This window comes from Cricetulus griseus, chromosome 2, assembly GCF_003668045.3.
Source record: "Cricetulus griseus strain 17A/GY chromosome 2, alternate assembly CriGri-PICRH-1.0, whole genome shotgun sequence".
In the NCBI taxonomy this organism is placed as follows: Eukaryota; Metazoa; Chordata; class Mammalia; order Rodentia; family Cricetidae; genus Cricetulus; species Cricetulus griseus.
The window spans coordinates 420,723,267-420,784,214 of NC_048595.1; the positions used below are offsets into that span (position 1 = coordinate 420,723,267).

Sequence of the window (60,948 nt, forward strand, 5' to 3'; positions counted from 1 at the left end):
ATGGTCTAGTGGCAGAAAACATTTGAATTTGGGTTCTAATATTTAGCAGTTGTGTTATGTTTAGGCATAAGTCTTGACAGCTGGGTCCCCAGTTTCTTAGATGTCATGGATACAGTATTTCTGCTTTCGACTTCATAGGGGGGTTGGGAGTGCTTGATGGGCCACAAGAACTATTGAGTACAATGGTTGGCTCCCTGGCTCCTATTGCACAGCCCATCAGTTATACTTTTTACTGACAATGATTTTGAGAGTAGGATGTATGAAGGGGAGAAAGAGAAGAGGGAAAAAACCTGGCTGCTGCTGCTGCTTCCTTTTCCTCTTCCTCTTTTCTCCTCTCCCTCTTCCTCCTTTCACTTTATCCCCACCCACCAACCCCCACCCCCTCACCACTACCTCCTACCCCCATCTTTAAAATTTGCTTTTCCCATCCCACTTCTTTCCGTACTTTCTTTGGTGTCATGGTAAAGAATTAGCAATTCATGCTGCTTTAGCATTTGTCTTTGGATTCAAACTATTTGAGTCCAACTACCAAACAACAGCACAATGAAAATGTTACTGGGAATTCTTGGAAATGGCTTTCTGAAGAAGAGCAAGGTCCCTTTATGGAGAGAGCTAGTTGCTGCGGTGTAGGGTGACACTGTGATTCCAGAGCAACACTGTGATGTAGGGTGACACTGTGATGTAGGGTGACACTGTGATTCCAGAGCAACACTGTGATGTAGGGGTGATACTGTGGTGTAGGGGTGATACTGTGGTGTAGGGTGACACTGTGATATAGGGTGACACCGTGGTGTAGGGTGACACCGTGATGTAGGGTGACACTGTGATGTAGGGTGACACTGTGATGTAGGGGTGACACTGTGGTGTAGGGTGACACTGTGATGTAGGGGTGATACTGTGGTATAGGGGTGATACTGTGGTGTAGGGTGACACTGTGATGTAGGGTGACACTGTGGTGTTGGGGTGACACTGTGGTGTAGGGTGACACTGTGGTGTAGGGGTGACACTGTGATGTAGGGTGACACTGTGGTGTAGGGGTGACACCATGGTGTAGGGTGACACCGTGGTGTAGGGTGACACTGTGGTGTAGGGTGACACCGTGGTGTAGGGTGACAGGTGACACTGTGGTGTAGGGTGACACCATGGTGTAGGGTGACACTGTGATGTAGGGTGACACAGTGATGTAGGGTGACACTGTGGTGTAGGGGTGACACTGTGATGTAGGGTGACACTGTGATGTAGGGTGACACTGTGGTGTAGGGTGACACTGTGGTGTTGGGGTGACACTGTGGTGTAGGGTGACACTGTGATGTAGGGTGACACTGTGGTGTAGGGGTGACACTGTGGTGTTGGGGTGACACTGTGATCTAAGGTGACACCGTGGTGTAGGGTGACACTGTGGTGTAGGGTGACACTGTGGTGTAGGGGTGACACTGTGATGTAGGGTGACACTGTGATGTAGGGTGACACTGTGGTGTAGGGTGACACTGTGGTGTTGGGGTGACACTGTGGTGTTGGGGTGACACTGTGATGTAGGGTGACACTGTGGTGTAGGGGTGACACTGTGGTGTTGGGGTGACACTGTGGTGTTGAGGTGACACTGTGATCTAAGGTGACACCGTGGTGTAGGGTGACACCGTGGTGTAGGGTGACACTGTGGTGTAGGGGTGACACTGTGGTGTAGGGTGACACTGTGGTGTAGGTGACACTGTGGTGTTGGGGTGACACTGTGGTGTAGGGGTGACACTGTGGTGTAGGGGTGACACTGTGGTGTAGGGTGACACTGTGATGTAGGGTGACACTGTGGTGTTGGGGTGACACTGTGGTGTTGGGGTGACACTGTGGTGTAGGGGTGACACTGTGGTGTAGGGTGACACTGTGATGTAGGGTGACACTGTGGTGTAGGGGGTGACACTGTGGTGTAGGGGTGACACTGTGGTGTTGGGGTGACACTGTGGTGTAGGGTGACACTGTGATGTAGGGTGACACTGTGGTGTAGGTGACACTGTGGTGTTGGGGTGACACTGTGGTATAGGGGTGACACTGTGGTGTAGGGTGACACTGTGATGTAGGTTGACACTGTGGTGTAGGGGGTGACACTGTGGTGTTGGGGTGACACTGTGGTGTTGGGGTGACACTGTGATCTAAGGTGACACCGTGGTGTAGGGTGACACCATGGTGTAGGGTGACACTGTGGTGTTGGGGTGACACTGTGGTGTAGGGGTGACACTGTGGTGTAGGGGTGACACCGTGGTGTAGGGGTGACACCGTGGTGTAGGGTGACACCGTGGTGTAGGGTGACACTGTGATGTAGGGTGATGCTGTGATGTAGGGTGACGCTGTGGTGTAGGGGTGACACTGTGGTGTTGGGGTGACACTATGGTGTTGGGGTGACACTGTGATCTAAGGTGACACTGTGGTGTAGGGTGACACTGTGATGTAGGGTGACACTGTGATGTAGGGTGACACTGTGGTGTAGGGTGACACCGTGGTGTTGGGGTGACACTATGGTGTTGGGGTGACACTGTGATCTAAGGTGACACTGTGGTGTAGGGTGACACTGTGATGTAGGGTGACACTGTGATGTAGGGTGACACTGTGGTGTAGGGTGACACCGTGGTGTAGGGTGGTGACACTGTGGTGTTGGGGTGACACTGTGGTGTTGGGGTGACACTGTGGTGTAGGGGTGACACTGTGGTGTAGGGTGACACTGTGGTGTTGGGGTGACACTGTGGTAGGGGCAGAAGACTCCCATCTCAGTAAACAACTAAATTAGAAAAACAGCTTTTTTCTTCTTTTTTTTGTGTTAATAATTTGTCCACTCCCCCCTTGGCACTTTAAATTCCTGAGTGCATGGGTTTGTTAAAGAAACTCTAAGAAGTTTTCGTTCTTGTTGCTAATTATGGGCAGATAATGTCTAGTTCAGCATGGTGGCTCACTTCTGTAATCCTGACACTTGAAAGGCTGAGAGGCAGGAGGAAGGCTGTGGGGGTCAGGCCATGGAGGGTTCACAATGGTTTCAGGCAAAGAGTGAAATTCTGTTTCAAGAAAGAGCTACACAGGAACTGGGACAAAAATATCAGAATGTATCAAAAGTAAGGGGGCCAGGAGACAGCTCAGTTGGTAAAGGACTTGCTGGGCACGCTTGAATTTGAGAAACTGTTGTAATTTTTAAAAAGCTGTATGCTAAAGAAAGATGCCATTCCACAGAGCTTGAGTGGAGGGTTTTTTTTTTTTTTTTTTAAATTGGGGAAAGGGGGAGGGGAGAGGGAGACCAGCCTCTGGGGACAGGAGTGGAAGAAGAGAGGGGCAGAGGGAGGGAGGCAGAGACAGAGGGAGAGGAGAGGGAGAAGGGAAGGGAGAGAGAGGAGAGGGAGATGGAGAGGGAGAGAGAGGAAGGAGGGAGGAGAGGAAGAGAGGAGGAGAGAGAGAGAGAAGAGAGAGAGAGAGAGAGAGAGAGAGAGAGAGAGAGAGAGATCAAAGATTAATAAGGACTTGGTTAATGTTGTGAGAATGAAACAGGGTCACTTGCTTCTCAACCTCATATCTAGAGTAGAACCGTGTAGAAGAAATGAGACTCCTGGAAGTGATGAGAGTAAGAATCGGAAGTGAGCTGTGTGACCCATTTCCCAAGTCTCTCACCATCCTGTGTCAACTATAGAGGCAAACACATGCATTAGCTTTCTTCTCAAGATTTAATACAGTGACAGACATGTTGGAGAGCATCAAGAAGTTAGATGGCTACATGTCCTGGATGTTCTACTAAAACGGATGCATTGTCTCTGTCCAAGTGTCCAGTGTGGGAGGCAGGTTACATAGCTATCTTATCAAGGTGTCAGTGTGGGTAGAAGGCAGGCAGGGTCCTGAGTATGAATAAGGATAACAGTTCAATGCTTTCTCAGCCCTAGGAACCTTGTATATCCTTAGAAAAACATCAATTGCTCAGGCAAATACTTCTTTTCCTCAGGTATAAACTCTCTCAAATGATGAAAATTCTCACGTCATGCTGTACTGGATGAGTGTAGAGGTTAATACATAAAAATAAGTCACTCAAATGCTTCATAGGTCTTTTCTGCATGAATTCAATGAATAGTTACTTATCTCCTACTGTGCCCAACGCAGAACATATGATGCAGAACTCATTAGGCAAAGTCAGCTTCTCTGGAAAGAACACGAACACAGGATTGTTTTCCAATTGCATGCCTTAAGGGGTGGCTAATCACATGTGCAGTTACATTAAATGAGGAAGAAAGAGACTACTTAGATGAAAAGTAGAGAGTAGGTGGAAGTATTTCCATAGTCACAGTCCATGAGTTTGATGGAATGGACAGAAGTGCTGCTCATTAACTCTGCATCATAAGTAATACCGAGCTTTTCAATAATCCTACTGTGCTTGCATTGATCCTTACCCTTGCAGATTATCTCTAGCCCCAGGTATAAAGGGCCTTGGATGGAGGGATCATTGGTAGAATCACTGGGTTAGAACGGCTTTTTTCTACTTGTTAGTTGGTTGGTACTTTACAAGTAGTTCAGTAGATAAGAAAGAGATCAGCAAAGCTGAGAGTAAACAACACTACTGTGCTTTCCCTTTTCTCCATATCTACTTGTTTTTACATTTCTTGCTTTTTTTTAGGAGAAAGTTATTAACATGCACAGAGGTGTCTTCTCTTGGCTCTGGTTCAGCTACGGGATTCCTAATAGGGTTCCTAATAAGCTCAGAACAATGTCTTTGGCAGCTACTGTGGTTATGGGATGTCTTCTGGCAGTAGGAGGGTATCTACAGGGAAGTAAAGAAGAGAGAGCTGGACCAGTTATCTGGAGATAATAAATACCTGTTTCAGTCATGCAAAATTGCAGCATTTGTGGGTCAAAGTCAGTTTACAGTCAGAAAAATAGTAAGATGGAGAGAGGAAGTTCTGCTTTGGAAGAAAATGTGATTTGTGTAGTTCTTATCTTCAGAATTGAAATTATATATTATTCTTTAACTCTAAACCTTATGCTGTTTCTATAAACAAAGATTTTTATTTACATGAATTTTATATTCCTGTTTTATAAATGACCTTTTGTATTACTAAAGCTCACTTATCTGGGAGAGTTTCTTTCTTTCTTTCTTTCTTTCTTTCTTTCTTTCTTTCTTTCTTTCTCTCTCTCTCCCTTCCTTCCTTCCTTCCTTCCTTCCTTCCTTCCTTCCTTTCTCTCTTTCTTTTTTGAGACACAGTCTTAATGTGTGCCTTGGCTTGTTGGTTGGCCTTGAACTTGGTATTTAGATAAGACTGGACTCCAGTTCAGAGAGATCCTCCAACATCTGTCTCACGAATGCTGGGATTAAAAACCTAGTGAGAATCCTTATCTTTTGAAGGAGGGTGATTTCAGCATGTCCATTGAGACAGAGGTGGTCTTTGAGATAGCAAAGTGCAACTGTGCAAGGGGTCTGCTGGAAATGGTGCAGTTCAGGATGGCTAAGACACGTGATGTTTCTACTCGCAGAAGCTTGTTCAGTGATAAGGCAGTATGGCCTCCACAGTGAGAAAATACCAGCCTTGAAATGGGAGCGAAGGGACTTGGGGACTAAAATAAAGCTAAACCAAATGGTGGAAACATGCTCAACTCCTTAATTCATCTGATTAGAGCCAACAGGCGCCACTGTGTAGAACATTTGCTCCTGTCCCGGATGCCATTAAGGCAGCAGCAGAGCTATTTGTAGGCTTGGCTCCAGATTGATGGTGGATGAACTCACAGTGGATTCAGTTTCAGCCTGGAGCCACCGTGAAATGGTGCAGACTGCAGTCACTGCAAAGTCTTTAGGCATCAAGTGTTCCCGGGAGCACATGCCTGCCTCGAAGAGCTGTCCTAACCCTGAGGGAACATGACTGCAACTCTAATTCCAACTCAGCCTTAGTTCCTACCCATATCTCTTTGCCTTACTCTGCAATACAGAAGGATGCTTGATTAGATTTAAAGGCTCTTAGAAACTGCTTATATATAAGAAGCTGGTATAGTGTGTAATCATCACCCTTTTAAAAATTACACACATTACTATACTGGGTACAAAGAAACGCAAAGTTTTTCTGTTGCTATTTTGGGCTCTGAAACAGCAGTTGTCAATAAGAGAAAAAAGATTAAAAAAAAAAGTTTTATTCTAGGTCAGTGTATGGAACACCCGATAACCCTCCTCTGATCTATTCCAAATCTACACTCTGCCCGAGTCCCAGTCCTTAACTGTTCCGCCTCCTAGAGATGAGTTCATGAATTTTAGATGTTCCTTACCTCATAAGGGGTAATAAACACAGCCTAATAAACACAGTGTAGGTTGAAAATATTCTAAATAAACAATGATTCACTACCTCTGACAGAGCTAAGTCATTATTTGACAACATGGAATACTATAGAATATGGGTTGTGTGCTCTCCTGACTCAGCAGCTGGCTGCCCCTCACAGCATTTCCCCAGTATAATGAGAAAGTTCAGTGAATGGATCACTAGCTCAAGGAAAGATCCAGAATCAACATAAAACCTGGTTTCTACTGAATGGGTGTCATTTGGACAACATGGTGAAGCCCAAAAATCCAAAGTAAAGACGTCAGAATTCAAGGGTCATTGACTGTTTGATAAAAGGGAGCTTGTGGAAAGTCTCCAAAAATCCTGAGTGCTAACCAACATCCTTTCTTTACAGATGGAGAGAACACTTCACTATTAAAGGTGCCACAGAGAGAACTGTTACTCTAGAAAAGCCTTCCCAAAATTAGCATGGTCAAACTCTGTTGTTTGTGACTGATGAATACTGACTCTGTTTTAGGGTCTGGAATGATTTTGGTAGTAACTTCACTGGAACTCTTGTTGAACATTGTACTCAGTACTGAAAGTTATGCAGCTTAGATGGACATGAATCCATAGGACTCTGGGGGCCCGTGATACAATAAATGCAAATGTAAAACCAGAGACAAAGAGAACAATCAGTAGCAAATATATCTTGAACAAAAAAAAGGAAAACAAGTGACTGGAGGTCCAGAAATGTAAATCCTTTTTTGAGACAGTGTATCAGAATAATGGACAAAAACACATTTCCCTTCATAACCTGGCTTCTTCTCATGTAGGAAGAACATTCTAGAGTTTCCAGCAACTTTCACCTTTTAATGGGGACCATAAAAGGGGACAACTCTAAATGCCATGCTTCATAAATCTTTAATATAAATGTCTCTCTTCTAATTCTTTAGAGAATTAAGATGCATACAGAACAATTCCAAGACCCAAGTAGATTAAAATAAAGATGGCCACTAGATCACGCATTAGAAGAAGTTGCATGGAAGAGGGTTTCCTAGGATGACAATTATTTCTTTGAAAATTTTCTTCTGAAATAGAAGACTTGCAAAAATATTTATTTGAAGTGTCTATACTTCACCGGGCTTGCCGTGTCAACCCCTGACAATGTATGTCCTTGAAGCTTACAGATGAGCTCTCTTACAACGCTATCAATTATATTTCAGTCTTTATTTCAAATTTACCTGGTTTGGAGGACATTTTCATCTCTAGTCTTCTTTGCATTTTAGGATCTGACTCAGTATGGCAATTGTATTTTGTCATGATGCCTTTTAGTATCTTGCTGCTCCTGGCAATCTCTGCATCTGCCTTTAACTGTGATGAGCTGGACATCTTAAGGGAGCACACAGTGCTCTTTTGTAGAGTGAAGTCACATGGTTATGAGAGGTGTCCCTCTAAAGTGCTGTTTTGCTCCTGGGTCATAGTCCCACATGGTTATCCATTTCTGTTGAAGCTGTTCCCAGCTGTCTCCTGGGTCCCTGGAATGTGGTTTCACCAGCTTTTTCCCTTCTGAGTGTTTCATTTTGTAAATTTTATAGCAACACAGGATGCTCCATGCTTATATATTTCCTGTCTGGCTCTAATATCACATCCCCAAGAAGCCTGATAGCAGATCTTCCTGATTAGTATGTTTTCTTTGTTCTAAAAATCTTGGGTCTTGGATGGGTCATTTGCAGGAAGAGCTCACATCCATTATCTGTGCATTATTGGTCACCAGCGGGTCTTTGTGCTCCTTTTCTAAACTACAGCTGTGCAAACACTCCAAAGGGGAGGTGTGCGCACAGCCTCAAAGGCTAGGTTTGCCAGAAGCAGCCCATCCGAGCAATACTTACAAGGCGACTTCGGTGTAACAGGTGACCCTGGACGCTATCCTTCCTTCACCTCCCCCACACAGCTGCTGCATCTGTCAGCGTTGTCTCACAGCCTGCCCTTCCTGCTCATCTTGACTGCCATTTTATTTGTCTTTATTTTCCCCAGGGCTTCCCTGGCACAGGGCACAGCCTCCTAACAGTCTTTCCATGCTCATCTCTCCATTCTCTGCCCCATCTTTCACACAGATGCAAACGCGATCCTTTCATTTGAAAATACAACTTCATTGCTTGCTCTTCTGAAGCTTGGAGAGAATGGCTTCTGTGCATTTGGTCAGTTTTTTTCTACTAAACCATCGCAGGTGATTGGTTCCTGCCCCTTAGTGTCCATGAACATTAGCTAGAGGATGTGCTAGAGTGCTTGTCTATGTTCCACCCTGTGTTTCAGAGACAGTTGGTCTGGAGTGGGAGTCTGACAAAGAGCACCCCTCCCCAGAAAGCCCCAAGGAATGCTGAGGTTAGGGACGAACAAGACAGTACACACACGATTTAAGAAGAAAAATAACCGTTCGCATTTGGGTCCTGGCACCTCTGGTATAGCTCTGTCCTTTTGTCAAACATGCTCTAACCTGTTCATATCTTTGCACATCTTCTGAAAATACAAGCCCTCAATCCTATTGGTCTCCCACTTTTTAACAATAAAACTTTATAGATCACTTCCTGGCCCCCTTTGCCAGACTCTTCCTTCTTCTTCCAGCCTCAGGAGGGAAGTCTGGATTCCAGCAGTATCTGGTCTATACTGAAAATTACTACTTGGTGCAGGGTGGAGTGATTCAATTCTCTTAGTAGCTCAAGAATTCCATGGTTTTCGTCAGCTTTGGTCTTCAGCACCTACTCCTCCTGACACTCTGCACAGAATAGCACTTAATATAATGATACTGAAAGAAGCAACCTCCCCCAAGAGAAATATCAGCTCTTTACACTGAAGAAAGTATCAGGGGTTTCCAATAATGTGTCAAGATTTGTTACTATTACATTGCAGATGGAAAAAATGATATTTTAAAGAAGAGAGTGGCCTAAGAGATGTAATGAGCCCAATGACGTATAGACTCTTCACTAATTTAAACCAAGCTATTCAAACCAGCGTCCTCCACGAATCCAGAATGAGCTTTCACCCTCTAGCAGCATGACAACAAGCAATGCAGAAATCTGGCAGTTCTCTTGGGTTGCTAACTGGTACCTCAGCCCTCTTATCTGTGTGGCTGTTAACTGACCAACTAAAGGACAAATGGTTCAGCCAATTTTGTTGTCAACAGCTACAGTATCCACTCCCTTCACTGTCTGTCTTCTTAGATATGCCATTACCAGTAGGAACAGCATACTAAATCAACCACTGGTGGTGGCTATCAAATAGAAATGCTAGTCTATGAATGTGTACATGGAAAATAATCACACATCGATTTTCACATTCATGACTAAAGTGAAACATTTCCTTCAGTTACTATAGGTAATGAATTGAGTTGTATTTTTAGTACCCAAGACTTCATCGCTGATAGAAAACATCTGTACGTGTATATCACACCTCGGTGATAATTCAAATTTATTTCAAGGGGCTAGAGAGATGGCTCAGAAGTTAGAGCACTTGCTGCTCTTGCTGAGGACCCGGGTTTGGTTCCCAGCACTCACGTGGCAGCTCACAACCATCTTTTACTCCAGTTCCAGGGCTTCTAACGCCCTTTTCTGGCCTTGGTGGGCACTGTACACACATGGTGCACATACATTTATCTTTCCCACGTGCATACACATAAAATAGGAATAAATCTTTAAAGCATTATTCCAAAATGACAATAGTTATCAAGCACATTACATTTTATATCTACACAAATATTTATATATACAAATAAGAAGTGCATATATTTATCACATTTGTCTGAAATTTCAACAAAGATGCTTGATGTTTATCTAAAACAAAAGTCATGTGCATTTTCTTTTACATGTTTAAAATATTGTTCTGCAAAGGGCCCATAAAGTTCAGTGGGATCCTACAGGGCTCCGACACTAGGGGGTTAAGGCTGTCCACTTAGAATACAAAGCTAGGGCAGAATTTGCTCTGTGATATGAGTTTGGGAGGAGAATTTCTCAGAAGTAGAAAGAACATCCAAGCTGTATACTATTTCAAGAGCTCATGAAACAACAAGCTGCTTAATGGACTGTGTCAGAACATTTGCTTCTCTCATTGTGTACAAACTGCAAATGAAACGTCCTTTTGTTCTATGGTCTACAGGCTCTCAGCGCTGTAATAGTTAAATTAATTTCTAATATGTCTCATCTCATTATAGATCTGTGCAACAGTCTCTTTCAATTTTAAATTGAGCTTCAGGGAAGATTAAATACTTAGGTATCTCGGTTTGTATAAAATTTCTAGATCCATACAAATTAAACTTCCCTGTCTAAATGACCCTAATCATTCTAATTTAACTAGATGGAGCTTATTTCCTTTTGACAGCGCTTGTCATGTCAAGTCTTAGCCGTGGAGACGAATGGCATGCCAATTGGGTAATCAGTATTCCAGATGTTGCCTTTGCTGCTTTCCAGCAGTGTTATTAATAAAAGTCAGTTGCTTCTTGTCTTCTTTTAAAACCCTCTAATATGACTGAGGGTATAAACTTCCTTTCTCTCCATTATGATACGGTAATGGTAATTTAAAGGGACAGCAAATGGGCTGCTCCAGAGGAAGATGATCTTTGGGAAAGTTATCTGTCCACTGTGAATGGTCCACCAGGGCTCCTGAGTGATCTGTGGAACTTGCAGCCAGGCGAGACTGTGGCTATGGAGACATTAATAGGGCATGGAAGATCGTGTGTGTGTGTGTGTGTGTGTGTGTGTGTGTGTGTGTGTGTGTGTGTGTGTGTGCATGCACGCTCGTGAGTTGGGGAGGTCTGAGTGGCAGAAGGGCCTTTTCTGCCTGATAATAAAAATCAGTATTGGAAGATCTACTGTAAGTCACTCAGTTAAAGGACCTGCCTTCTTGTTGCCTGGCAGGCCTCCACTGTTCATCAGACCTGTTTCCTCCTGATCCTGTTCCGTCCTGATCAATTCCAAACTGTGCTGGAATTCTCAGAGAACTCTACATATACAAAATCCACAAGAATCATGGTGAGTTAGGTCTCCATCCTCCAGGAACTAACTGAAAGGAAGCTGTGCCGGGAGCTAAGAGACTACTTGGGCCAAATGGGGCTAGCATCTGAAGATAGAATCACAGATCAATAATGGAAGGCCTGACTCCATGACATCTAACAGATACAGGCAGATTCTTTTAAGTCTTTCTGGAAATAAGTTTATATATATACAATTAAGAAGATTAGATATTCAAAGCTAGGAAAAAATCTTTCACTACTATTACCATTATTATTATTATTTATTATTAGGTGTGGTGATTTCATGAGTGTTGATTGAAAAGACTTGGTGTATTATTCTATCTCGTGTATGTGTGTAAATCTTTCCTCAAATGAAAAAACTAGGCTTCCCTTTTACTCTGCACCCTCTTCCTTTTTAATTTAAGATTATGGGAAGGCTTTTGAACCTCTAAACATCAATGATGGTTTAATATCACTCTAGACCAGTGGTTCTCAACCCTCCTATTGCTGCGACCTTTAGTACTTGTGGCAACCCCAACATAAATTAGTTTCACTGCTACTTTACAACTGTAGTTCTACTACTGTTCTGAATCTTAATTTACATATCTTGTTTTCTGATGGCCTTAGGTGACCCCTGTGAATGGGTCAATTGCGCCCCAAAGGGGTCATGACCCACAGGTTGAAAACCACCACTCTAGAGAAAGAAGAAATGTAAATAATTGGTGAAGTGGCATTGTGGCTGCCAGAAAACTGTCTGAGGGACTTTCTGCCTCCATGTGGGCAGAAAGTGTTTGCTGTGTAAGCATGACAAGCCCAGTTCAGATTCCCAAAACTCACATAAAAATCCGGGTGTGATGGCACACTACTGTAATCCCAGTTCCCAGGGCATGGAGGCTGAAGGATCATCCTCAATTTAGCTAAAAGGTGAGTGCCAGGTTCAGTGAGAGAGTCTGTCTCAAAGGATAATAAGGTTGCCGGTAGTAGAGGAAGACTCTGACATCAACCTCTGTGATAGAGGAAGACTCCGACATCAACCTCTGGCCTCCACTGGTGCATGTGATGACGTGCACACCTACTCTGTGTCTCTGTTTCCATCTCTCTGTCTCTCTCTGTCTCTGTCTCTGTCTCTGTCTCTGTCTCTGTCTCTCTCTCTCTCTCACACACACACACACACACTAATAGCCTTCCCCCCACCCCACGTCCTGGCATCATAACTCACACCTGAGCCCACATCCTTAGACTTTCACTTCCCGAATCAGTCATGACTTGGATTCTGACTACCAACTTGACATCAAGGTAAAACCACTTCGAACTTTGAAATGGAAGACATTAGCACCAAAACCATGTTTGTTATAGTCAATCTTACAGTGTTCCCAACATACCTAATTATGTGGATTTTTATGCCATGTTACTTCCTCAAATGCAAAAAAAAAAAAAAATGCTATTCTTGGTACAAGTAATTTCCCTCCCATTATCTCCCTTGGTTTTTCAAGATCATTAACAAAAGAAATTATTGAACTGAGTTCTACTGACATCTGGTGGACAAAACCTGTGTGACTTGAATATTAGCTCAGGGACAAAGCTCCATCAAGCAAAATAAAAAATAGAGACAAGGCAAGCCTGCGACTCTGACTTAGAACATAATAAGTACCAGAGCACTTTCCAAGCCCATTTTTCTAGCTGGCCAAGCTGCACTTGTGCTAGGTGCTTTAAGCCATGTTTTCTGTGTCTCCCTGAGCCTTAGTGACTGTGCAAACAGACCTGCTCCAGTCACAGCAGGGTCCCATCTACAAGGGGGATGGCTTAGCTGGTGAGGGACATTCATACACATAGGTCTTTCTGGAAGTGTTCTGTCCACCCTGGTCTCCCGGCAGCACAACATAGTGTTGTCCGAATTAGGACATCTTTGTGAAGGAAATTGCAAAGATGCAGTGTCTTGCACTGCGTTTTTTTTTTTTTTTTTTTTTTTTTTTTTTTTTTCAGGGTTTCTCTGTCCTGGAACTCACTCAGTAGACCAGACTGGCTTCGAACTCACAAAGATCTCCTAAGTGCTGGGATTAAAGGTGTCTGCCACTGCAGCCAGGCACACACATGGTATACAGGTATACATGGGGGTTCTAAAACACAATAATAGCAGATACAACATCAGTAGGGGTTTTTTGTTTTAAATTAGAAACAATCTTATTTTATATATCTCTCCCAGTTCCCTCTCCCTCCCATCTTCCCATGCCCGCCACCGACACCCATCCCATCCCTCTTCTGCTCCATAGAAAGGATGAAGTCTTCCATGGGGGATCATCAAAGCCTGTGACATCATTTGGGGCAGGGTCTAGGCCCTCCCCCGTGTGTCTAGACTGAGAGAGTATCCCTCTATAGGGAATGGGCTCCCAATGTCCATTTGCACACTAGAGATAAATACTGCTCCACTACCAGAGGCCCCATAGACTGCCCAGATCTCCTGGCTGACACCCACATTCAGGGGGTCTGGTTCTGTCCTATGCTACACACTCATGTGTACCCCTGCGACAACAGACCCCACCAAATGCATTTTAGGTAAGATCCCTCTACTTATTGGAAATACTTGGATAATGATGAGCTCTTAAAAAAAAAAAAAAAGCGAATCACGAGCAATTTGCTAAATGCATTAAATTTTTTGCAGATAAACTGACAGATACAAAATATTTTTAGATTATAAAATTAAAGTGAACTCTGCACAAGTTGGCTATATTTGAGACCATGTGATAGAGTTTATGATTGCTTAACAGTCCTACAACAGAACTAACACAGAACCAAGCCAAGAGTCGGGTGTACATGCAATCAAGGGAAGCCTGATTTGGTGGTGAGGAAGAGAAGTTCTTTTCCTTTTTATTTCTTCTCTGACTTACAAATCAAAAGTGTGTTAATTTCTATGTATTTTGAACTTTCCAGCTTCCCTCCTAGCATTCATTTTTACTTTCATTTCATTGTGGCTGGTAAGTCCTTGCATTGTCAGGGTGTGTTTTGTTACTTAGTGTGTGGTCTATCCTGAAGACTATCGTGTGGATCCATGCTGGGAGTAGGTAGTCCCTCTTCTTTTTCATTGTTATGAAATCCCTCTGAGTACTACGTCTACAGGAGCTAGTGAATTTGATTCTGATGTTTTCATTTCATCTTTTTTATGCTCTTTCCATCATCATAAGAGGGACGTTGGAAACCTATCATTATATTGCATCTGTTTCTCCCACCATCCTTGCAGTGTTTACTTCTGATATTAGGTCATGCTGAAGTTGGATGCCTATTTATTTGTAATAGCTACAAATTCCTGGGCAATTGATCCTTTTGCCATTATATTATGTCTTTCCGTTGACCCATTTTGACATGATCAGTGTTGGGTGCTATAGTAAATATGGACACTCCTTAAAATTACCATTCATACCTGGGTGTGGTGGTGTATGCTTTTAATCCCACCACTTGGGAAGCAGAGGTAAGTGGATCTCTGTGAGTTCAAAACCAGCCTGGTTTACCGAGGGAGTTTCAGGTCAGCCAGGCTGACACAGAGAAACCAAAAAGAAAAGAAAAAAATAAAGAAGGAAAGAAAAAAACAACTACCATTTACATACAATTTCTATTTCTTCTCATTTGGGGTGTGGTGGTGGTAGTGGTGGTGGTGGTGGTGGTGGTGGTGGTGGTGTGTGTGTGTGTGTGTGTGTGTGTGTGTGTGTGTGTGTGTGTGAAGTTAGATTCAATCAATCTAAAATGAATCTCTCAGACAGCACATCATTGGATCTTGTTTTATTCTTAAAATTTCCATTCAATAATGTATGTATTTTGGTTGCAATGTTAAATCTTTGTACACTTAGGAGCCATTATTGTGTAGACTTCCTCTTGCCTTTCTGTTAACTGCTGTCTGCCCCTGCTTCTTTTCATGCTTTATTGACTGGGGTGGTGATGATGTTTTCTTCCTTGTGTCTTCTGTAGGTGTATATGCTTGTCAGTACTTTAGCTAAAGCACCTTATTTCTGTGATAATGCTTTAGGCCTGTAACAACTTAATGCTAATCTCATAGAAATACTGTGGACGTTTACTCTGCCCATGCTTTTATCATCAGAAACTACGCTCCTTTATATTGTGTATCAGTCTTTCATATTTAATTTTTATGCCAGAATTAGGACCACTCCTAGGCCCCCTTTACTAAATCGTTCTGTCCTTGTCTTCATATTTATCTTTTTTTTCTGTAGTTTTCTGTGCATAGATATTTCTATATTGAGTCCTTCTGTTTCAACTTGAAACCTTTTCCTCTGCTTTATGCAGGTAAAGGTTTAGTGGTGATCATCTTACGATGCATTTAGGAAACATAGATCTAGATAGAGGGATAGTTTTGTTAGACATAATGTTCTTGATTGGGAGGTATTTTTGCTTGTCATTGTTTCACCTTGCTTAGCGCTTGGACACATCCCACAGTGACTGGCAAGGTTGCCGCTGAGAAGTATTTCATAGTCATAGTGACGACCCTTGTGTGTGAAAAGCCACTTTTGGAAGTTCCAGCTATGATTTTGATGACTTGTTCATAACAAGTCTGAGGACAGATTGTTTGTGTTCAGCTGGATGTTAGTTCTCTTTCTCAGCATTGGGACATTTTCAGTCATTTTTCTTTCACTACACTTTCTGTTCCCCTGTATTGTTCTGAAACTCCCATAATGCACATAGTGGCTCTCCTGAAAGTAACACATCCATCCTCGGAGTGTTCCTCACTCCTTTGCTCATTCTGATTATTTTCTCTTGACTGGATGGTTTCAAAAGACTTGTATTTCAACTCAATGATTCTTCCACTTTATTGAACTATTTTGCTGATCGTCTGTCATTTTAGTTATTGTGTTTTTCATTCCCCAAATTGTTTGGTTCTTCTTTATATTTTCTGCCTATTTGCTAGCATCCCCATTTTTTTTTCTGTGTGTCATATTGTTTTCTTGGTCCCAGAAACAAGTAATTCCCATTTCTTATTTCTTTGGGATTGTTCTGCAGATGCACTTTGTTTCTTAGCATGGGGTCATGCTTTTCTGTTTCTCAGGTAACTCAGAACACTGGGTTAGGATTGAAGCATTTGGAGGAGTGGTAGTTAGAAACTCAGAGAGACACAGAAGAGGGAGAATGGGATGAAGATCAGTAAGGGCAAAGCAGAGAGGAGGAATCACTTCTGCTTTGCCCAGTACAGTTAACAACACTTAAGATATATATTTTTAATAAATTTATTTATTTATTTATTTATTTATTTATTTTATATCCCTGCTGCAGGTCCCCTCCCCTGAACTTCCCCCTCTGTTCCCACCCTCCCAGTCCACTCTCCCCTTTGTTTCTTTGTTTAGGAAATGACAGGTCTCCCATGAGTATCAGAAGAACATGGCCTATCAAATTGCAGTAAGACTAAGCACCTCCCCACGTATTAAAGCTGGGCAAGGCAATCCAGTATGGGGAATAGGGTCTCAAAAGCCAGTAAAAGAGTCAGGGACAGCCCCTGTTCCCACTGTTAGGAGTCCCACAAAAGGACCAAGTTACACAACTATAACATATATGCAGAGTACCTGGTTGTCAGTTCCATCTCTGTGAGCCCCTATGCGCCGGGTTAGTCGATTCTGTGGGTTTTCTTGTGGTTTCCTTGACCCCTCTGCATCTTGCAATCCTTTCTCCTTTTCTTCTGCAGGATTCCCTGAGCTCAGCTTAATGCTTGGCTGAGGGTTTGTATTTGTTTTCATCAGTTGCTGGAGGAAACCTCTCTGATGACAATTGAGTAGCATCAATATGGTCACAGAAGATGGCCAGTTCAGGCTACGTATCTGCTATTGCTAGGCTGGAGAGATGGCTCAGTCATTAAAGGCTAGGCTCACAAGCAAAAATATATTTCAAAATGACTGGAAGAGTATGAAATTATCAACACATAAGAATGGTTGAAGAGACAGAAATGCCCATTACTCTGTGATTATTACATTCAGCATACATGTATTGGATTATAATAAAGCATAGAGATGTTGCTCATATTATATTAGCAAAAAGGCAAGCATCTACTCTTATCCCAGTGTTTGCAAGTGAGTTTCCTACAGTGGGATATGCTCGGTGTGAAACCCTGCTAGATACTGGGGGAAGGGTGTTCTGAAACTTTTGTTTTTGGGGGGGGATATAACTTCTCTGTGGCTTTAATTTCTCAATTAGACATGCTTGCCAGGTTCCTTTCTTGGGAGTTTGTAATATCTTGCTCCCTCTGGTGTCTGCCTCCTGAACTGTAAGTGGTTTTGTTCCTGTTTTTACTGTTTTGAAACAAGATCTCACATAATGCTGAGTTGGCCTTGGATTTGTTACATACATGGTCCTCTACCTTCTGAGTGCTGAGTTATAGGTGTGTGCTACCATGCCTAGATGTGTGGTGTGTTTTTGAGTCCTACAAAGGCAATCTGTCCCACTTACCCTTTTTCCTCAGTGGCTGCCAGACATCTAAGGAATGCCGGCTACCTGCCTGTACTGTGTTGGGATGAAGAGCACAACAGCAGTGTCCCAGGAAGACCTCTTGAAGCTGGGGTGCCACCACATAGTACATGCTTCTGCTCCAGCCTGAGAGGAGTTCTGTTTGCCTAGGATACTCCACTGTCTTTGACTCTGGAATTCTCAGAAACTGTACTAGAAAATCTTACTTTCTGCAAGGGAACAAGGAATGGACTTGCCATTTTACCATCTTATGTCACCCACTACAGCAAACCCAGTTTTAACTCAGCCAATGAGGGCTTGTAAAAATTAAAACATGCTGAGCAATCACTATTAGTGGTAGTGGTTATTGAGTCATCCAAATTTGAACCAGTTTTGTCAAATACCCAGGAATGTGCTCATGTTGACAGAAACAAGGGATAGTAATGATCACATTTATTTGTACTGGGCTTTTTATTTAGGAGAAAATAAAGCACCCTGTTTCTAACTGGGTCTCCAAGTCGCCTAGATTGGGTGTTTTTAGGTTCTTATGCATCTCTGGATGGATGACCCACATTACTTTAAGAATTCTGACACTGGAATCATGTCCAACGGCAGGTGGCCAGCAGTGCCTACATACTACATTTACTACTTAAAACACACTGAGAAAGACAGGCTTGGGGAAAAGAATGTGATTGATCTGTGTTTAATTAGTATCTTTAAGGATGGTGGTTTTTACGCCGGGCATTGGTGGCGCACGCCTTTAATCCCAGCACTCAGGAGGCAGAGGCAGGCGGATCTCTGTGAGTTCAAGGCCAGCCTGGTCTCCAGAGTGAGTGCCAGGATATGCTCCAAAGCTACACAGAGAAACCCTGTCTCGAAAAAATCAAAAAAAAAAAAAAAAGAAAAAAGAAAAAAGAAAAAAGAAAAAAGAAAAAAAAATGGTGCTTTTTGGCTCCTTATAAACTGAATGAGGTGAGGAGACTCTACCCCCCACCCCCACACCATCTTAGTCATTTGCTCTGGGTGTCTTCTTGTGATACTTACATAAACAAAAAAAGGTGAAAATTCTTGATCTCCCCATCTAAATGGAGAATTTTCTCCAAACCCTTTGCTTTCACCTGCTGCTGTCACCACTACAAAATATGCTGGTTGCAAGCCCACATCCTCCGCCTTCCATCCTACAGGTCTGTGGCAGTTAGAAATTCTTGCTGGCAAAGTGGCAGGATACAAGATTAACTCAAAAAAAAAAAAATCTGTAGCCCTATTATATACAGATGATACATTCGTGGAGAAAGAAATCAGAGAAACATCACCCTTTACAATTGCCACAAACAACATAAAATACCTTGGGATAACGCTAACCAAAAACGTGAAAGACCTGTACCGTAAGAATTTTGAGTCTCTAAAGAAAGAAATTAAAGAATATACTAGAAAATGGAAGGATCTCCCATGTTCTTGGATAGGTAGGATCAACATAGTAAAAATGGCAATCTTGCCAAAAGCAATCTACAGATTCAATGCAATCCTCATCAAAATCGCAACACAATTCTTCACAGACCTTGAAAGAACAATTCTCTATATGGAAAAACAAAAGACCCAAAACAACCCTGTACAATAAAGGAACTTCTGGAGGCATCATCACCCCTGACTTCAAACTCTATTACAGAGCTATAGTCCTGAAAACAGCTTGGTACTGGCACAAAAATAGACAGGTAGACCAATGGAATAGAGTTGAAAACCCCGATACTTACCCACACACCTACGAACACTTGATTTTTGACAAAGAAGCTAAATTTATACGATGGAATAAAGAAAGCATCTTCAACAAATGGTGCTGGCATAACTGGATGCTGGAATGTAGAAGACTGCAGATAGATCCATGTCTATCACCATGCACAAAACTTAAGTCCAAATGGATCAAAGACCTCAACATAAATCCAGCCACAGTGAACCCATTAGAAGACAAAGTGGGAAATACACTTGAATTAATTGGTACAGGAGACCACTTCCTGAACATAACACCAGTAGCACAGACACTGAGATCAATAACTGATAAATGGGACCTCCTGAAACTGACAAGTTTCTGTAAGGCAAAGGACACAGCAAGACAAAATGGCAGCCCACAGACTGGGAAAAGATATTCACCAACCCCACATCTGACAGAGTGCTGATCTCCAAAATATACAAAGAACTCAAGAAGCTATTCTCCAAAAACACTAAACAATCCAATTAAGAAGTGGGGTACAGAACTAAATAGAGAATTCTCAATAGAGGAATCTAAAATGGCTGAAAGACACATAAAGTGTTCAACATCCTTAACCATCAGAGAAATGCAAATCAAAACAACTCTGAAATACCATCTTACACGTGTCAGAATGGCTAAAATCAAAAACACCAATGACAGTTTATGCTAGAGAGGATGTGGAGAAAGGGGAACACTCCTCCACTGCTGGTGGGAGTGCCAACTTGTACAGCCACTGTGGAAATCAGTATGGCGACTCCTTAGGAAAATGGTAATCAGTCTACCACAAGATCCAGCAATTCCACTCTTAGGCATATACCCAAAAGAAGCACACTCATACAACAAGGACATCTGTTCAACGATGTCTGCAGCACTATTTGTAATAGCCAGAACCTGGAAGCAACCTAGATGCCCCTCAACCGAAGAATGGATAGAGAAAATGTGGTACATTTACACAATGGAGTACTACTCAGCAGAAAAAAACAATGGAATCTTGAAATTTGCAGGAAAATGTTTGGAACTAGAAGAAACTATTCTGAGCAAGGTAACCCACTCACAAAAAGACAAACATGGTATGTACTCACTCATATGTGGATTTTAGACATAGAGTAAAGGATTACCAGCCTACAATCCACACTGCCAGAGAAGCTAGTAAACAAGGAGGACTCTAACAGAGACATGCATGGTCCCCTGGAGAAGGGGAAAGGGACAAGATCTCCTGAGCAAATTGGGAGCACGGGAGGAGGGGGAGGGAGCTACGAGAATGAGAAGGGGAGGAGGGGGGTGAGAAGGACATGAGGGAGCAGAAAGGTTGAGTAGGGGGAAGAATAGAAGAAAACAAGAAAGGAGATACCATAATAGACGGAGACATTTTAGGTTTACAGAGAAATCAGGCACTAGGGAAATGTCTGGAGACCTACAAAGATGACACCAGCTAACAATCTAAGCAACAGAGGAGAAGCTATCTTAAATGTTCTCCCTGATAATGAGATTGATGACTTATATGCCATCCTATAGCCTTCATTCAGCAGCTGGTGGAAGTAGAAGTAGACACCCACAACTAATCACGGAACTGTACTAAAATCCAGTTGCAGAGGACGAGTGATGATCAAAGAAGTCAAGACCAGGCTGGTGAAACCCACAGAAACAGCTGACCTGAACAAGGGGGAGCTCTTGGTCTCCAGACTGATAGCTGGGATACCAGCATGGGACTGATCCAGGCACCATGAACGTGGGTTTCAGTGAGGAGACCTCAGAAATCTACAGGACCTCCTGTAGTAGTTCAGTATTTATCCCTAGCATAGGTGTGGACTTTGGGAGCCCATTCCACATAGAGGGATACTTCCTGAGCAAAGACACATGGGGGTGGGCCTAGGCCCTATCCTAAAGGATATGATAGACTCTGATGAACCCCTATGGAAAGCCTCACCATCCAGGGGGAGCAGAAAGGATATGTGATAGGTAGGGTTTTAGTTGGGGGGTGGTAGGGGAGGTGGGGAGGGAAAGGGAACTGGGATTGACATGTAAAACAACCTTGGTTCTAATGCAAATTAAAAAAATCTGAAAAAAAAAAATTGCTGCTAGCTCACAACCTTCCCATGTGGTCAATTCTTGAAAGTCATCAGACAGCCCACTTCTGACTCCTTTTTCTCTACTTGAGATTCACCATGGATATGGATTATCTAACTCATTTAGGAGCACCCATCAGGGACCCTGCGCCATTTGCATACACAGTGGACTGAATAAAGCCGTGACTTTGTTTTCACAACCAGTTTCCTGATCCTCATTCACCCACCTCTCACTTCATCGCCTCTCCTCACTACAAGCTGGCCCCACAGTTCCATTTCACACTGAAATCACGTGCTCATAGATACATCTACTTCACAAGTCTTTTGCAAACAGATGTCACCATGGAATGCTACAACTAGCACGTGCTAGCAGTGGTCTTCACATTTTCAAGTTTAGCAGCAACCTGTGCCATGAGTCAATTACTAAAAGGCATGGGGCTACTTCTAAAGTTTGTGCATCTTAACCGTGCTCAAGGAAAGGAATTTAACCTTGTTTTAAATACTTTTCCTGAGAATTTCATGTGTACAATGTATTTTGATCATATTCACCACCACTTTCTAACTCCTGACTGATCCACTCCCCCACCTGTCCTCCCTGTCCTATTTGTATTTGCTTTACCAAATAGCCCAATTTGTGTAGCCCCTATATGCATGGGTGTGGCATCCATGCTTAAAGAAAACTCTTTCTCTGCAGCAGCCACCTCTCTGCCCTTTTATGCTGGGATGTTGACTAGCTGGATCCGGCTTGATCCTGTGCAAAATCTAACTTGCTAATAATGATAACAGTGGGGATTTCCCAGTTGTCTAAATGCAAGAATTTGGAGGAGTAAGTGGATTTATGTCTTCAGATTTCCCTCCACCCTTCCCATCATGAGGGCTGACCAAATGTACTAATGGTAAATGCTTCTGGCTGAGCATCTTCTCCCAATAAAGGCATCTAACTGCACCATTTCCATAAATATAAAGAAACCACAGAGCACATGAGAGCCAGACTTACATCAGGCTTCACGAAACAAGGGAAAGAACAGTTGGCACAAGTGCAAATAACATTTCATAACTGCTTGGCTAATCACCTATGTTCTTCGGATGGAGTTGCCAGAACAGGGCAGTTTTGTTCATGTAGAAGCTACCTTACATACACAGTGACAAGTCAGAGCATGCAAGCGATGAAGACAAAGCACTGCTCAGAGCATGCTAGAATAGGCGTGTCTGTAGCACATAATCTGACAGTACTAATAGTGCAAAACTATCTACGAGAGTGCATGTGAATTGCTAAATGCCAGTTTCTGAGAAAACAGCCAGTGTTAGCCATACGCTTACAGTGAACCTCCACCAACACTACAAATACTTTGTTTTATATCCAGGTCCACCAGAGAAATTAGGCAATTTTGATAGTACTTTACAAACTGATTCGTAAGGAACTCCCTCCCATAACCAGTAAATGCCACACAAAGGCTTTCTCCGACACTTATTTGCAGAGTGACAGAACATTAGCTGCAGACTTAATGTCACTGTGGTTGTAATTTGCATGTCGATGGAAAGTTAGCATAATGTAGAGATGTGAAATTAGGTTGGCTGACTATGAGAAGTGGCCCTGCTAAGATCCATTTCTCTATCCTCGTTTAGTCCACGTTTTGGCTTGCTGTTTGTGCTTTCTCTCATTACTAACGGAATTGTAAAATATGTCCCCAAGGATGCATTACACAGGCTCCTGGAAAACTGTTTATCAGTTCACATAATGGAACCGTGAAGCCAGTGTGTTCTCCATTGCAAGACAGACAGTGTCCTGCTTTAACTGACCACAGTTTTAGGAAGGAGATAGTGTGGAAGTGAAACAGAATGCAGCAGCAAAATTTCCAGTGATAGAATTACAGGATAAGCTTACATGATGCTTGTAAGGATAAAGAATTCAGTGTGGGACACTGAATCCACAGTGGGGATTATTGGAAAAGAAAAATGACATAAATTACCATTTTCTAGTAGCCAGAGAGTATGGGAGGGACAAAGGATTTTTTTGTTTGTTTGTTTGTTTTTTGAGACAGGGTTTCTCTGTGTAACAGCCCCAGATGTCCTGGAACTTACTCTGTGGACTAGGCTGGCCTTGAACTCACAGAGATCCACCTGTCTCTGCCCCTCAGAGTGTTAAGAGTAAAGGTGTGCACCACCGCAGCCCCAAGTTATGGGTAAGTCGAAAGGGCCAAATTTCTTAAACTTTTATTATTTTTAATACAATTGTGTATTTTTACTTTGCTAGGGAGAGGTAAACAGAGAACAGGGTCACGATGGAATCTGGTGACTACTGGAGAGCTATGTCCCTCATGTCTCACTGCCAGCATCTACAGACTTGATCCCAAAATACATACTTCATTTCATTTGAAGGAGAAAAAAATGATCACATCTATCCTCAGTGTAGCTCAGAGATGAAAACACTGGCAAACTTCTGCAACACTAGCTGGCTGTGTCATGAGAAGTGGTACATTCTCCCAGGTGACTGGTAGAGCTCCTTTCCCTATGATTGTGTCTCATTCAATGACTGCATTCAAAGCCCTGTTAAGACTGTGAGCAGGGAGAATTCGCAAAACAAGGCTCTTAAGTCATTGACTGCAGGTAGACCCAGATAAGTCTGTTATTAGGAGGGAGTGGAACTAACAAGGAAGCAAAGTTAGGAACAAATCCCAGGGAGTGGAGTTTATACAGAAAAAGAAAAGCCACTATTTACCATTATAGAGAAATAGTTTTCAAGTTCAAACAGAAGTAAACAACAGTAGACGATACTCAGGCCTAGTAACATTTTATTGAAGGCCAGTCAGTCAATACAGATACGATCCCAGCCCTTCCCAGTAAGGGTCAATGTAATCTTGGGTGATGCCAAATGTTCCCAAGACTGATTCCAGTTTACAGGATATGAACAGTTCTCCTATAGCCTGGTGGTACAGAGAACTCGGAAACACGCTCTGCCATGTTTCAGGGATGCAGGAGAGGAACTGGAAAGCAGGATGAGTAAGTAGGGACTACACCTATTTCTAGGAGCCTAAGAAGTAAGTCAATGTTCCACTCACATGGTTTATTTCAGAATTAGGGGGTAGAAGGCAAGAGCACCAAAATACCAGATACAAACTGACCTGAGGACACAGAAGCGGAGTGCTGTGGTTCGTTACTCAGGGAAATGGGAATAAGGAGAAAGAATACCTTTAGACCCCCTTTAGCTAACTCTAGCTACATGGGGGTTCTGCAGTCAAATGAGTGATGAAAAGGGAACCCGATGACTCTAAGGACGAAAGACTGACAGACAGAATGGGATGAACACCTGGGAGGAACTATGGAAGCAGTCATGGTAATGCTGACATTTTACATGATGAAAAGTTAAGGGCAGAACTGTACAATGGCTTAAATGCACTGCCGGACAGGCTCTGAACATTTTACCTTCTAGTCTCTGGATGACGATTAGCAATGCCACCGAGTTTTCCGGAAGCAATCTCTGGAAGGTTTTTAAACCAGTTAGAAAAATATCTGAGGATGGAAAGCAACAACACTGCTTCTGCACAATGCTGAAGTGAAAACAATTCCTCCTGTCTCTTCCTCAGAGGGGAGGTGTTGGTGTGGGCTTTGTACTGTACCTGAGTTTAAAAGCCCCAGAAAACTCTCGTGGCTCTATAGTGTAAGGACACAAGTGGCACAGACTCTTTGTCAGTGTAGTCAGTTTTAAAAAGCCACAGTGAAGATGGAAAGCTGAACTGTTTGTGTCCATGGGTCTACTAATGGATGGCAATATGTAGAAAACAGCTCAGACAGTAACAAGAGTGTCACTCAAAACACTCTTCCGGCTTTGAGTTCTTTCTGGGGCTACATTAATCAGGATGCCTGGGGAGGCACTGTGATCAAGACTCTCAACTAACCAGAACACTGCTTCTTTGTCTTTTAGTAAGTAACTACAGTAGTTTAAAGTATAGGCAGAATATAAGCCATGTAACTAAAGCAAGTGGACTTTCTTTTCTAAAGCAGGAAGTCCGGCCAAATGGGTACGCTCTGCTGTGAAAGGCTCTTATAAATACTGACACCATAAGAGGCACAGCCTTTACCAGTTAGTCTGACACAGCTTCCAGCAGCACTGCAGAGGGGGAAGTCACACAAGTCCCTGACGTACAGGGGCTACAAAAGGAACATTCCAACCCTAGGAATTGAACACTGAGCTGCTCTTTGGATCCTGCTGTAGGTAGCCTAAAGGGCTGGAAAATTTCTCATATTAGCTATTTTGGTACAAGTCAGAAACTAAGAGGGGATTATTCCTCATAGCAACTAGCACACACTCCATGGGGACTTGATTCCCAATAAAAATAGCACAACCAAGAGAGCCACAAAACAGCACAGACCTGTAGCACTAAAGCTGGAAAATGTTCCCAAGTCAGTTACAAAGGTCTTGAGAGGCCTGTGATATGAGGAGGGACGGAGGAGCTGAGTCAAAAAGCATTTGTTCCGAGTTTGAAGCACCAGGGAGTCTCCATGTACAAACCAACCCGACTCCATGGTCTCAGAAGGCTGTTGCGCTTGGGATATGCAAACGTGAATCTGTTACAAGCATGGAGGCTATAACATCAGATGTTCTTATCAAAAACTCTGCTCGATCTCTCTCTCTCTCTCTCTCTCTCTCTCTCTCTCTCTCTCTCTCTCTCTCTCTCTCTACCTCCCTCCCGCCCTCTGGTTTTTCGAGACAGGGTTTCTCTATGTAGCGTTGGAGCCAGTCCTGGCACTCGCTTTGTAGACCAGGCTGACCTTGAACTCACAGAGATCCGCTTGCCTCTGCCTCCCGAGTGAGTACTGGGACTAAAGGCTTGAGACACCACCGACTGGCAAAAGCTCTGTTCTCTTAGAAGCTATTGGTTACAGCATCTCTCTTCCCACCTTCTTTGTGAGCATAGTAGATTCTGCACTATTGAGTGAAATATCAATGTTCACATCAATGGACAGGAAGGGGTAACACGTGGCACTCAGGCATAGTCAACAAAAATCAAGGAAAACCTAAGCCAAACTTCTGAATGTGGCTGAAGGTGAGGCTGGAATCCTGTCTCAGCAAATTCACATAGAAAATCTACTTCCAGATCCCATATGAACACTGAAGGACAACACTCTTAAACTAAACATTTCCAAAATAAAACAGAAAAAAGGACCTGTTGTTGGTGAATTAACTTTCAGGTTGGTGTGTGCATCACAACCATTTTTAAGTTTTGATAACATTGCTGGAATACAGTGCCTATGTGGCTCACTGAAAATGATACTTCTAGTTCAGACAGGAAACAGAAGTTTAAAAGATGGCATTTAGGTGCCACGTTTAGTCTGTAATTCTTACAGTTTTTCTTCCAGAAGCATGGGCTATATTTTTGTCCCCTTTAATAATCAACCACTTGGAGAAAATAAAGTCATAATACTACTCTTTGTTGGGGGGAAAATATTCAACAGAAGAGATGGAAGGCAATATTCAACAATGGCCACCTACATATAATCTCTGTCTACCTGAGCTGAGAGAAAGAGAGAGAGAGAGGAGAGGGGAGAGAGAGAGAGAGAGAGAGAGAGAGAGAGAGAGAGAGAGAGAGAGAGAGAGAGAATATGGCTGGGGACAGAGCCTAGGGCTTCTTGTGTGCTAGGAAAGTGGTCTACCACTCTGCTATACCCCAGACCTCTCTCTTCTCTTTATTTGGGAACAGGGTTTCACTAAGTTGCTCAGGTTGGCCTTGAACTTGTGGTCCTCCTGTATCAGTCTCCTCAGTAGATGGGATAACATGCTACCAGGTATGGCTTACTGAGTTTTTAGAAAACATTTTCAAGAGCACTAACACATGATTTACATTCATAAAATTAAATAAGAGTAAGATTTCCTCCAAGTCTGTAAATACATGTAAATGGCCACAAAATACCATACCTGTCAATCATCCTTCTCATGGAAGAAAATTAAGACGACTTTCACTTACACTTTTAAATAAAAGTAAGAAAAGGAAGGCGCTGAACTGCTAAAGACAAATTATGGAAATAAAAAGCCAACTCTCAAGTACACAGTTTCATTATGCTCCTTCAAGAGCAACGGAAGCACTTAGCCCAGGCTGGGACACACGGAGGGTCATGCTGCAGGGGCCATGCTGCCCTTTCAGAGCTCAAATGCAGGGAACCTGGCCTTTGTGGGAACTAACAGGTCAGCCAAGAAATAGATTGTTCCAGCCATCCCTAAGGGAAGAGAAAAAGGCACACATTACTACATCAAATGGCTTCAGTTTTCTTTTTTTAAGTATCAACATTATGCTAAGACACGGGAAGCTTCCTGTAATTCATACAATGTATTACACATCAGAGACCCCTGGAAGAGTTCTTGGCTTTTTTATCCAGGGGAAGAGAGGAGACAGAATGGAGGCAAACAAGTTCAAGCCACTTGGCCATGTGTGAGTTCCTTCACCACAGCACTGTCGCCACTGACCTCTCTGGGGCTCTGTATCCATGACTCACCATATACCTCCTGCTCCATAAATGGTGGTCACCATTACAGCTACGGGTAGTAAAGTCTGTGGTGGCATGCCTGACATTTATTTGTTTATTTATTGACACAGGTTTCAAAATGGTTAAATGGCTGATGAACTTAAATTGCTGATCCTCCTGCCTCTACTGTCTCCATCCCCTGAGTGCTGGGATTACAGCTGAGATTAGAGGTGTGTGCCAACATGCCCTGTCTATGCAGTGTGGAGGATGGAACTCAAGACATTAAGCAAGCTCTCTAACAAGTGAGCTACATCTCAGCCTTGCTAACTGATCTGACATATTGGGAAATTAGGAAGTATGTTTAACAATGAACTCTAAAAACCAGTTTCTTGCTATAATTGGAATTCAAACACATTACCACCGAGCAGAGGAGCAGAGTAGTAGCTGATGATATTAAGTCACATGGAAAAATACCTTCAAAGAGGGAGAAGGGGGTGTCCGGTGTCCTGCATCCATGGTCTCCATAATCTAAGCACCATTCAGCAAACTGAAAAGGAGACCAATTTCAGTGACTTATTTCTTCAGAGACCTGAGAAAATTCTGTGTTACTTTGACAAATTCCAAAACTACCAACTTACAGATAAGGAGTTAATTTTGAGGAACTGGTGGTTTAAAGGCAGGTGCATGGCTTGGGGGGTGTTTAGTGAGCAGTGTGAGCCACACACTGCCAATGACATCAAAGAACAAAATGACCCTCCATTTTTCAGCTTTTACTCCCACATATATATGTCCAAGCAGAATCTACCTTTCAAGGAACGTTAATATAACTGAATCTGAATTGTTCCTGAAGGCTTTTCTTAAAGGATATGTTTGTTAACTCTAAGCTCATGGATATAATGTAAATGAACTGACTCGGAGTGACCTGGGCCCTTTCAACCTCCCAAGAAGCAGCTTCCCCAGGCACAGCCTGGCTCCTACCTTGCAGGCCCTGTACAGGTACTTCACATCTTGTGTGAGGTTGTAGAGTGCCAGGAAGGCATAGGCATTCCCTGCAGCACCATGGCACAACCCATAGCCCTTCTTCAGCAGTCCATACTGCCAGACCACATCAGCACAGCGGTAGGCATCACGAAGATACTGTTCCTCTTTGAACACCTGCAGAGTCAAGGGACATACATGAGTTCCATTATCTGGGGCATAAAGGAAAATTCCCCAGGCAGCTCTTTCTGAAGGAAAGGCAAGGTGGGGGAGGAGGCATGGCAACAAGAAATAGGAATGCAGTGACAGAATGTGTGGTACTGCCAATGACAAATTCTTAACATTAACTTGTATCATACTTAGGTTTTTGTCAACTTGACACAAGCCTAGGCACACCTGAGAAGAGGGACTCTCAACCGAGGAACTGTCCCAATCAGACTGGCCTGTGGGCACAGCTGTAGGGTGTTTCCTTAACTACTGATTGGTGAGGGAGGGCCCAGTCTACTCTGGGAGGTACCATCTTGGCAGGTAGTCCTGGGATGTATAAGTGGGTTGAGCAAGGCAAGGGAAGGGAACTAGTAAACAGCATCTTCCATGGACTCTGCTTCAGTTCCTGCCTCTAGTTCGAATCTTGGCTTCCCTTCATGGTGGGCTAACCTACTAGCCACACAAACCCTTCCCTAATCCAAGCTGCTTTTAGTGTTTTATCACAAGGACAGAAAAGCAAACTAATATACTTTAGTTTGTTTTTTAAAAATCACTGGGTCTGACTGTGTGTGTTTGGTCTAAGCTTTATAAGTATCAAAGCAGCAGTGCTGAACTGGCCACTTGTTCTCATTACCAGTCCCTCTCCAAAGAACACATGACAGCCTCCGAGTAACTACAACACCCTTCACCATTAGGTGTCTTTATATACTTTGGAAGAACTTATTCGCTATTTTGTTTTTGTGTCTATGTGTGTGTTATGAGTGCAGATATGTGTGGGTGTCTATGGAGGATAAACGTCCAAGGTTTCTCTAATTGCTCTTCACCTTAATTTTTGAGATAGTGTCTCTTACTCACCCTGAAGCTCAAGGATTGGGCAATACTAGCTGGTCAGTGATCCCAAGGGATCTTTCTGTTTCCACCTCCCCAGTACCAGGATTGCATTTGTATGCACATAATTCAGTGAGGATTAATTAGTCATGAAAGTATGCACACAATATCACTTCTCTTTGTTATCACTACATATCAAGCAATAGACCCTCCTCCCATGCTCTCTACCTCTTGACCCTGATACCATCCATTTTCTATCTCTACAAATTTGCCTACTCAAGACATTTCTAGTAGTCATCACTCTCTATAAGCATAATTTCCTCCTTTGTATTGCATTTCTGCGTGTCCATTTATTTTGTCTAGCATCTTTTCAAAGTAATGAGTATTATAGTATAGATTTCACTCCATTTTAGGGCTAGACACTGTTCCACCACATGCACACACTGCATTTTATCTATACATTTATCTGGTGATGGATAATGCATACTTTGATATTTTTCACATTTTGGCTTTAGAGTAGAGTTGCTATGAACAGTTGTGTGCATGTATCTCTTTGAAATATTATTATTATTGTATAAGCCTAAAAGTGGGATTGCTCGGTTACATGTTAAGTGCTTGATTTTGTAAGGACCAGCAATCTGTCTGCTCAGCAGCTGTTCCATTTCATATCCCTGCAGCAGTGTATAAAGATTCTGCTTTTGGTCACGCATCTGGTGTGTTTATCTTGACTCTGCCACTTCTGTTATCATCTTGGTTACTCTGTGAGTGAAGAGCTATGAGATGATGGGATGGACACTGTGAGAATGGATGCTAACCCAGTCAGCACAATGACATTAGACAAAGCAGTTGGGTCACAATCCTTTAATGATTATGAGAATAGTATTACAAAACACATTTGCTACTTTTTTATTTTATGTTAAATAAGAAAACACAAGGTACCTTGTAGGCCTGGATGAGCATGTAGATGACCCCAGGGGCACCGTGGCACCAGTGGACAAGCAGGTCTCTGGAGTCATCCAAACATGAAGGGTAATTGCCAGAAGGAAACTTCATCTGGCAGACAAAGTCTACACTGGGCTTCACCAAACTATGTAACTTTGCTTGGCTCACCTGAAGGCTAGGCTAAAAATGAGAAACAGAATTATTAGTTCTGCTGAAAATAAAAGACATTCCTAGAACTCAAAATGAGTTTTAAACCAAAAAAAAAAAAAATCATGAATATAAGAAATTTGAAACCATTAGAAGATCATCTCTTCCAATTTTTTTCATCTGCTGGATATTATTGTTTTCATTTTCTGTTTTATAATTTTAAGGTAATGGAACAAACTGCAGTTGGGCTGTTAAGTAACTCTTAAGGCCTTCTGTACATACTATTTCCAATGTTTGTTGTTATGGACACATTCACAAGTACTTTTCCTAAGTCAATGTTTGCAAACAAGAGTTTAACAGATGTTTGTCAAGTGAAGAGACGCACTGACCACCAAACTGGGCTCTCGCTTTCTGACAGAGAAGTGGTGGATGCTGTCTACAACAGGAAAGGGCATGGGGCTGAGAGACCTGAGACCCGATGCAGAACTGCAGTGTGGCTCAGCACCAAATAAGAAATGACTTGTATATGGATTCTTCTTCTATGAGGATATACAGAATTATATGACACAGTGATGAAGGGCTGATGGGGAATGGTATATGTTTGTCTTATTGGTTGATGAATAAAACACTGATTGGTGAGGCAGGAAGTGACGTAGCTGGGCAGATTCATAATATAAGCAGGGACAAACAGGAAATCACTCTCTTCCTTTCATCTCTGCAGAGATGCTGAACAATAAAGATGTAAGACACCAGAGGACGTCCCTGGACCTTTTCTCCTGTAAGATAAGGCCACGTGGAAATACATGGATTATTAGAAAATGGGTGAATAATTAAGACTGAGCTAGCAAATAAGAAGCCCAAGCCAAAATTGGCCAACAATTTCATAATTAATATAACGTCTGTGTGTTTCTTTGGGGCAGAGAACGGCAGCAGGACCTAGAAGGGCCAAGAAAAACCTCACATTACACAGGGCACATGTATGTCACTTGGGATTCATTTTGTCATTTCTCTTTTTGATCCTGTTCTTAATTCAATTCATATAGGGTGAGGGGTACATGGCTGTGGAATACACAGTCAGGAGATGGTCCTGGGAATGACGTAATGTAGTGTGTGTTCTCAGGATTCTGTGTTCTTCAAGACATGTAAAAATAGTACTAGACACAAAGAAAGTATTAAAAGTGGAGTAAGTCACTCTCCAGGAATTATCCAATATGGCCTAGAAGTAATACCGTCCAATTTTATGTTGTTATCTAAGCACATTTCCGAATGGATTTTCCTTACTAAAAACTTAATCTTTTCAAAAAGATAACAACCTAGAAATTGAAAAATCAATACTGTGGTTTTCAGATTTCTTATTAGAGCTAACAAGAAAAGGCAGGGCAGATATCTCCTGACTATCAGATTTAATGGCACATCAACAAGGCTACCCATTCACTGACATGCATGATTTTAACTCAGCTTGAATGCCAGAAGACTTAACCTGCTTTTCAGGAAAGCTTTTTAAGAATCTACATGCAGTTCTAGAAGTAAGAGTCACTGAGGGAGTATAACAGAAAAGGAATTTAAATCTTGGCTGTCAAAAATGTCAATTATACATCTTCTAATGGAAAACAGAAGAAATAATAAATAAATCAATAAATACAGGTTGGCCTCTGATCACTGCTCCCAAACTGTGACTCTATTTAAAAGCAATCATGGGTTGTGGGCAGGCATGACACTGGTTTCGTATTCTTCCAGCCATACGGTAATGTGTACATCCATGTATGCATGCTGGATGCAGGAGTGGATGCAGTTATGTGACACTGTACTTTGTCAAGGGGAGGCATGAGCCTCTGCTGCCATGAAGAACCCATTTTCCTTTGCCATAAATTCTCATTTGCAAGTGTCAATTGTTCCCTTAAAATGGCACCCCGACTTATTTTTCTGACCTCTCAAGTCCTATTTGTCTTCTGTCTTCCTAACTTGGCTGATGCCTCCCAAAATTGTTAGAACCAAAGAACTATGGGGCACAGCACACACAGCTAGTTTTCAGGCAAGTCAGACAAAATCTCACTTTACTCCCTTAGTAAGCCTTAGGCAGAGGGTTCTCATTTGCTTTTATAGATTTGTCTTTACTCCTGGAATTTGTTTCATTTTATAATAGTAGAGAATGATACTTCAATTCAAGACATTTTCTGAGAGAGAAGAGCAAAGAGCATTTCATATAGAATTAGAGGCCAAGATATTGCTCCAGTGGCACTTGGTGAGTGCATGTCTACCTGGAAACCTAGCACCATCCCCAGGATGGTATCTGTACACGTTCGCACCTGAAGGTGCAACCTGTGACTGACTATAAGGAGTGTGACACAGTGACCGACAGATGGGAACACAGTATTAGGATCTGCTCTCCACCCAAGACAATGCATGTGTAGGTCACCTGATGGTCTCACCTTAAGCATCCCTTACCTGCATTAGATAGTAGTAGATTCCTGACAGGCCATGGGCAGCTCCCACGTAATATTCCCGGTACCACTCGTACATCAGTGGAGACTTGGCTGTGAAGTTTCTCTTTCTAGCTAGGTTTTCCCCAGAGTTTAAGATTGATTCACAAATCTACAGGGGGAGAGATGAGCAAAATAACAAGACAATTAGACAAAAAGTGTTCTTGGTGGAGGCAAAGGACTTTTTGTTAAGAAGTACTGAATTACTGATAAGGAATAAGATAGCATCTTCCACCAGAAAGGACACAGCTCCCTTCTGAGAAGTGTGGATGTATTCTGCCTAGAAGATAGTTCAGGAGGACCCTCAACTGTTTTTATTACCACTTTTAAGAATATACGCATCCCTAAAAAAAAAAAGCCCAAACTGCTCTAGGCACTGAGGGAGATATTTGCATCCAAGAGAGGAGATCTGCCCTCCATCTCCCTCAGAAAGGGCTTCTGAACTATTCAAGGGAGCAGGATGGCCTTCTGACCTCCACTGCTTATGACAGGGCTTCCCACAGACTAATTGGGAAGCGTGGCTCTCTGTGTCTGACCTACAGAGGTCAAAACACATGGTCTTCCTGCATGGGATGAGCTAACCAGAGAGACAGAATATGTAAGTATATGCCTTAAAAATACTCCTAATACCCATAAAACTAAATTACCTGCTGAATATGGTTTTGAGGAATCTTCTCCTCTCCAAAGTTCTTATTGACAAAAAGCAGAGCAAAGATGTAGCCTATTCGACCATAGAGCATTTCATTTGGTGCGTGGGGATCAATCTTATTTAGGTGAATGAGCCTAGGAACAGAAACATCAATGGACAGGGATCAAACAAGAGCATACAAAGTGGTCCACTAAAATATATATACACTGACACATAAACATACACACCTAAAATCACAGTTTAAAGATTAGCCCCATTTTAAGGTCATGATGGAGCCAGTATGTCACAACAAGAATGCACACTGAGGCTGAGGCTACCTGAATTCTAGCTTCTCACAGATGTCGGCTCTAAGACTTGTCCTTAAGTAGTGGGGATCAGAGGTGCTAGGATAGCTGCCATCACAGCATTTAGCCTGGACTAATCAACACTTAGAGTGCCATTGGCTTTAATGAAACACTGGCCACATCTACTATCTCCATTGCAGCCTGATCCGCCACAAGGTAGCATGCAAATGGCACAAAGCCCTCCGGCTCTTATTTTTAGAAACAACCTTGACTATCAAGTTGTGTGTGTATATGTATATATGTATGTATATATGAGTTTATATATATATATATATATATATATATATAGATGAGTATATAAACTCATCTATCTATCTATCTATATATAGATAGATAGATAGATAGATGAGTTTAACCTAGCAATGTTCTGCAGCACCCTTCAGTCCTTCCCTATCAAGCACACATAGACTAGTCTCACTCTTTAAAAGTTGTACACTATACTTTATAAGGTTCTTATTCATGGACTCCATGCAGCTTCTCCAAGTTTTTACGGTTCTGTTTCCAGTTAAGTAGCAGCAAGTAGACTTCACCCTTCCCTCTCCCGTTGGATATAGCTCCAAAAACCTGGACAGAGTACACAAGGCAGCCATTTAAAGACTTTGAAAAGGAAATAGCAGCAGATAGGTTGGGCAGAATCTGGAATGATAGATTGGGGGTGTATTTCCCCTTCCAATATTTCCATGGCCTGAACTCGGTACAGCCAAACATACAGACGTGGGTAGCTGCGGGCCGACAGTGAGCCCAGAGGAGTTTTGTTTCAAGGCTGAACAGGAAAGGGTGGTTTTTAATAAAGGACTAGAGTGGGTAAGGCCTTGTTTCTCTCCCTAGTTGTCTTAGGACCCAGAAAACAAGCACCTTAAACCTGAAGCTGAGGCAACAGCAACAGGAACCCACAGGAGCTGAAACTCTGGAGGGAGACAGCCTTCCTCAGAGACTTGAGGCACTGTGCTTCCAGGAGAGGGGTAAACCCTATTGTACCCCTAACTTCTGTGTACTTAGCACAGAAGCATCTCAGTGAGGAAACATGTACACTGGTTAACCATACCCCAGGCAATCAGAAAGTAGGGGAAGACCCCAGGGGAGGTAAGCTAGGAAGACTACCAATTGATTGGGTAGTCTCAACTCAGAATGAACCTTTGTATGAGGTAGGGGTGTGTGTGTGTGTGTGTGTGTGTGTGTGTGTGTGTGTGTGTGTGTGTGTGTGTGTGTGTGTGTGTGTGTGTGTGTGTCCTTGCTGTTTTAGAATTTAAAATTTTTTATTTTAATTTCTTTTGAGGCAGGCTTTCTCTGTGTAGCCCTGGCTGCCCCGGAACTTGCTCTGTAGAGCAGGCAGGCCTCACAGAGATCCGCCTGCCCCTGCCTCAGTGCTGGGACTAAAGGTGTGTATCACCACTGCCCAGGTATTTTAGATTTTTTAATCATGTGGAGTTTTGAAAATACAACTCAATTTTCTCTAAATTAGTCTTATGAATTTCAACGAGATTCCATTTAACTTTTTAAAACACTTCAAATTCTTGTCAAAACCTGACAAAACAATGTTAGTATGAAAAACCCAGGGATTTTCTGGAAAATCAAATGTTATCTGATATTTTATAATATACTAAACATAACATTTCATCATTTCTCTTTTAGGTCTTATCTCTAAAAATGAGTCTGATTTTAAAATTTTCTTATTTTGTTGTTGGGGTGGAAACTCACCTTTGGATGATCAGCTTAGTATGTGTGCCTAACCTGATTTTACACACTCAAGTGTTTGAACAAGTTTGTGGTATTACAAGTCACGTGGGGTGAATTCGAGACATTGTAACCAGGAATCAACAGTCACAGGGACTCAATACTTTCTATTAAAATCCATACCAAGAACTGGTTAACAAAGCAATGAAGCATATGAAGAAATGGATTTCTTGGTGGAGTGAGCTGACGAGGCTGAGGTGTGGGCTGTTTATAGCCTTCCTTGTCTGTTAACACTAAGTCTAAAGGACACTGTGACTTTCTCAGAGCTACAAGAGCAGGTCGGTCAAACCATCATGTGCTCTTCTTCCTGATAAATATTTGCCCACTCGGTAGAATGATGCCCTTGCCCAGGATTTTATTTTCACAGTCAGGTGTCAGGTGTCAGGTGTCAGGGTGCAGCTGAGGTGGTACACAGCCATAGCCCCTGGAGGCCAGCAATGTTAACCCAGATCAAACCACAAGAAACCCAGGGATACAGAACCTGCTAACTGCTCCTCCCAGGCCAGATGTACACCAGGACATACAGCCAGGCAGGGAGAGCATCTGTGAGAAAGAAAATGTGCCTTTCACATTCCCTTCTTCACTGTTTCCATGTGTGCTGGCAGGGAGCGGCACACTTGGTGTCTATAGTGAAAAGGACTTGTTCTTGTAACCAGAATGAGATGACTTGGTGACTAAAACAGCGGACAGATATGGAACAAAAGCTCAGGAAAGGTATAAAGAGTTCTTGTTTTTAAACATTAAGCAAGAATTTTAATTAGATGTATAGATGATTACAAAGTGGAGTCAGAAATAGGTTGATAACCAGTAGTTTATTGGGGAAAAGTACTCACACAAGGGAGCCAGTGACCAGGTTTGTACCTGAGCAGGATGGACCCAGAAATGCTTCCCAGGCAGCTCAGCCAGGCCAAAGAGAGCTGCGTGCCACCTCCCTCCTTCTTAAACCCTTGTTATGAAACTCTGACCAGGCCCAGGCGGGCGTGGTCAGCGGTATCTCTAATCAGGGTTCCTCCCTACACAGATGTATTCATTTTATAAGTGTTTCTTGAATTATGCATGTGCACCACACATGTGCCTGGTACCTACTGTAGTCAGAGAAACATGGGAACCCCTGGAACTGAAGTTAAAGGGATTGTGAAGCACCATGTAACCTCTGGGACTGAACCCAGGTCCTGTGTGACAGCAACTAGTGCTTGTTCTACTCTTAACCATTGACCTGTCTCTCTATTTCTGGTACAAATAATTTTCTTTCTTTCTTTTTTTTTTTAATGAGCACTTGCTCCTTGGTACAAAAAAGGGGGGCTTTGAAATTGTGGCATGTTGCAAGTAATTGATGCTCCTCAAATTTGCAAAATACATCAATGCTAGCTCATTTTTTTCTATTCCTTTTCACAATTATAGGAAATAAATTGGCAGGGTCACCATGGCCAGAAGTTACTATTTCCTTGTAATATGCTGTAATAGTGGTTCAGCTTTGCTCAATGCTAATAGGGTTGTCTGAGTGGTGGAACAGGGGTTATGCTGATTTTGACTTCTCACTCCCCTAACCCCATCATCTTACTGTTGTTGCAGTGCTAAGGATGAACCCAGTGTCTTGGGCATGATGGTCAAGTGTTCATCCTGAGTTACATCCCCAGCCTCCAATTTTACTGTACTCAAATGAAAATACAAATGGAAGCGTGTGTGTGTGTGTGTGTGTGTGTGTGTGTGTGTGTGTGTGTGTGTGTGTGTGGTCAAAGTCAATCCTGGTAGTCACAAACTAAAAAGAAAAAATTGACAGCAATTTTGGGCTACTGAGTACTAGCATTGATGAGTCTGTATGGGATATGTATGCATACATACATGCATGTATGTATGTTTTAGTTTCTTGGGTAGGGAGTAAGCTATTACTAGAGGGATCTGTCTAAGGTGTCTTACATGCCTTATGATCCAACAATTTTGATTCCAGGAGTTTTTCAGTATACATCTATGCAGACCTTTGAGTAGCACATAGGACTGGCACATATGATCTAAGTCATTTTCTAAAATGACTCTACAAAGGATGCTATGCAGATTCTTGTGCCTTGTTCTTCTATGATGACACACACCTAGAGGTCAGGCAATTCACAGCTCTCCAGGGGATAAGTGGCTTCAGAGAAGCTCAGCACACTGGCACACACTTAGCACAGCTCAGTACGTGAGGGGTGGGCAGGGTCAGTCCACAGTCATCCTGGGTTACACAAGACTCTGCCTTAAAAACAAGTTTACAGAAACACAAGACTTCACACGGAAGCTTCCCCAGAGCTCACAGAGCTCCTTCTGAGAGGGATGATCTGGAAGGGCAATCTACATGGCCTCAGGCAGAGGAGCTTGGCCAACCCCCAACTCAAAAGAATTTAAAAGCATTTGCTAAGAAAAATGTATTTTTCCCCTCCCGACAGAACCTGTACCTGAAAACACCGGGACCAAGAAAACAAACTTGGCTGCTGCAGTGGCCAGAACAAGTGCCTCAAGGTCAGATCAGAACACTTGATCAAATTTTGATACAAATGCATCAATCCTATAGACTTTGGAAATAAAAAAGAACTTGATTTATTTTTGCAAAGGGACTGAAGAAACTACTAAAAAAGGGAAAACTTCGGTGTCATTTCTGCCCTAGGAAGTATTATTATTAATGATTACTACATCACTACAATGATGATCCTACTAAAAACAGAAGTTGTACACAACTACAAAAATGCCAGTGTTCTCCCCTACACTACCACTAGGTGGCGATATACAACTAACATTTTAAAAACAAATTCATTTGCACTAGGGCCAGTCATAAACAGATAGGGAATATGATTTAAATGTCTACAGACAACATCCTGTTCAGAACCAGCATCGCCTAACAACAGAGTTTAGGCTAAAAAGGGACATGGTGCATTTATTTTCTGGATCTGAATGTAAATTATCAGCACTTACTGGTTGGTTCTACTTGCTAAAGGTAGGGTTTGAAGCTATAGCTTCACATGCTACATTTTAAGATAAAATAATGAAGGCATCTGAAAATTGTAATGGTTATTTTATGTTCTTTTGGAAACTCTCAAGGCCACAAGTGTATGTCTGCAGTTCCAGTTATCTGTTTGGATAAGCTGGTATTAATAGCAACCAGTTTTTAGAAGGGACCAGCAAGTCAGTGAATGTCACGGAAGGAAGAAGACAAACAATCAAAGACAAGATGGCTCTGCCGGGCATCTAGTGGCACTTCCCCAGGTGTCACTGGAGCTTTCTATCCTTTTCTGATTCATCACACTATAACACACATCACATTCTCTGTCCAAGATCACCTCCTGACCATCCTAAGTACTGGCCTCAGCATACTATGATCTGCCAGGCTAGTGACCTAACTTCGAAGCGGGCACTCTGACACCAAGAACTCTGTGTAGACAGGACCTGCAGGGTACTTACCAGATAGCAGAGAGCCAGTAAGAGGCTCTGTCATTCACCCAGGCCATTGCGACACAACATGACTGTTTATATTCACTGACTCCCATTCATCCCCCTCCAAGCCCAAAGCTCCTTCCTTGTGGGAAGTTAGAGACTCCCATCCTCCATTCGAGAAGTGCAAGCCCTCTGCATCCTGAAAAGATCTCGTAAGGTCCATCTTCTGTAAGCCAAGTCTAAATCCTAATGAAAATGATTTCTTTGGATTCCAGTTTCTTTGTCTAAACATAGTAATTATATATACACACACTATATATTTAAGGCATGTTTGCTCTTTCAAACTCAAAATTCTGATTTTGAGAGCTCATTACCAAAAAAATGTTGGAGAGGTAAACGGGATGGTGGAACACAACAAAGACACTGCTGAAGGAAATGAGTGTGTGATACCCCAGAGGATGTGGTACCAGGAAGAGAGCTCACTAAAAAGCAAAATAAGCAAGCATGCTGATTCAATTCCTGACAATATAAAATCATTTTGGACTTACAGAAACTGAACTGAAGGAATTTTTGCCACTAGGAGGGAGATGTAGAAAGTGAACCAAACAATGCAATTCCAGATCACAGTGATCATGAAATAAAGAAGTCAGGCAGTCAGAGCTGTGGTCAAACAACAGACTTCCCTTTCAGTCACATCTTTATACATATGTGAGCATAGGAATAAACACACACACACACACACACACACACACAAACACACACACACACAAAACTTTTTCTTTTGTCTTGAGACAATTTTATGCTGTAGACCAGGTTAGTCTGGAACTTACTATGTGGCCTTGAACTTGTAGAAATCTTCCTTCCTCAATCTTCCAAGTGTTAGGATTGTGGATGGGAGCTACCATGTCTGACTCCACATTCTGTATTTTAACTACATGACAAGCCTGCTGGCCATAAATAAAATCTTCTCGAAATGTCATAAAAATTTTAAAAATATGTAATCACAAAAGGTGTTTATAATCAAGGTATGGAACAATAAACAAGTTTACTCATTTGAGCAAGGCTGTCTGTATATTAGTGGCAAACGGCAGCCTAGAGTTGGAGGGCTTCCCCTATTTATGAGCTCCTAAGGACTGCAGACAGGGAGGGGTGTGCATTTCATTTTGTGTAAGCAGTACTGAGCACAACCTGCAATCTGTTTTAACATCTTGCTTCTACCCATTAAAATTCTTAACAAAGCAAATTCCTATTTGGCCACTGTATTTAGGGAAGGTGACCTCAGCAGCCACTGACCACTGAGAAGATGCTCAGGGCTGGTGGGGCCTGAGACTCCTTCCCCCTCCATTAAGCAAAGCGACATGACTGACTGACAAGTGTGCAGGTCTCTTGTAGGTAATCATAGCTCTTGAGAATTCAAGAGAGCAAACTAAATAGACAATTATGCATTTCTAGCAGCAATGCTAAGAAAGAATAGTGGGTATATAAAAACAGAGGCTGACTCTGGGATGATCACACTGCTAGAAGTGCAACTCCACCTGCTGACATTCATTTGCTTGGTGAGAGCCCAAGACTCCACATGGAGCTGCATGCCAGTCAAACTTCTCAAGAGTTCAACAGAATGCTCAATAACTTTACAAAGACAATAAATGTTGTCTATTTGTAGAAAAGTTTAGTGATTCTTTAAAAGTCACCAGTTCATAGTGAGACCATGAGTTATATTCAAAATGATAATCTAGATTTGTATTCCATTGCCCCCAAGAAAGGCAGTCATCACCACTGTTATCATCATCATTATTATTAGATTTAGGAGATGGTATGTAGCCTAGGCTGGCCTTGAATTCAGGATCTTCCTGACTTAGTTTTCTGACTGCTGGGATTGCAGATGTGCAACCAACTCATCTAGAATGGCAGTCTGGAATTCATTTTTTGGTCCCTGGCTTCCAAGAAGAGACACACTTCCTTTTCAAATGCTGATTTTGGGGAGCACAGTGAATTAGTCATCTAACAATCAGGGCTTTGATCCCAGGGACTTGATACTTGATCTGGACCATGCCATTGTCTTCTATCTTGTACTAAGATAAGGATTACAAGGCTATTCCTTAACTATAGCAGGAATCTGAGAACTGATCAAATGCAGAGGGAAGATCTGCTGAGAGAAAAGTAAACTCAGTAGAATGTTCTTTTGCTAACACAGGCAGAATCCTAATGATGTCTAGGTAGCAGTCCTCACAAACAAACATGATTACCGTGTGATGCAATCCTCTGCCTGCTTCTCACTGTTCATCTTGTGATACAGCACAGCAGCCACAGCCAGGGGGCCTGCATCGCCACACAGGAAGGTGATAGAACGCTTGCTCAAACAGTTTAGGCTTTGCTTTACATAGCCGTGCGCCATCTTCAAGTAGGCAGGGTCCCCGAACACATCATAGAGATGTAAGTAAAGCACAGCAATGCCTGGAATGCAAGGAGAAAGCAAGTGGAGATGAGGACAGGCAACTCACTCTGTTATTTTGGTGTTACCCACTCATCTGGGTTGAATTTGATAAGCTACATGAAATCATCTGCAAGTCAGGTGACTGTCTTTCTAGCCTCAGCTCTGCTTACTGTGAGTCAGCTCTAAGAAAAGGCAGAGGGAATCACTTGACTTTGTATTCCTCATTGTTAAAATTCTATTAAGTAATAAAGACTTTTTAAGACTTGTCCAGGACAGAGACACAAAGGCAGACATAATGACCATTACTAATCTGTTTTGGTGCATCATTTGTTAATAAAAGTTAATTAATAATGAACAAAAAATATGATTGTTATGACATAAAGCAATTTAGAGCAAGGGATGAAAAAGCTCACTTCTCTTTAAACAAAAGGTTAATTTGCATGTGTGTGTGACAAGCTGGTTTGTGTCACCAAATACTACACTGGTTTCTTTGTGGGCGGGCATTGGACACTGGAGAAAACACACTCAAGTCTTCCTATATGTTTTTCCTGTCAAGAGCTGCCTCCACCACCACTATGCTACTTTGGAGACTAAAGGAAGAGCTGCTAGTAACTCAGTTGTGGTCCCATTCGCCTTGCTCCTGGGCACCCTAAAGCCTACAGAGTAACTGAGGCAGTGTCTATGTGCTTGTCACAGGAGACAGAGCTCCAGCTCAGTGAGGAGCAGTCAGAGACATGGAGAAGGGAGTCTGCTTGCCTAAGGCACTTCTAGAAACATTTTTTTCCTTGTAAAGTACATTTTCCATCTCATTTACCATTTTTAGTAGACACACAGCCTATGTTTAAATCTATATTAATAGAGCCAATCTCTTCATGGATTTCAGTGTAGTAAAAATGCAGTCTGCAGAATTACTTTTCACTGTACTGAGGACAATTTTAAATTCAGATACTTTTCTCATTTTGCATGGGTAATCTCCAAAGCTTTGTGTTACAGACAATTCAATTTCACATGTATATTAAGGCCAAATTTTCATTTCCTGCCAAAGTTAATAACCTTGTCTGCTCTTTCAAAGTGGCTCGGTGTTGGTAATTCCAAAGTTGATGAGCAGATGGAATGACAATGCTCACGGTCTGTAGACAAGTGTACAGAACCACGTATGTGGGGAGGAAACAAATCTCCTTTTCACAAATGATCAGTGTCAAGAGCTTCTACCAGAATTACGTCCTTATTGGGCTTCATCGCCACCCACATCACGCACCTGCTGGCAATCCACTTAAACTGTTGCCCTTTCCTTTTTCCTTATTCCCATTGCCTCAACCCCCCTAATTAAGTGATGTACACACCAAAGCCAGATAATAACATGACTGGTATTTGAGAAAATAAAGTGATTGAATCCAATTGCAGTGATTGTTTTCCTTTGTGGACCCTTGTCTTTCATGATCATCAGTTCCTTTTGTCTTAAACAGTTAACAAACAAAGCCCACTCTGCCTCACAGTCGTAAGACCTGATGCACTCCTCATGAAAGTCAGCTAGTCTTTTGGATGTTTCTTCTCTGGTGAGCACAGAATCGTTTCCTTAGCTTCTTGGATTGCATGGCCAGGTTCCACCACCCCCTTCCCCCTGTTCTGGTCCCTGGTGTCATATTTCCATGAGGCAATCTGTTCCCAGAGTGTGGGCTTTCTTCCTGCACAAAGCACCCAGGGATGGAAAGGGCTTTAAGTGCTGAATGCTGCTGCCAATTTCCTCAGACCTGCTTGTAAACCAGCCCGGTCAGAGATATTTAATTTCTCATCAACATTTTTAAATGTAATAATAGAAAAAATGGGGAAATGAACTACCTGGGGCTAAATGTCTTGATCCTCAGGTAGTGTGCACAGGCATACCTTCATCTGGTCTGAACATACAAACTCTGGTCCCTTCCTTGCCTCACTCCTGCCTTCCAGAGGCAGCTACCCTTCTGACCACACCAGACCCTATTCTGTCTACTAACACAGGAGAGAGAACTTCTGTCTTACTAAAGCCACTACTATTGAAATATCCTGCCACATGTTTGTAAGACCAGTTCTAAAGAATAGAGCTCTTTCCAAAGCTAGAGAGGTAGCAAAGCTATATCTCAGGTTAGAAAGCTGATGATGTCAGTTTCATTTGAAATGCATCATTTTAAGCAGAATAGTGTAAAGGTATTTAAAAGAAAATCATGATAGTTGCCCTGTGAGGGTAGGAACAGTGGATGCCCAAGCATAGTTAGGAGGATGCTACATGATTCGGGGTGAGACACAGGGCAAGGGTTAGGGATGTGGTAGAATGAACCTGCCCCGGAGGAAAAAGCAACAGAACTTGATGGGGGCGAGTGACAGGCAGAATCCATGATGGCTCCTGAATGACCCAGTCCACAACTTCGTGGGCACCACCAGCATGGCAGTGCATGGCAAACAACAGGTTCTCAAGAGAAGATTACCACTGTGTCCACGGAGAAACACATCCTTAAATACATTTCAAGTCTCTAAAGGACAATGCCATGAGGAAAAACTTCTATGACCACAATGTGTGCTGACTGGCTTTACATGTCAACTTGACACAAGCTCCAGTCATCAGAGGAAGAAGCCTCAGCTGAGGAAATGCTTCAGTGAGATCCAGCTGTATGGAATTTTCTCATTTAATGATCAATGGGGGAGGGCCCAGCCCATGGTGGGTGGGGCCATCCCTTGGCTGTTGGTCCTGGGTTCTGTAAGAAGGTGGACTGAGCAAGCCAGTAAGCAGCTCCCCTCCATGGACTCTGCATCAGCTCCTGCCTCCAGGATCCTGCTCTGTTCGAGTTCCTGTCCTGACTTCCTTCAACGATGGACAGCAATATTGAAGTGAAAGCCAAATAAACAAACCTTTTCCTCCCCAACTTGCTTTTTGGTCACAGTGTTTCCACACAGCAATAAAAACCCCAACTAGGACTGGAGAGATGGCTCAGAGGTTAAGAGCACTGACTGCTCTTCCAGAGGTCCTGAGTTCAATTCCCAGCAACTACATGGTGGCTCACAACCATCTATAATGAGATCTTGTGCCCTCTTCTGGCCTGCAGGCATACATACAGGCAAAGCATTGTATACATAATAAATAAAATCTTTAAAAAAAAAAAAAAAAAACAAAAGCCTAAGTAAGACACAACACAAGTGGGGAAAGAGTCTCGGCATGGAGCTGCATCTGTCAGTGTGTCAATCTATCACAGAACACACAATTTCTTTAAAAGAAGACAACACCCATTTGCAGTTAAGCAAATTCTTCAATTTACATCTAAAGAACAGTTTCTTTGTACCCTACTTGCTAAACAAAGACTACAAAAACCCAGATAAGCTTCCCTTTTCTATCTCTTAAGGTTTTGTACCATCCCAGAAAATATTCTAGTACTACTTAAGTTTTGATTATACTTCATTGTAAGAATAAGCTTCATCTATTTTTCTACTTTAGAAGCATTTTATTTAAAAATATAAGCCTCCTTCTCATGAACCTGAATAAATTTTGACATTTTCATGAGCACAAACCTTAAAAGTCTCTAAATTTTTTCTTTTAAAAATTACATTTTATTGCTGTGTGAGGGTGTGTGTGCCACGGCTCACATGTGGAGGCCAGAGGATGGACTGGTGGGCACCTGTTCTCGCCTGTCCAGGGGATGGAGATCAAGTTGTAAGGCTTGGCGAAAGCACCTTCAGTCACCGTGCCATCTCACTGGCCCAACATTAACATTAGAATTTAGGGTAAGTGTTACTCATTTCTTACCTTGGTTGGTCCACTCCATGAAAACTAGTGTCATTAAGTTGTACAAGTTAAGGCCTTCGACTTGTACTATTTTTCAGCTTTGTTCATACACATGGCTAAAATGTGGACATCTTAAAAGGAGAATATAATCCAAGAGAAGGGAAGACATGGAGAAGTAAATAAAGCAAAAATCTAATTAAACAACATTTAATAATGAATCCTACAGTCAGAAAATGTGATCAGTAAGCATTTGGGAAACATCTTAATGCTGTGTAACTGGATGTTGGCAATGGTTCCCAATGTGTGTCAGGAGCAGCTGGAGGGTAATGGAGAATTGTCTTTCCTTAAAAAAAAAAAAAAAAAAAAGCAAAGCAAGCCGACTTCCTGTCTTTGGCCTGGGTGGCCAGGAGAAACTGAGGCACATGTCTTTAGACTCTGGATGCCTGCTCTCGCTCTGGCCTGTAGCATCTGATGCCAGCCTCTGCTCTCTAGAACTGCATACACTTATGTCCATTAAACAGGAAACACATTTCCAGTTATACCATCACATTTGAAATGTTTAACACTTACACTTGGCCAGTGGCTGCCTAGGTGACAGCAAACTACCATTTCCACTGAGGCAAAATGTTCTAACACGACTTCTACTGAGCACGGCTAAGTGTTCCTTTGCACAAGGTGCTTGAGGAAGTCTGGAGCTGCCTCAAACTTACCCTGAAAATGTGGCTTTGAAATGTTCACAACTAATTTACTTTAAGAAAAACTAATACACTGTGAGGCCAAACAGCCTGCTATAGGAGGCATCAATGCTGACTGCTCTGCTGTTTCTTTCCAGAGCCGCCACTCTGCGGGGGAGGGCCAACTGTTCAGGGACATGGCTAAATCTGCAATTTCCTTACTCAGCTACTGAGCCTCAGCAGTGCTGTAAGCATAGCCAGCTGCTGGGAAGTAATTAATACTAAGCCTTTGCGTTTCAGAGGGATCATTAGTTCTATTCTTCTTGACCAATCAAGACCTCACTGCATCTCAAATGTATATGGAGAGGGTAAAATCTCCAGACACACAAGTCTCCCAAACATGTCTTTGTAATGCTAGAGATTACTTCTTAACATTTTTCATTTATTCAACAACCAGTCAGGCAGCGTATGCCAGAGTATGTCACCTAGGCGCATTGAAAGATACAGGGACTATGGTAGGAACACATTGTTAAGCATGCAGATCTTTAGGGAATGGTCCACTAGCACTCAGTAGTTTGGAAAGTCAGACAACTACTAAAGGAGAGGGGAGGGAGAATTCCAACCCAACTGAAATCATCCATTGAAACTAAGTTCATCGTCAGTTCCTATATTTTCTTCCTTTCAGACTTGGGAAATGTAAGTGAAAACCCCCAATGAACTCGTCTATTACCCATGACCACCTGCCTTTCTGTACAAGTCGGTGCTTTCTATAATAATTACACAACTGTTCCCCAATCTTATATGTCAATGATTAGTGCACACATTTCAGCAACAAAATCAGTTGCTGTCAGGGCAGCAGTTGCTTTCTGGTAATGATTTTACTGTGTACAGCTCTACCCATCCAAGCTGGGTGTCAGCCGCACACTCATGGTGGTATCTGCTCAGACATGAGACCAGAGCTGCCCACTGTAGGCTGCTGGCTGCACAAATCCACCAGAGTTTTTCACACAGGCAATCTGGAAAGAAAGCAGGCACGATTCTGTACCTTCCATTTAATTTTACCCCAAACAAAGAGTAGCAAAAGAGGTCAAATAAGACCTTCAAATATGGGCCTTTTCCATTTAGCTATTTCCACAGCTGCCATACAACAGTGGACCAGGATTTAAGAACAAAGGAAACATTATTCGCTCTTCTTTTCCCTCAGTGTCCAGCAGCCCTCTGCCTCCAAAGGTCAAATACAGAAGGACTGCTAGCCGTTTATCAGAGTGGCACAGCAGGTGACAATAAGCTAAAGCGGTAAGAACATGCACTCTTCATGCAGGGGTCCACGACTGTCTCTCCCCTTCCTAGCTGTGCAAATACAGCCCATGTGCTAAGCCTCAGCACTCTTCTGAAAACTGAGACAACAGCAGCTTCTCTATAGAATTACTGAGTCATGTGGCTACAGAGTAGTTCCTGGCATACACTGACTCATGTCCAATCCCATTAGGCAGTGAACCTCACTGGATGGTAAGTCACTTTATCCTATCTTTATCTCTCATCTAAAGGGACAGGGTGCAGAGGGAACCATACTCTTCCTCTTCCCACATTTCAGCATCTCTCCTCCCTTTCTGATCTGTGAGGACAGAGTACTGGTCTATACAGAAGCCACCTGGCTTTTCATTAGCCATTGGGAGTCCTCTGTCCCCAACTGTTCACCTCCTTCCTGTTTACCAGGCAGGCCGACATGCTAACCGGGGACTATCAGGTGCTCTTTGAGTTCAGGGAGAAGTTCAGGCTAAGGGGTAAGAAAAGCCAAGGTCTCAATGATCCACTCTTTGCCAGTTTTACTATTTACAAAGTAGATATGGTAAAACTTGTCAGCTAATTCCCGAATTCTTGTCCTAACTTGACCCAACACTGGGGCTGTGATGAACTGAATCACATCCTAACAGATATGACTAAGTTGAGTTTTCATTCTTTTTTCCCTTGCACCTAGTTTAAGTAATTCTTTTGGGTTACAGTTAGTGACAAAGAGTAGACAGGCCCAGCTGCAGCTTTTTGGTGTTGTCTGTAACAGTCATTGCTTAGGTCAACCTGATTTCCTTTCTACCATTTCTTCTGTGTGTGTGTGTGTGTGTGTGTGTGTGTGTGCGCGCGCGCGCGCATATGTGTGCACGTGCACAACCTGTGTGCGCAAACACACATGCCCGTGTATGTGTAGGCTCAAGGTCTTTCTCAACTACTCTCTACCTTAGTCATTGAGTCAGGGCCTCTTAATTGAACCCATAAGTCTAGCTAGCCAGACTGCTCTGGGGATCTGTGTCTACACTCAGCATGCTGGATGACCAACCACAACACCAACCCAGGATTTACATGGGTGCTAAGGATCTGAACTCTGCTTCCCATCCTTGTATGACAAGCACTTTATCCAACTGAGCCATCTCTTCAGTTCCCTTCTGCCATTTATTCTGATTTGCTTACAATCTCTCTCTCTCACACACACACTCTCTCTCTCTCTCTCTCTGCTTCACCTGAGCACCCTTTGGACATCTAAGCCCAACACTTGTTTTAAATGTGTGCCTTAGTAACATCACCTACAGTACAGCATCAGCATCATATGCTTTGATGTGAAACTCAGAAAGCCAACAGACCATGCAGTTATTTTCCAGGGGCTGGTAAGAAGGGCTCTATTGAACCCAGTGTCCATCCACATCCAATGGCACTGGCTTAGAGGGAAGGGTGCTTCTGATGAAGGTGAAGGGGACATCTGCTCAGGGCTCAATTAGACACTGAAATGCTGGCTCTGGTAGGGGAGCTTCTAATAAAGAGAGATCAAATTGCAAAGAGAAGACAACTGGCCAGAATGATTTCTTTCAAATAAATCTAGTGTCAGCGGTAACTGAGAGCCACATGCTAATGTGGCAGCTAACAGCTAACCACTTGGCAGATCAGAGGAACAGCATCTTGAAACACTAATGACCTGCGTTTAGAGCCCAAGTTAATATTACTCTAGGGATCACGCTGCAGTTCTTCTTATTAAAAATGTTATCTAATGCTTGAGAAGAGGACATGCATGCCAATCGTAGCCTCATTAACTTGCTGAGTTGGTTAACAGGCGCTTAGCCCATGCCTTTCAGAGCTGAAGCCCCTCGAGCTCTTTGTGCACATGGCTTTTTCTCTTTTAAAGTGTAAATTGATCACCATTTCTCCGAGGAATCATCACAGCCAGTAGTGGGGAAAAGTGACATTTCACTAAGGCTAGCACTTTTCCTCATGCTTCCTAAAGACACCAGTGAGATCGGCCCTCCCTTGGGTTTACTTAATTCTCAGCTGTTATCTGTCAGAGAAGCAGTGTTCCCAATAAACACCCACTTTTTACAGAGGCATGTCCCTGCCCATTAACCCTTTATTGAACTAGTCTTTTGTGATTTCAACTCTGGATGCCACTCTAAAATCTACAGTCTTCCCTGGAACAAAATGCAGCTCATTCCAGTGACATGTAGCACTATGTCCTCCAGAGTGTCCTATATACATCGCTGGACCCACAACAGAGCCAGCAGCTGGCCATAGATTCGGCTGTAGGGTTCCCCTCCTGCTGTTTTCCGCATCCAAACTCCTAACCTGCCAGTGGTTAGTGAGCTGGGTGGAGATGGAGACTGTAAATACACAGCCCAGCACTGACTGTTGGCACATGCCACACCTCAATCACTGTGCATCACATTCAGTGTGATACATTATAAAGGAGCATTCTGGTGAGACAACTGAGGCTGTTCATTTGAAATATCACTTATAATAGCTGCCAATGATTTTAGATGGATGAGAACTTACTTGAGAAGATTTTCAACAACCCTTTTCAAATACAAGGCATTATGAGAAGAATCTTCTTTGGGTCAATTCATGTTTTATTCTGAATCTACACTGAGTTTAACTAAAGGGCCAGAAAATGGGAAACACATTTTCTACAAAAGACTGCCAGAGATGCTGTGTTTTTTTGTTTTTGTTTTTTCTTTTTTTTTCTGCAAATACTGAGAAAAACGTCCAGGATTTACTTTATATCCAATCTTTAATAACCTACTTGCAGGCTTAACTGTAATTACCCATTCCTCTGCTGCCTTAGTAATGTTTATTATCTTTCAAATTCTTTTCGTATTTTTAAAATAAAATACTGAACTCTGATTGGTCATAAGCAATTCTAAAATGTTGTACAGTACAGGCATCATCTGGTTGTCATGGTTCAAACTGTTCCATGTCTGAGATCTTAAGAAAACCTTCACTTACAAATGCATACAATGAAGACAAATGTAGTAGTTGGTAGAAAACATGCACACAGACTCACTCAAAAGGCAAAGGACATGACTGGTGAAGCAGGCTTGCCGGGTAGAGCCTATCACCGTCACCTGCTGGCTGTGGAAGCCAAGAGTTTGGCCTTGCTCTGCTTCCACTTCTCAGCTCTGACATGGAAGCCCTCTATGGACTCTACACCGTGGAGACAAACAGGCAGAGCAGGGAGGAAAGCCCATGGGATGGGATCTGCTTTCCCCACCAGGCACTGATGTCTGTGTACTTTTTTACTCTTCCTGTCATGTGAACATCAGATGGACTGTTACAAGGTGCAGTGCTTTGACTTTTTCTTTTCTCTTTTTTCTTTCCTTTCCTTTCCTTTTCTTTTCTTTTCTTTTCTGGGTCATGGGATTTTGCTCCTCTACCACAAGTATAAAAGGATGCCAGGGTTGTGAGGCTTAATGATGGCATCTCATAGACACAATGTTTAAATTTGACTAAAACCACATAGTTAACATGCTCAGTTCTGTAAAATATCTTCATGTTCCATTTTAGAGTAAAACCAAGATAGTCCTGTTGCAGAACAGTTTGAAAAGTGAGGGTTGTCCACCTTCCTCCTCCTCTGCTTTCTTTATTGTATTTGTGTGTTGTGCGCGTGTGTTTGCATATATGGAGACCTGTGTGTGTGGAGGCCAGAGGTTGATGACAGGTGTTTTCCTTGGCCAATTTATACCTTATATACTGAGACAGGGTCTCTTGCCAAACCTGAAGCTGGCAGACTTGGGTAGTCTAGCTGGCCAGTGTGCCTAAGGATACCATCTCCACCTAGAGTTACAAGAGAGTGCTGGGTTTGGGATTACAAGTGGACTGCTATACTCTCTCAGTTTGTATTTGGGAGCTAGGAAACTCCAGCCCCCATGCTTGGGAAGCATGCCTTTTACTCTGAGCCATCTTGCCAACCTTTTATTTACTTCAAGTTTTGTTTGACCATAGACATAGTAACTCTTACTAATAACATATTTTGCACACATGTGGTTATTCCAAAGTTTACTCTTATCCAAGCCAGAATTAGCTAATTAGACCACACTATTAGGCAGAAACAGATTTGTAACTTCTAATTGTAATGGCTATCTTCCAAAGCACGAATCACACAGAGGTGCCCTGGCAGAAAGTTGAAGTACCTCATCCCTACTAGTCTCAGAGTTCACTAAAAGACAAAAAAGGGGAAAAGCTATGGGAGTGCAAGCATTTAGTACACATATAGTACTAAACACACCGAACTTCCTCTCTTCACCAGAACCCTCTCATCTTCAAGGCTAGCTAAGTAAGCCAAGAGCACATACAAGGCATCAGAGAGCTGCACAGCCTCATTCTATAGCTGTAAATCTCAGTCACAAAGGAGAACAGAGGCGTGTTATTGTGGAGTTAGTGTGGACTGATGTATGTGTGGCAAAAGGAAATCCACACTAGTAAACATGGTTTTGAAAGGAGAAGAAAGGGGAGACAGAGAACTAGTTCATCAGTTAGAGAAGGCTGGAGCGCGGAGCACAGCAGCTGCCGTCTCTTCTGGAGGGGAGGCACACTGAGCGCCAGGCACAACTTAGAACTCTGAAGTCAGAAATATTTCTCTGGAGCAGGCTTTATGGAAAAAGCATTAAGTGTGAGATGAAGACTTCTTTTCCAAAAGAAGAAAATTGTTTTGAGTTCCTTTGGAAATGAAGAGGGGGAAAGTATTGCTTACCTGATTTAAACGTTTAGCACATTAGTAAGTTCATTCTTACAAAATTCCTGACCAAGAGGACAGACGTTAGGGAGAATTTGCAGATGGAAAAATAAAAATGAGGACCAGGTCCAACTGGCTGTACAACACATAATTAAGATAGTTTTGCTTGAACATAGGAGCTCTTAAGATACTAATAGGTTTTTGTCTGAAAGTCTACATTCATCTTTTGCAATGAAATCCAGCTAGCAGACGACATGAGCCCCCCTTCCTTTGTAACCAACAGTGTCCATGTGACAGTACACCAGCCAATGAACACTGAGGAGAACTTAGCACTGAGTCGGGGTATCCACAAAATCTTTTTTAGGGAAGGGAATGCATTTTTTTCTTTTGCGCCCTTTCCTTTTAGCAGCTAGAAAAGCTGAAGAAACAGCTGGCCCTTAACAGCCACAGTGACCAAGAGCTAGAATTAGTGGCTATGGAGCGAGAAAGCAGTAGAGGAACCTGGGCCCCTGTTGACACTCAAGGCTCCATGTCAGCCTTCAACTTCCTCCATGACTTTTCCATGAGAGAAACATAAACATAGTATTTAAACCAATGAATCTAATCCATTCCAAATCCTAATTCTACCTGAATAAGCACAGGCTATCAGTCATATTTCCACTAGATAATAAAATGTTAATTTAAAGTTCTAATTAATTGTAGTCTTGGCTCACGCAAACTACACTGTAACATAAAGACAATTTTTAACAGCTTTCCCTGTCCATTGACAACAAATGCTCAATAAAAGTCAATGTTGAAGGAAGTTTTATAGGTTTTCTACAATGAAATAGCATTTCCTAAATTTGTGGATAACTTAGCAAAATGAGCAATAGGTAGATTTTATAAAAGGTCCTAAATTCCAAATTTCTTGCTGAGCAAAGCCAAAATGATGTTTTTTTTGTTTGTTTGTTTGTTTTTGTTTTTTTAAGGCATTGTTTTTAGAAAGATACCTGGGCACACACAAATCACATACAAGGATACATGCCATCAAGTTGTCACTACTGTGACACAGAGCATCCGAGTACTCCCACTGTGTTGTTCATGAATGCAGTGCTCAGTAATGAAATTAGTTGTCACTAGACAGTAGTCCATAAATTGTAAGGTTACAGTAGGCTTACAGACTATGATCTCCTGTGGTCAATCAGCAGTCTATCTTAATCAACTCAGAGCCTTACATTTTTTATACTGAATACTGGCACAGGACAGCCTTTAATGTACCCAAACGCTGGAGGAGACGGTTCATTTTATGCGGGAGTAATAGCATTTTAACAGCGTTTGATGAGGGAACATTAGGAACCTTGCCTCAAAAGCCATTAACAAATTTATCTACAAGATTTTATGCTTCCTAAGAAACCCACCAGCAACTGAAGAAATCCTCACTGCTCAGTGTGCCAATCTGCCTCAGACGCTTGCCATAGAAGCTGCTTCCCAGAGCCAGCTTTGAGAGAGAGCTGGTTGAGGGTAAGACAGTGACAGCTGAAGGAGATGATGCCCCAAATGTAACACAGCACAAGAAGCTTAAACCAGGAGCATTTTACTTCGGAGGAAAAAAAAACTCTGCTGAAGGAAGAGTTTTCCTTAACTAACCCTAGCAATTCAGGGTGTTTAATGGATGGCTTTTCCCTTCTTTAGTCATTCAAACCTGAAACCAGACAGCCACCATCTCTCCCCTTCCCCCAAGCAAAGTTCTTTATAATGATATGAGCCTATGTGAATGGGTGAGTTAGGGATTTAATTCCCTTTTTGTAGTCTGCCCTGGAAGTATGCCAGATGTCATAGGTCAGTCTGTGTCTCTCTCTCTGGTCAGAGACCACAAGATAAACTTCATAAATAAGGGAAATTTTCAATGTCTTAGGAAAACACCTGAGCCTAGGCTTGTAGTGTATAACCTGGCAGGGAAGGGCGTGCTACAGCACCTGGGTAGGGGACTTACTCTGTTTTCTCCAAATTCTGTTAATTTAAAATAAAGATGACAAAGTTTTTTATTACTGAGATGAGTCTGTCAATTACACTATAGCTGAAATTACAGTAGGTAATAAACGGCACTTCAGTAACTTCCTTCTTGACACAAAATACTTTCATTTTATTCTCTGCTAATGTTTTCTGTGTTTAGCTTCTAAAACACATAGTAAACTTAAAACTCAACTGTTTGGACCAACATTATCTTCCTTAGGCCAGGCATGGTGGTACATGTCTTTAATCCAGCATTTGGAAAGTGGAGGCAGGTGGGTCACTGTGACTCTGAGGACAACCTCATCTACATACTGAGTTCTACACCAGCCAAGACTGTTACACTGTGAGATGCTGTCACAAAAAAAAAAAAAAGTTGGCCTAATGCTCCCTCCAATCATGCTATAGATTTCATCTGTCTTCCCCACCTTGTAAGGAAATGTGTCTGCTCACACTAAAGATGGGTTGTGACAAGCCTGCTGTTAGCCAGTCTCTCTTATACAGCAGTTCTCAGTAGCAGCTCACAGATCAGCTTCCACATTTTTTCGTAAAATGCACATTCCTGGCTTCTGCTTATAAATCACTGACAAGCTCTGCTGTGGTGCCCAGGAACCTGCATTTTCAGATTAAACACCCTAAAGCTTCAAATGGAGCCTCCCTACCATTCAAAGTGCATGGGAAATGCTGCACCCTAGACTGCTTTCTTCAGTATTCTGACAGCATCCTGTTTGCAGCAGGGAGGCTAACTGTGGCCCCTCAGCTCTCCTTCACTTTCTCTCTCACTTCCTCCAATTTTTCTCTTCATAAGATCAGTAAATACGCTGGGCGTTGGTGGCGCACACCTTTAATCCCAACACTTGGGAGGCAGAGGCAGGCGGATCTCTGTGAGTTCGAGGCCAGCCTGGTCTCCATAGCGAGTGCCAGGATAGGCTCCAAAGCTACATAGTGAAACCCTGTCTCGAAAAAAAAAAAAAAAAAAAAAAGATCAGTAAATACGCCAATGCCAGGCATGAATACCCACTGTGTGCTTACCCTCCCTAAACAACACGCACCCTGAAAGGTGACTGTGGGGTGGGGAGCCCTGCACTCCCAGGACACACACAGGAGGGCCTGTAGGCTGTGCCCATGCCTAACTGCTGTGGGAAGGTCCTACTTTGGCTCTCACCAGTGTGCATGCTAGCTCAGTCAGCACTCTCTCCCTACCTGTCCAGCCAGTGTATCCACTGCCATCCTGGGGATCTGCTGACTTTAGGCCTCTTTCCATTTGCTGAAGGAGCTCTCGAATCTTATTGGTTAAACGCTGTGAGAACTCAGGAGTCAGCTGTAAAAATGAAAGGACAACATTTTTAAAAAGAGTAAAAGTCAATCACACTAACAGAATTAATAGTACCTTCATGATAGCATTTTCTATTCATGGAAATAAAATATCATCATGTAAAACGTAAAGCAGCCTTAAAGTTTAGGTTTTCCAGAAACCACACAGGGAGTTCATATTTAAGCCCACATGTTAATTTTAAAAAGTTACCATGAGCCAGGTTATGGCAATGCATACCTGCGAGCCCAGCATTTGGGAGGCTGATGCAGGAAGTCAGCTATTCTGAGGCTACACAGTCAGAAAGAAAAGACCAGGCTGGTCTTGAACTCAGAGATCCCCTTGCCTCTGCCTCCTGAGTGCTGGGATCAAAGGTGTGCTCCACTGCACCAGGTAAAAGTCCTTTTCTTATAGACACCGTTGAATCTCAGCTGTTGGCTCCCAAGCCATGACATTGTTAATCCCCTTAGGAAATACTCCATTTGTTTCTGTTACTTTTAAGAATGGATAAAGCAGCAGCATTTAAAAAGCAGAACAATCCGTGGTCATCAGGAACCTCAAGCACAAAGCACATCCAGCCTAGGATGAGTGCCTCATCCAGCACGGTGCGTCGAAAGAAGAGGCCTGGGAGACCCTCACCTGTTACTGGCTGACTGCCCTTGTTCAGCTCCTATCATCTTTAAACTGCAGTTACCTTCTTGGAGTTGAGAGTAACACCTGCCCCACCCCATGGTTTCTTACAGACCACCCACTCTATGCCAAGGCTGACTCTAACGCCGGGGTCCTGGGGTTAGTGACACCCACGTGAAGTACAGAACTGATGGGCAAGCTGAGGTTCACAAGTCATATTCTTCCTAACTTTTTCAGATTTAGTTTTATTATATATGTGTGGGTCTGTGTACTGTGTGTGCCTAGTGCCTTGAGAAGCCAAAGAAGGTGTCAGATCCCCTGAACTGGAGTTATAGACAGTTGTGAGCTTCCATGTGGGTTCTGGGATTAGAACTCCGGTCCTATGAAGAGCAACAAATGCTCTTACTTGTGGAGCCATCTCTTCTGCTCTCTCAAAAAGGCATATTCATTATGAGGGCAACTGGAAAGCATTTTCAAAATACTGTACACTCTAACGGCTGAGTGCTTTAAAAGTCACTTCAGTGTACCAACTACTTAGTGTATGCTAGGACTTCACACAAAACCAGTAAATGTCACAACAGAGCTGAGGAACATTCCAAATGCAGAGACATGTTTCATCACGGAAAGACTGTAATATCAAACCTAAACCAGCCAGAGCCTCTCAGTTTTATTACTCAGAGGCTGGGTGAGTGTACCTGTTCGTGCATGCATACAAGCACATGGGCAGAGGTTAGAGGACAACTGCAGGAGTCAGTTCTCTGTTTCTGCCTGGGTCCTCAGCCTGCTTGGCAAGCGCTTTCACCTGCCAAGCCACCTCAAAGGCCTTATCATCTCACTTTTAAGAACATCTTGGGTTAGGGAAATGGCTCTGTCAGGAAAGTATTGGCTTTACAAGCATAAAAGCTTGAGTTTGACCTCTAGGACCAGTAAATATAAAAGTGAGGCATGCTAGTATGTGCTTATAGCTGGGCAGGGCATGCTGGATATGCTTATATCTCAGAGCTGGGGAAGAGGAAACATGCTGATTCCTGAGGCTCGCTGAACCTTGCCAAGTCATGGCCTACTTGGCAAGCTCCACGACAGACAGGCCCTAACTCAAAAAATACACAAACAACAACCAAAACAAAACAAACAACAAAAAACAAAGGACAACACACAGGTGGCAATAGACATCATCCTCTAACCCCCACATACGTGCATGCCTCCCTGTACACAGACATGTAAAGAGCCATTTAAGACTGTAAGAAGGCAGTGTCATACTAATGTTCATAATTTTCAAAGATTCGCCTCTGAGGAGATGCCCTGGTAAGATCTGTGGCCACTGTAGTAGAAGCATCACTAAGAATCCACAGCTTGACAGATATTTGTCTGTTATTACAATCTCTGTCCAAAGGTTAGGACTTCAAGCAAGACTTGAAACACATTTAGTAAGATATAATGGACTTTAATACTAATATAAAAAAGGTCTGTAAGTTTCATAGAGGTCAAGGAGTAGCTTGACATGACCATAGCCATCTTCTGAACAGAATACATGTGTATTCACTGTCCTGGTCCACCTGCCATCAGCGGACCACAGTGAGAACACCTTGACCTCAGAACAGGAGTCATTTTCTACGAGGCCACACACATAGAAGAAGGTGACCTGCCTGAGAATAAAGACTACAGTCAATACCCCATCACTGAAACTGAAAGGGTGAAGAGTCCCTGCAGATGCCAGGAAGTTCCTCCCATATCCATGTGTTAACAGGAGGCAGCCAGGGTTCTAGGGTTTGACCTTTTCCACTCAACATTAAAGGACTTTAAAAATGGATGCCACTTTCTTTGTAGGATCCCCAAACTACGTTATACCATGTCACCTTGTTATTTGGGTTTAGAGTTTGGATTTGTGTCTTTTGTAACACACCTCTTTAATTCCAGTACTTAGGAGGAAAAGGCAAATGGACCCTGGTGAGTTGGAGGCCATCCTGGACTTCATAGTGACTTCCAGGCTAGCAAGAGCTACATAGTGAGACACTTCAAGAAATAAAAGAAATGAATGAATGGATGAATGAGTTTTGAGAGCTGGATGTGGTGGCTCATACCTATGACACCAGTACTCAGGAAGCTGAGGCAGGAGCATCATTTTGAGTTATAGGCCAGCTAGTCTGGGCTACAAAGTGAGTTTTGGCTTATCGTCCAAAACTCCAAAGAAAAAAGGCTAAGAGGGGTTAGTGCACTGAAGCATTAGCTATGAAAGCCTGTCTACCCAGCATTTGATCTCAGAACATGGAAAAAGCCAAATGTGGCAACCCACACCTTAATCCCTGTACTCCTATAACAAAATGGGGAGCAGGGACAAGAGTGACCCAGAGACGCAAGGCCCAGCTAGCCTGGAATACACGGATCAGCAGCAGAAATAGGTCACACCTCAACAAGGCAGAAGGCAAGAACTAACTCCTATGCTCTTTAAATGGCTATAACATGTATGGGCCTGCACAGCACACACATACAATGAGTGGATACATTTTTTTTGAAGCAAAACAAAACAAAAGAACAAAAACAAGAAAATCCCACACAAATTAAATGTATAAAAGCACTGAGCAGTCTAAAGCCGAAGAGTGAAGTTCCATTATCAGTACACTTTTTCGAGGGCTCCCTCTGCCAAGTCAGCATGAAGTAGCAAGACTAACCAACCAGACAGGACTAACTCACATCTTAGCTTCAGATCTGGAGAGGGAGGCAGAATACAGGCCCAGATGGTGAAAGGAAGGAAGGCCACGGGGCTCCAGACAAGTACACACAGCTTCGTCCCAGCAGGTCAATCTAGTCTTTATTAAATAAATGCCCCCTAGTCCCACACACATACTACATCTCCAAGGTTCCACCCTCCCACTGAATGACTGACTAAGGTGTTTTCAGAGGCAAAGTGACAGAACCACATAAACCCAACAGATAAGAACCCCACCGGCCACCTTAATAATAACACCTAAATCGTCTCTCTGCAGCATCCACCAGTTTCAAAGGAATAAGCTGGTAAAATTCTTTTTTAAAAAAATGGATGGCCACTGGATACAGCAGCCTACTGTTTTAATCCTAGTTCTTGGGAGGCTGAGTCAGGAGGCTCGTGATTTCAAGGCCAGCCTGTGCTACCATGATTTCAGCCTGGGCTACATGGTGTTTGCACACTCCAGCTCTCTCAGGGATTTGCCCAAACTCGGTATTCCTTCCAATAATCCAAGTGGCCAAAGAGGCATGAGAAAACAGGTCCCTGGCACCACACCCCAGGCTCTCTTCTCCAAGTGCCTCGTGATATGGAAACCAGGTTAACCCTAACGCTAAGCACGAATGGTTTTCCTAATCTTTGCCTCCCCAGTCTCAGCTTTAAAGGTGGCTCCGAAAAACCAGTAAAATCACAAATTATTTCAGGCCTGTCGGTCACATTTCTCTCAGCAGCATCCCCACAGGCCCAGACTTGCGCACACTCACTAGGGAACAACTTGTGAATACAGCCAGGTCAACCCCTCGCCTCCCTTCATGCCGCGTAGGGAGTGAACTTCGAAGGCAATCTTTATAACTGACACTCTTAATACCTCAGGCCATTTCTTCCCCTGCTAATGAGGTTGACAAGGGCCGTTCATTCCCTACCCAACACGTTAGGGCTCAGTGCTAGCAGCCTTGGACACTTATGTAAGTCAGCTGCGATCTCGCATCCGATGGATGAGCGCCCCACCTCCCGGGGCAGGAGGGAGGTCCTTCGGAGTCCCTGGGGTGGGGTGGGGTGGGGTGGGGAGGGGAGCGGGCCGCACAGGCCACCCTCAACTCACCTTCCCGGTGGAGTCGAAGTAGCTTTCGGCCAGGGACTTGTTATAATCGGCGTAAGGATTCGGAAAGGCCCTCTGAGCCATGACGCCGCTGGCGAACCTGCAGAACAGGGGAAAGAGAGATCTCGAGTGGTGACGGGGCCGAGAACGCAAACGCAAACGCGACGGCAGGCACTCCGGCAGCCCCTTCCCTCCGAGCGGACCCCGGCCCACGGCGGCTCGGCACGCGCGCAGGACGGCGGCCGCGGCTCTGAGTGCCGCGGGATGCAGGGTGCCCGTTTTCCACCCACGTCCCACGGCGGCGAGTGCGGGACACAGGCGGCTCGCACGTCTCTTCGCCGGCCTGGCAACCCGCGCGCCGCGGACCACAACAGACACGGCGCGTTCACCGCCCACTTCCTGCAGTCTCGGCCAATCAGCGGGCACGCTGAGGCGGAGTCCCGCCTCCCGGCTTCAGAGTCTTAAAGCCACAGAGTGCTTTCTGAAGCTCTGGTACGCATCTTCCACTCCGGGGTGAGAGCAGTGATGGGGTCCCACGTTTCTTACCCTCGTTCATAAACACGTTGTTAAAGAAAGGAAATTCAGTGCCAGATCCAGGAGCTCGAAGCCCCGTTTACCTGCTGAAGGAAGGGATCGTTTTCTAATCTAAACACCGTGGCCTTAACTACAGCACTGTCTGCAGACACCTTCTGAAATTTTAA

The 60,948-nt window shown here is 43.0% G+C and overlaps 1 protein-coding gene across 1 annotated transcript; it reads right to left on the reverse strand.

Moving 5' to 3' along the window:
* Positions 1 to 24,279: 24,279 nt before the first annotated feature.
* On the reverse strand, positions 24,280 to 60,619 carry Lancl1 (LanC like 1). Its single transcript, XM_027397135.2, has 9 exons — positions 60,251 to 60,619; positions 55,709 to 55,826; positions 41,921 to 42,128; positions 34,193 to 34,328; positions 33,511 to 33,657; positions 30,916 to 31,098; positions 28,942 to 29,118; positions 28,438 to 28,510; positions 24,280 to 27,717 (listed from the first exon to the last, which is right to left on the reverse strand). The coding sequence occupies exons 1-9, from the start codon at positions 60,329 to 60,331 to the stop codon at positions 27,641 to 27,643; spliced, it is 1,200 nt and encodes a 399-aa protein (XP_027252936.1). The 5' UTR covers positions 60,332 to 60,619; the 3' UTR covers positions 24,280 to 27,640.
* Between the last annotated feature and the right edge of the window lie 329 nt (positions 60,620 to 60,948).

What these genes read in the sequence shown, in the direction of transcription:
- Lancl1 (XM_027397135.2), bottom strand. Translation starts at nt 60,331, where the DNA reads ATGGCTCAGAGGGCCTTTCCGAATCCTTACGCCGATTATAACAAGTCC. An exon ending in ACCTGTACAGGGCCTGCAAG is followed by an intron (nt 28,511 to 28,941) that starts GTAGGAGCCAGG and finishes TCTCCTTTTCAG; the next exon opens with TTTGCTGAATGGTGCTTAGA. An exon ending in CCCCTTCTCCCTCTTTGAAG is followed by an intron (nt 27,718 to 28,437) that starts GTATTTTTCCAT and finishes CTCTTCCCTTAG; the next exon opens with GGATGGCTGGAACAATCTAT.